The sequence below is a fragment of the Balaenoptera acutorostrata genome, chromosome 5 (assembly GCF_949987535.1).
Source record: "Balaenoptera acutorostrata chromosome 5, mBalAcu1.1, whole genome shotgun sequence".
Classification (NCBI taxonomy): Eukaryota; Metazoa; Chordata; class Mammalia; order Artiodactyla; family Balaenopteridae; genus Balaenoptera; species Balaenoptera acutorostrata.
This window is the reverse complement of record NC_080068.1, coordinates 37757091-37829179: the sequence shown is the minus strand read 5'-3', so window position 1 is coordinate 37829179 and position 72089 is coordinate 37757091. Positions and strand designations below refer to the sequence as shown.

The window sequence follows — 72089 nt, the reverse complement described above, 5'->3', positions numbered from 1 at the left end:
ATAAAAAATATTTTGTGGTCAGATTACGGACGTTTTAAGGCAGTGGAAATGCTTTCTAGCCAACTCATTCTTTCCACTCTTACCTGAAGGCAGCTATAAATTAACGTGTGGAAACCGTTGTAGTGCAGGACTGCCAGAGGAATTGTAGCCATATTCTAAAGTGACCGAAGAGTTTCAAAAGCTGAATGAATACAATATGTGAAATTTCTGAGATCTAGCATGCATCAGGCTCACACATGGCTTACGGAGACCAGCTCATAGGATACACATTTCACACAGCCTTCACTGTAGACGATTCTACCGTGTACGCTGAGATGAATTCATTTTTCAAGTGTTTGCTCTTAATTTGCCTGGTGGCCCCTTTAACCGGGCTACCCATGCACTTGACTTCCACTTGATCATCCACCTAAGGATAGGGCTCTGCACCTAGATTTTCCCTGCAGTACCCAGTAACAAGCCCTAATATCCCTGTAGGAGAGACAGGTCTCAGCAAGTAACAGTAAAGACTCGGCCTTTCAAATGCTTCCACGAAACCGTCAACGTTTGCAATGAAAGCTGCCCTCGGTAAAATACCACTGAGCTCTGCCCGGCCTCCACACATATTGCAAATTTTTCCTTCTGTAACATTACCTTTTTCTCACACCCCAGGAACACAAGGCCCTTCCCATTGCATTGCAGGAAGGCTTTCCACTTCAGAAAGGAAGCTACTTCTCTTCGGTAGGTTGAACGCTTTTTCCTGTCAATCTCAGTTAAACACAACTGGGAGGAGGGTGTTCAGTTTAGGCCATAGAAGCAACAGCAACAAAGTACTTTGCCTAAAGCTCTTCTCTCGTTATCCAAGCGTGAAAGTGTGACTCCACGGTGGTCGATATCTTCTCAACCATCCTCCTTGTGGCTACTACACCTCATATATGTTTTAGCAGTAGAACACCAGCCTTTCATACAAACTTAAGGCATTTGCCTCTACTCGCCCTAGGAAAATAGAGGTGAGGGCTTCTCATATTTCGGCTGATGATGAAGAGTATTGCAGACCTCTGCAACCATTCTCAGACCCTACTCCCTCTGTGGATGACAGTTTGACAGAGACAGCACAGCATGCCCGAATTTCCCTTCTTCTCAATGTGAAAAGACAAAAATGTTTTCTGGTCGGAATACGGATCGTTTAAGGCAGTGGAAACGCTTTCTAGCCAACTCACCCTTGCCTCTCTTAGCTAAAGGCAGCTATAAAGTAACGTGCAGAAACCGTTGTAGTATAGGCTTGCCAGAGGAATTGTAGGCTTATTCCAAAGTGACCGAACAGTTTCAAAAGCCGAATCGATACAATGTGTGAAATTTCTGAGATCTAGCATGCATTAAACTCAACCATGGCCTCTGGAGTGCTGCTCGTAGGGTACTCATTTCACACAGCCTTCACTCTAGAGGATTCTACGGTGTACGCTGAGATGAGTGCTTTTTTCAGCTGTCTCTTCTTACTTGCCTGCTTGTCCGTTTAAAAGAGCTCCCCATGCACTTGACTTCCATTTGATCACCCACCTAAGGAAAGTGCTCTGAACCTAGACTTTCCCTGCAGTACCCAGTTAGCAAGCCCTTCTCTCCGTGTAAGAGAGCCAGGTCTAACCACGTAACACTAAACACTCAGGCTTTCAAATGCTTCCACCAAACGGTCAACCTTTGCAATGAAAACTGTCCTCGGCAAAACTCCTCTGAGAAACGCCAGGCTTCCGGAAGCAGTGCGAATTTCTCCTACTCTAACATTATCTTTTTCTCACCCGCCAGGAACACAAGGTCCTTCACATGGCACTGCAAAAAGCTTTCTGCTTCAGGAAGGAAGCTACTTCACTTTGGCAGGTTGAACGCTTTTAGCTATCATTCTCAGTTAAATTACACATGGAGGAGGGTGTTCAGCTTAGGCCATAGAAGCAGCAGCGACAAAAGCCCTATACCTAAAGCTCTCCTCATGTGATCCAAGCACGAAAGTACATCTCCTCAGAGGTTGGTGTTTTCTCAGCCATCCTCCTTGTGGCTAGGAAAACTCATACATGTTTTACCAGTACTACACCAGCCTTTCATGCAAACTTAAGGGCATTTTCCTCTATTCACCCTAGGAAACTAGGCTGAGCCCTGATCATCATTCAGCTGAAGACAAAGAGTATTTCAGAGCTCTGCAACCTTTCACACACCCTGCTTCCTCTGGTGGGGACACTATGACAGAGAGAGTACACCGTGAGTGAAACTCTGTTTGTCTCAATTTGACAAGACAGAAATGTTTACTGGTCGGAATATGGGCGTTTTGAAGTAGTGGAAATGCTTTCTTGCAAACTCAGGCTTGCACATCTTACCTGGAGGCAGCTGTAAATTAACGTGAGGAAACCGTTGTAGTGCTGGCCTCTCAGAGGAATAGTAGCCTGATTCCAGTGTGACCGAAGAGTTTCACATGCCAAATCAATACAATGGGTGAAATTTCTAAAATCTAGCATGCATCCGACTCACCCATGGCCTAAGGGGAGCAGCTCACAGGATACCGATTTCACATGGTAGATGCTTCTACCTTGTATGCTGAGAGGAGTGCATTTTTTTTTTTTAAACGGGAACGGGATCAAGAGTTTGCTATTTTATTTTTTTTTTGTATTTGTATATTTATTTATTTATGGCTGTGTTGGGTCTTCGTTTCTGTGCGAGGGCTTTCTCCAGTTGCGGCAAGTGGGGGCCACTCTTCATCGCGGTGCGCAGGCCTCTCACTATCGTGGCCTCTCTTGTTCTGGAGCACAAGCTCCAGACGCGCAGGCTCAGTGGCTGTGGCCCACGGGCCCAGTTGCTCCGTGGCATGTGGGATCTTTCCAGACCAGGGCTCGAACCCGTGTCCCCTGCATTGGCAGGCAGATTCTCAACCACTGTGCCACCAGGAAAGCCCGAGAGGAGTGCATTTTTCAAGTGGCTCTTGTAATCTTGCTTTGGCTGTCCTTTTAACAGGACTCCCCATGCAATTGACTTTCATTTAATTATTCACCAAAGGATAGACCGCTGCTCCTAGACTTTCCCTGCAGTAGAGTGTAAGCAAGCTGTACTCTCCGTATAGGAGAGAGAGGTATAAGCAGGTAACACTAAAGTCTCTACCTTCCATACTCATCCACTAAGCAATCAACGTTCGCAATCAAAGCTGCGCTCGGCCAAACTACTCTGAGCACTACAGGGCTCCATGAACAGTGCTAATTTCTCCTTCTGTAATAATATGTTTTTCCCAGCCATCAGGAACAGAAGGTCCTTCCAATGGCATTGAACAAAGGCTTTCTGCTTCAGAAAGGAAACTACTTCTCTTTTGGCAGTTTGAACGCTTTTTCCTACCATTCTCAGTTAGATACCACAGGGAGGAGGATGTTCAGTTTAGGCACTAGAAGCAGCAGTGACAAAAGCCCTATGCCTAAAGCTCTCCTCGCCTGATCCAAGTGCGAAAGTCCACTTCCACAGAAGTTGATATCTTCAAAACCATCCTCCTTGGGGTTAGGAAAACCCACATATATTTTAGCAGTAGGACACCAGCCGTTCATACAAAATTAAAGGCATTCACCTCTAGTCACCCTAGGAAACTTCAGCTGAGCACTTCTAAGCATTCGGCTGAAGAGGAAGAGTATTGCAGAGCTAGCTCTGCAACCATTCTCACACCCTGCAACCTCTGGTGTTGACTCTTGGTCAGAGACAGTACACTGTGAGAGAATTTCCTTTTACCTCCATTTGACAAGACAAAAATGTTTCTGGTCGGAATACAGATCTTTTTAATGAGGGGAAACACTTTTTTGCCAACTCAGGCTTGCCCTTCTTACCTAAAGGTAGATATAAACTAACATGCGGAAAACGTTGTAGTGTAGGCCTGCCAGAAGAATTGTAACTTTATTCCAAAGTGGCTGCAGAGTCAGAATGGCCATCATCAAAAAAATCTACAAACAATAAATGCTGGAGAAGGTGTGGAGAAAAGGGAACCCACTTGCACTGTTGGTGGGAATTTAAATTGATACAGCCACTATGGAGAACAGTATGGTGGTTCCTTAAAAAACTAAAAATAGAACTACCATACGACCCAGCAATCCCACTACTGGGCATATACCCTGAGAAAACCATAATTCAAAAAGAGTCATGTACCACAATGTTCCTTGCAACTCTATTTACAATAGCCAGGACATGGAAGCAACCTAACTGTCCATCGACAGATGAATGGATAAAGAAGATGTGGCACATATACACAATGAAATGTTACTCAACCATAAAAAGAAACAAAACTGAGTTATTTGTAGTGAGGTGGATGGACCTAGAGTCTGTCATACAGAGTGAAGTAAGTCAGAAAGAGAAAAACAAATACTGTATGCTGACACATATATATGGAATCTAAGAAAAAAAATGGTCATGAAGAAACAAGGGGCAAGATGGGAATAAAGACGCAGACCTACCAGAGAATGGACTTGAGGATAGGGGGAGGGGGAAGGGTAAGCTGGGACAAAGTGAGAGAGTGGCATGGACATATATACGCTACCAAATGTAAAATAGATAGCTAGTGGGAAACAGCCGCATAGCACAGGGAGATCAGCTCTGTGTTTTGTGACCACCTAGAGGGGTGGGATAGGGAGGGCGGGAGGGAGGGAGATGCAAGATTGAAGAGATACGGGGATATATGTATATGTATAACTGATTCACCTTGTTGTAAAGCAGAAAATAACACACCATTGTAAAGCAATTATACTCCAATAAAGATGTTAAAAAAAAAAAGGTCATGAAGAACCTAGGTACAAGATGGGAATAAAGACACAGACCTACTAAAGAATGGACTTGAGGACACGGAGGGGGAAGGGTAAGCTGAGACAAAGTGAGAGAGTGGCATGGACATATATACACTACCAAATGTAAAATAGATAGCTGGTGGGAAACAGCTGCATAGCACAGGGAGATCAGCTCTGTGCTTTGTGACCACCTAGAGGGGTGGGATAGGGAGGGCAGGAGGGAGGGAGATGCAAGATTGAAGAGATATGGGGATATATGTATATGTATAACTGATTCACCTTGTTATAAAGCAGAAAATAACACACCATTGTAAAGCAATTATACTCCAATAAAGATGTTAAAAAAAAAAGGTCATGAAGAACCTAGGTACAAGACGGGAATAAAGATGCAGACCTACTAAAGAATGGACTTGAGGACACGGAGGGGGAAGGGTAAGCTGGGACAAAGTGAGAGAGCAGTAGTGTATATATAGACATATATACACTACCATATGTAAAATAGATGTTAAAAAGAAGAAAAAAATTGACCGCAGAATTTCAAAAGCTGAATCAATACAATGTGTGAAGTTCCTGAGATCGAGCATGCATCAGACTCACCCATGGCCTTTGGAGACTAGCTCGTAGGATCCACATTTCACACAGCCTTCACTGTAGATGGTTCTACCATGAACGCTGAGATGAGTGCATTTTTCAAGTGCCTCTTCTTTATTTGCCTGGTTGTCCCTTTAACAGGGCTACCTATGCACTTGACGTCCATTTGATCATCCAACTAAGGAGATGGCTCTGCACCTAGACTTTCCCTACTGTACCCAGTAAGCAAGCCCTACTTTCCGTGTAAGGGAAACAGGTTTAACCAGGTAACACTAAACACTTGGCCTTTCAAATGCTTCCACCAAACAGTCAACCTTCACAATGAAGATGCCCTCGGCAAAACTCCTCTGAGCAACGCCAGTGCTCCACAAAGAGTGTGAATTTCTGCTTCTGTAACATTACATTTTTCTCACCCGCCAGGAATACAAGGCCCTTCACAAGGCATTGCAAAAAGGCTTTCTGCTTCAGGAAGGAAGCTACTTCTCTTTGGCAGGTTGAACGCTTTTTCCTATCATTCTAAGTTAAATTCCACAGGGAAGAGGGTGTTCAGCAGAAACCATAGAATGAGCGGCGACAAAAGCCATATGCCCAAAGCTCTCTTTGCATGATCCAAGCGCCAAAGTCTGTCTCCATGGAGGTCGATGTCTTCTCAACCATCCTCCTTGTGGCTAGGTAAACTCACGCATGTTTTAGCAGTAGGACACCAGCCTTTCATAAAAACTTCAATGCATTCACCTCTAGTCACCCTAGGTCTCTAAGCTGAACGCATCTCGTCATTCGGCTAATGATGAAGAGTATTACAGATCTCTGCCACCATTCTCACACCCTGCTTCTTCTGTGGATGACTGTTTGACACAGACAGTACAGCATGCCCAAATTTCCTTGCCTCTCAATTTGAAAAGACAAAAGTATTTTCCAGTCGGAATACGGATCTTATAAGACAGTGTAAATGCTTTCTAGCCAACTCACCCTTGCCTCTCCTACCTGAAGGCAGCTATAAACAAATGTGAGGAAACCGTTGTAGTGTAGGGTTGTAATGTAATGTAAGGTTTTCCAGAGGAATTGTCACCTTATTCCAAAGTGACTGAAGAGTTTCAAAAGCCGAATAGATCCAATGTGTGAAATTTCTGAGATCTCGGATGCATCAGACTCAACCTTGACCTCTGGAGTGCATTTTGTAGGATACTCATTTCACACAGCCTTCACTCTAAAGGATTCTACCGTGTACACTGAGATGAGTGCTTTTTTAAAGGGCCTCTACTTATTTGTCTGGTTGCCCCTTTAACAGAGCTCCCCATGCACTTGATGTCCATTTGATTATCCACCTACGGAGAGGGCTCTACACCTAGACTTTCCCTGCAGTATCCAGTTAGCAAGCCCTATTCTCAGTGTAAGAGAGACAGGTCTAAGCTACTTCTCTTCGGCAGGTTGAACGCTTTTTCCTATCATTCTCTGTTAACTACCACAGGGAGAAGGTGGTTCGGTTTACGCCATAGAAAAGCAGCGTCAAAGTCCTATGCCTAAAGCTCTCCTTTCGTTATCAAGGCGCGAAAGTGTGTCCATGGAGGTCGATGTCTTCACAACCATCCTCACTGTGGCTACGAAACTCACATATGTTTTACCAGTAGGACACCAGTCTTTCATACAATCTTAAAGGTATTCACCTCTAGTCACCCTAGGAAACTAAGCTTAGTGCTTCTCGTATTTCCGCGGACGACGAAGAGTATTGCAGACCTCTGCAACCATTCTCACACCCTGCTTCCTCTGTGGATTACTGTTTGACAGGGACTGTACAACGTGCCCGAATTTCCCTTCTTCTCAATTTGAAAAGACAAAAATATTTTATGGTCAGAACACGGATCTTTTAAGGCAGTGGAAACGCTTTCTAGCCAACTCACCCTCTCCCTTCTTACCTGAAGGCAGCTATAAACTAACGTGTGGAAACCGTCGTTGTGTAGGTCTGCCGGAGGAATAGTAGCCTTATTCCAAAGTGACCGAACAGTTTCAAAAGCAGAATCAATACAATGTGTGAAGATTCTGACATCTAGCGTGCATCAGACTCACCCATCGCCTACAGAGCGCAGCTCGTTAGATACACATTTCACACAGTCTTCACTGTAGACAATTCTACCGTGTACGCTGAGATGAGTGTATTTTTCAAGTGCCTGTTCTTAATTAGACAGGTTGTCCCTTTAAAAGGGCTCCCCATGCACTTGACTTCCATTTGACCATCCACCTAATGAGAGGGCTCTCTGCCCGTGGACTTTCCCTGCAGTACCCAGTTAGCAAGGCCTTCTCTCCGTGTAAGAGAGACAGGTATAACCAGGTAACACTAAAGACTCGGCTTTTCAAATGCTTCCATCAAATGGTCAACGTTTGCAATGAAAATTGCCCTGGCAAAACTCCTCTGAGCAACGCCAGGGCTCCACAAACACTGCGAATATCTCCTTCTGTAATATTATCTTTTTCACACCTGCCAGGAACTCAAGGCCCTTCACATGGCATTGCGAAAAGCTTTCTGCTTTAGATAGGAAGCTGCTTCTCTTTGGCAGGTTGAACGCTTTTTCCTATCATTCTCAGTGAAATTCCACAAAGAGGATGCTGTTCAGCTTATCCATAGAAGCAGCAGTCACAGAAGCCGTTTGCCTACAGCTTTCTTCGCATGATCCAAGCGCAAAAGTCCACCTCCACAGGGGTCGGTGTCTTCTCAGCAATCCTCCTTGTGGCTAGGAAAACTCACAAATCTTTTACCAGTAGGACACCAGCCTTTCATGCAAACCATAGTAAACTAAGCTGAGACTTGCTCATCTTTGGGCTGAAGATGAAGAGTATTTCAGAGCTTGGAACATTTTACAAACCCTACTTCCTCTGGTGGGGACTCTATGAGAGAGAGAGTACACCGTGAGTGAAATTCCTTTTGTCTCAATTTGACAAAAGTGTTTACTGCTCACAATACGGGACTTTTTAGATAGTGGAAATGCTTTCTAGCCAACTCAGGCTTGCACCTCTTTTCTGAAGACAGCTATAAACTAATGTGAGGAAACTGTTGTAGTGCAGGCTGCCAGATGACTAGGAGCCTGATTCCGGTGTGACCGAAGAGTTTAACATGCTGAATCAATACAATATTTGAAATTTATAAAATCTAGCATGCACAGACTCACACATGGCCTAAGGAGAGCAGCTGGCAGGATACAGATTTCACACAATTGATGCTTCTACCGAGTATGCAGAGATGAGTGAATTTTTCAAGTGGCTCTTCTTATCTTGCTTTGGCTGTCTTTTTAACAGGGCTCCCCATGCACTTGATTCCATTTGATCATCCACCAAAGGATAGACCGCTGCTCCTAGACTTTCCCTGCAGTAGAGTGTAAGCAAGTTGTACTCTCCGTGTAGGACAGACAGGTATAAGCAGGTAACACTAAAGTCTCTTCCTTCCATACTCTTCCACGAAGTGGTCCACGTTTGCAATCAAAGTTGCCTTCGGGAACACTACTCTGAGCAACCCCAGGGCTCCACGTACAGTGTGAATTTCTCCTTCTGTAATAATATCTTTTTCTCACCCATCAGGAACAGAAGGCCCTTCCAATGGTATTGAAGAAAGTCTTTCTGCTTCAGATAGGAAACCTATTCTCATCTGGCAGTTTGAACGCTTTTTCCTATCATTCTCAGTTAAATACCACTGGGAGGTGGGTGTTCAGTTTAGGCCATAGAAGCAGCAGCAACCAAAGCCCTATGACTAAAACTCTCCTCGCATGATCCAAGTGGGAAAGTCCATCTCCACAGAAGTCGATGTCTTCGAAACCATTCTCCTTGTGGATTGGAAAACTCACATATGTTTTAGCAGTAGGACACCAGCCATTCATAGAAACTTAAAGGCATTCGCCTCTAGTCACCCTATGAAACTAAGCTGAGTGCTTCTCGTCATTTAGCTGACGACGAAGAGTATTGCAGACGTCTGCAACCATTCTCACACCCTGCTTCTTCTGTGAATGACTGTTTGACAGAGACAGTACACCTTGCCCGAATTTCCTTTCCTCTCAATTTGAAAGACAAAACTATATTCCGGTCGGAATACGGATCGTTTAAGGCTGTGGAAACGCTTTCTGGCCAACTCACCCTTGCCTCTCTTACCTAAAGGCAGCCACAAACTAACGTGAGGAAACCCTTGTAGTGTAGGGTTGCCAGAGGAATTGTAGCCTTATTCCAAAGTGACCAAAGAGTTTCAAAAGCCGAATCGAAATGTGTGAAATTCCTGAAATCTCGCTTGCATCAGACTCACCCTTGGCCTCCGGAGTGCAGCTTGTAGGATACTCATTTCAGACAGTCTTCACTCTAGATGATTCTACCTTTTACACTGAGACGAGTGCTTCTTCTTATCTTGCCTCATTGTCCCTTTAACAGTGCTCCCCATGCACTTGACTTCCATTTGATCCTCCACCTAAGGCGATGCCTCTGCACCTAGACTTTCCCTGCAGTACCCAGGAAGCAAGTCCTACTTTCCATGTACGAGAAACAGGTCTAACCAGGCAACACTAAACTTGGCCTTGCAAATGCTTCCGCCAATGGTCAACGTTCACAATGAAAGCTACCCTCGGCAAAACTCCTCTGAGCATCACCAGGATTCCGTGAACAGTGTGTATTTCTCCTTTTGTAATATTATCTTTTTCTCAGCCATCTGAAAGAGAAGGCCCTTCAAATGGCACTGACGAAAGGGTTTCTGCTTCAGAAAGGAAGGTACTTCTTTGTGGCAGGTTGAAGGTTTTTCCCTACCATTCTCAGTTAAATACCACTGGGAGGAGGGTGTTCAGGTTAGGCCCTAGAAGCAGCAGCGACCAAAGCCCTATGCCTACAGCTCTCCTCGCATGATCCAAGCATGACAGTCCATCTCCACAGAGGTCGGTGTCTTCTCAACCATCCTTCTTTTGGCTTGAAAACTCACATATATTTTACCAATAAGACCCCAGCCTTTCAAACAAAGTAAAATGCATTGCCTGTAGTTACCCTAGGAAACTAAGCTGAGCACTTTTTGTCATTCAGCTGAAATGAAGAGTATCGCAGAACTCTACAACCATTCTCACACACTGCTCCCTCTGTGTATGACTCTTTGACAGAGACAGTACACGATGACCCTATTTCCCTTCTTCTCAACTTGAAAAGACAAAAATGTTTTCTGGCCAGAATACAGATCTTTTAAGGCAGTGGAAACGTTTTCTAGCCAACTCACACTTGCCCCTCTTACCTGAAGGCAGATATAAACGAACTTGAGGAAACCGTTGCTGTGTAGGCCTGCCAGAGGAATTGTAGCCTTATTCCAAAGTGAGTGAAGAGTTTCAAAAGGTGAATCAGTACAATGTGTGAAGTTTCTGAGATCTAGCATGCATCAGACTCACCCATGGCCTTTGGAGAACAGCTCATAGGACACACATTTCACACAGCCTTCACTCTAGACGATTCTATCATGTACGCTGAGATGAGTGCATTTTTAAAGTGCCTCTTCTTAATTTGCCAGGTTGTCCCTTTAACAGGGCTCCCCATGCACTTGACTTTCATTTGATCATCCACCTAAGGAGAGGTATCTGCACCTAGTCTTTCCCTGCAATACCCAGTAAGCAAGCTTTTCTCTCCGTGTAAGAGAGACAGGTCTAACCAGGTAACACTAAGGATTCGGCCTTTCAAGGCTTCCACTAAACTGTCAATGTTTGCAATGAAAGCTACCATCGGTAAAACTCCACTGGGCACTTCCCGGCCTCCACGCACACTGAGAATTTTTCCTTCTGTAACATTACCTTTTTCTCACCCACCTGGAACACAAGGCCCTTCACATAGCATTGCAGAAAGGCTTTCTGCTTCAGAAAGGAAGCTACTTCTCTTTGGCTGGTTGTACGCTTTTCCCTCTCATTCTCTGTTAAATACCACAGGGAGGAGGGTGTTCAGTTTAGGCCATAGAAGCAGCAGATACGTAAGTCTTATGCCTACAGCTCTTCTCTTGTTATCTAAGTGCGAAAGTGCGTCTCCACGGAGGTCAATGTCTTCTCAACCATCCTCTTTGTGGCTAGGTATACTCACGTATGTTTTACCAGTAGGACACCACCCTTTCATACAAACTTAAATGCATTCGCCTCTAGTCACACTAGGAAACTAAGCTGAGCCCTTCTCGTCATTCAGCTGAAGAAGAAGTGTATTTCAGAGCTCTGCAACCATTCTCACACCCTGCTTCCTCTGGTGGTGACTCTTTGACAGAGACAGTAAACCATGAGTGAAATTCCTTTCATCTCTGTTTGAGAGGACAAAAATATTGACTGGTCGGAATACAGGCCTTTCAATAGTGGAAACGCTTTCTAGTGAACTCAGGCTTGCACCTCTTACCTGAAGGCAGCTATAAACTAAGCTGAGAAAACCGTTGTAGTGCAGGCTGTCAGACGAATCGTAGCCTGTTTCCGGTGTGACCGAAGAGTTTCACGTGGCAAATCAATACAATGTGTGAAATTTCTGATATCTAGCATGCATCCGACTACCCATGGCCTAACGAGAGCAGCTCGCAGGATACAGATTTCACACAGTGGTTGCTTGTACCGGGTACCCTAAGACGAGTGCATTTTTCAAGTGACTCCTCTTATCTTGCTTGGCTATCCCTTTAACAGGGCTCCCCATGAACTTGACTTCCACTTGATCATCCACCTAAGGAAAGGTCTCTGCACCTATACTTTCTCTGCTATAGACAGTAAGTAAGCCCTACTCTCCGTGGAGGAGAGACAGGTCTAACCCGGTAACCCAAAGCCCCTTCCTATGAATTGTTTTTGCAAACGGTTTCACTTGTCATTTCATACCGCCCTTGGCAGTGCTCAGCTGAAGATCACCAGACCTCTAATTGCAGTGGGTATTCCATCCTTCCTAATATTACTCTTCACTGAAACGTCCGTGCCTGGCCTTGGTACACATGGGTGTGAAGAAAGGCCTTGTACATAGGAAAGGAATCTGCTTCTGCTAGGAGGGGTGAAAACTTGTGTCTTAACCATTCTTGGTCAAACACCTTATGGAGAAGCGTTTCAACTGTAGCCCATATAAGTCTCTAAAAGACCAGTTCTTCCCCAATGCTTTCATCTCTCGGTCACTGGCCAAAGGTCAGTCTCCCAGTCTTTGGTATGTTCTCCCGTTCCTCCTAGTAGCTTGCAAAAATCCATATGTTTTACCCAGTAGGATGCAAGCCTTGCAACAGTCTTAAAGGCATTCACTTCTAGTCACCCTAGGAAATTAAGCTAAGTCCGTCTCTTCATTTAGCTGGAGATGCAAGAATATTGCTGAGCTCAGGAACAATTCACGAAGTCCTACTTCCTTTGGGGATGATTGTTTTGTTTTGTTTTTTTACAGAGAAAGTACATCATGCCTGAAATTCCTTTCCTCTCGCTTTCAGAAGACACATAGGATTACTGCACAGAACACAAGCCTTTTTAGGCAGTGGAAGTGCTTTCTCTCCAAGTCACCTTTGCAGTTGTAAACTAACATGGGGAAAAAATCATACTATAGGTACTTGTTTGAATTACAACTTCTGAGTTCGAATTATGACGAATCATGCTTCTCTTGCTGTATTCATGTATGTCTGCTTAACAGCCCAAAAGAATACATACTGCTATATTTGAGTAAAGATGGCCAGTGTAGTTCGTCATGTTTGTCTTTCTTCAAGATTCTGATATTTACCTTCTATAAGCTTCTTGCTGTTCTTCTCCCACAAATTGGCCCTGGTATTGATTGGTAAGTGCACTTGAATCTGGGCTCTTTCTCCTATCCTCTGCCAACATAGGCATTCAATGTTTAATGCAAGTATAATCTTTATCAGTTGACACCCAGAGGGATTTGCTTTTGTAACATACTTCTCAAGATGTTAAACACGTGCTGTATGTTTTCAACCAGCGCTGCCTATGAGCACAAGATCGTTTTTCTCTAACTGCCAGTCAAAAGACATTAACAATTTGCCTGTTCTTGTGAAGGCAGGGAAATTTTGAAGAAGAGTCACTTTTCGTTTGCTTCTTGATCTGGAAATGGAGCTTCTCACTCCCCTCCTTGCCCCTCAGATAGAACAGTGTTAGCCTCCATATTCATAGACCATTTCCTCTGCTTAAAATCCTTCCTTATCTCCTAAATTCATTAATCAACTTGAATTCACTTTCTCTGTGAAAACTCTTTAGAACCTCCAGGAAGAATTTTTCTCTCTTGAGAGCTTCTTACTTTGTATTCCTATAGAGAAATTCTCACAGTGTACAGTCATTATGTGTTTACTCAGCCTTCTAGCTCTCTCTAGTCTACAGGATCCCCAGGCAGGGACTTAGTCTGCTTTACCTTGGAACTCACCAAATCTGACCCAAAATGTTATGGATATACTTACTTATTGAATGAATGAATAAAGGCAAAGTTTGGAAATGAAAAGAGTAGTAAACTCAAAAAAGTTTGCTAGGCAAATACTTCTGTGATCAAATATATATTAGAAAAATGAAATATAGAGAAAATGTTACATAAGCTACTGAAATTTTGTGTGTTGGAGTGTTTTCATTTTCTTAAGTGAGTATCCATGAGCTTTTATAGGAATGTTTCAAAAATTATTTTTCAGCTTTAAATGCTATTTGTTTATTCTTGATTTCATTCATTCATTCAACAGTTATTTATTGCAAACTGTACATCAGAAAACATCATGCTATTAATTCAGGTTTATATAATGTTATTATTAACATATTATTATACTGAAGCTACCTGAAAATATTAATAAAGTGCATAATATTCTGGTGCTTAACATAATAGTGGAAAGACTGTGCCTTAGGGCTTGTGAGAAATTAACTAGTTCAGGTTAACTGTCTTATTTACTATAGCTATGTATGGCATAGCTTTTATATCCTGTATTAATTATTTTGAATTAAGTTAAAAATATAAATCTAGTGGGTTCTGTAAAAAAAGATAGACTTTTTCCTTAAAGGCTCTTTTTATTAATATCTTTGTGAATTTTATTTTCTTAAGCCATATCCAAGTGAAAACTATATTAGCCAAATGGATGAAAAAAATGAACAGAGCATTTTGAATGAATATAAATACTTCAACACAAACAAATTAGTACTTCACATATAAGGAAAATGTGGACCTTGTCCTTTCCTTGTGGACACAGGTACTATGATGGAATCATATTTGTTGATTAATAACTTATATGGGTCAGAAAGTTAACAGTAAGTGGTGAATGAAAAATCTTTGATGCAGACATCCAAAAATGTTTGAAAACATCAAAGTTAAGCAAATGTTGATCAAACTGAGTTTTTCAAACAAGGACAAGTTGAGCATCAACTGAATATAGTATCTAAAAAATTGCATTGCACATATTGTTAAAAGCATAGGTTGTTTTTTTACACTAAATTTCGTATTTCTTGTTATGCACATTTGGTTTTTCAACACATTGATTTATTAAACTTATATCTCAATGTGATTTGTTTATAAATATTTGATGAACAAGTGAAAATATATTTCAGAGTCAGAGGAAAAATACCGGCAACAAGTTTAATTACTTGTCAATGAATAATAAATGCATTCAGACAATTTAGGATTGAGCTTCTTTTAAATTAAAAAAAAAGTAGAAATCCTTGTTATTTTAAAGTCTATAAAGAAAAGTCTTTGTTTATTTGTTTAAGGATTACCTATGCTAATTAAGTGGTGTTGATTTTGGTTACCTTATCAGCACACAGTCCTCTGCCTATTAGATCATTTTGTGGACTGGTTTGATTTTAGCCAGATTATCCACCGAGTACATATACAAAGCGGGAAACTTTACATTAAAGAAACACTCGGAATGGGTTTTCAGCTGTGTGGACAAGGGATGACTTCTATCCAGGCCCTTTGTGGCTGAGTTGCACAAAGAGAGTATCTAACATTGACGGAATGCAATCCCAGGCACTCTTCCAAGTATTCCATCTGCATGATTTCATTCAATACTGACAGCAACGCTATTAAGGTGGCTATTAATATTATTATTTTTATTTGTTTATTTTACAGAAGAGGAAACTGGGGTGTACAGACGTTAACTTGCACGGCGTCACACGGACAGAGGGAGGTGCACCAGGATTCAAACGCGTAGTTTGACCCCTGAACCTGCAAACGTCTCTATCTTGCTATTCTGTCCCATCTGTTAGTGCACTAGTCCGTTAGTACACTACTACGATTCACAGAACTTCATGTCTGTGACAACTGTGGCAAAACGAACGATGGATGTGCTTTGTGCGGCTGAAGATCCTAACGCCACTGACAAGCGCCAGCTCTCAGCGCGCAGGTGGGAGCTGGACAGGTTCTGTCTCCTAGGTAATGATTGAAGCACAGGCGGCCGATAAAGCACCCTTCTCCCCAGACCCAGAGGGCTGATGTCATTTCCTTCGTCTGGGCGGTTGCACCAGTGACACGGCGGGCTGTAGGGCGGTGTTAGGTACCCGAGAGACCTGCGGCGCGGTATGTCACTTCCTCCCGGAGACGCTGTTTCCTAGCAACGGCTTCCCACCTCCGTTCTTAGTACCGCCTCCTCGCTCCCTGCAGAGTTGGTCTCTGAGAGCAGCCAGGCCCAGGCCCAGGAGAGGGGCCAGCAGCTGGTTCCTCCGGTCGCGGGGAGACATCCGCAGGAATGCAGAGTGAGTACAGACCTCGGGACTTGAGGGTTGTGGAGAATCGGGGCGGAGGCAGCGCTCGGCTATGCACCGACCTGGCTAGTGACGGGTGCTTGCTTGGTCGGCCACACGGGGCAGATCGAGCAGGCACAGGGCGCCACCTGGCCGGGCCGGAGCGGTCCCCCACCCCGCGCTGCTGAGGGCGGCGGGGAGGGTGAGCAGCCTCCGCCTGGAGCACTGGAAACGTCCACAGGACCATTTAACAGAGATTTTAATGTAGTCCATCACAGAAGCTTCTTTTTGTTTTATCTAATAGTATTTCAACACTTGTGAGAGGGAAGAGTGGCTGGAAAAATATCACTATTTACGATCTTTTTCTTTCCCAGCACTGTATGTAAACTTTTTTTTTTTTTAAATGGTGATGTTCTTAGTTATATACGCTAAGTCCCCTACCTATGAACCTTCAAGTTGCGAACTTTAAAAGATGCGAACCTGCGTTCTCATGTCCAATCATGTACGTTAGTTCACGTGTATGGTGTACATTGTCACGTGCGTGCGTCCTCTACAAGTGGTTGTGCTTTTGTGTACTTTACTGTACAGTACTGTATAGGGCACAGTAGTTCAGTATCTTTATTTCAAGCCCAGGATGCCCGGAATCAAGAGGGTAGATAGAATTGAATGCAGCCAGGAAGCAGAACATGTGCCATCAATGTCAGGCATGAGTGAAATTGCAGCTTGCCCTCCGTCTCCTATTGCTGACAATCCTTCAACTCTACCATCTTCCACCTCCTCTCCCTCCTCCAGTCAGTAACTCTTCTTGCCTGTTCACTTCATGCCGGCCCCTGTATGCTAGTTGTTGTACTGTACTACTGTTGGGTACCTAGGCTAAATTTGTTGGACTTAGGAACAAATTGGACTTACAAACACAATCTCGGAATGGAACTCATTGGTATGTAGGGGACTTCTGTACTTCAGGGGTCCCCAACCCCAGGCCGCAGACCCCTGTTAGGAACCAGGAACCAGACCACACAGCAGTAGGTGAACGATGGGCGAGTGAGTGAAGCTTCATCTGCAGCCCCCCATCGGTCCCCATCGTTTACATTACCGCCCGAACAATTCCCCCCACCCGCCATCTGTGGAAAAATTGTCTTCCATGAAACTGGTCCCTGGTGCCAAAAAGGTTGGGGAACGTTGCTGTACTTTATGCTGACAATAGTCTTCTTTGTAGCCTTTTAAATAATTATGGCTGTTTTGTAGGCTATATTATACTTTTTGAATGGAAGGGAGGTGAAAAAGTTTCTATTTTAATTGGCAACAACCTATTGCACTCATTAGTTAAATGAGTGCAATAATTGTAAAACTTATTTAGGATAATAAAATAATTGTAGAAATATTTTTGGATAACTTCAGTTTGAATTTTATTTTTCTGAAAACAAGTTTGTTCGTAGAATTTGCTTTTTCTTTACAAGAACTCTGTTTATTACTCTGCTACTTAAAAGTGAAGATATAGCTCAACGTTCATATGATGCTTTTCTGGTTTTTGTTTGGCTGTGGGGGCAGGGAGGGAGTACTAAGTGTAGTAATGGAAATTCTCAAGCATGCAAAAAAGTCTGATTTGTTTTTTATATATTTCAGCCACCATCAGAGGTTGAATTATCCCTATCATTTGTTAGCCATTTTATAAAGTTAGAGAATTAAAATAAACACTATGTCTGATGAAGTTTTTAGCACAACTTTGGCATATACAAAGAGTCCAAAAGTCACCAAAAGAACTACTTTCCAGGTAAAGTATTTTTATTTTGAATGATTTTACATGTTAAACACTGTATTAGGAATATTGGACTTGAAAGTGCTTCTATTCAATACAACAGTCCTATGTAAAGCTGGAGTAAATCTATGTTTCTTTTGAAATTTTGCAGATGATTGTATTTGGGCTCCAGTATTATCAACTCTTCTGTGTGGCTTTAAGACTACCAAACTAAACTCAATACTAGGTTCTTACAATATTAAAAGTTAAATTAGCTTTTAAAAGTTGAATAGCAGCTTCTAATTGCCATTTTCATATAAAAATTGGTGTTTTTTTCCCCCTGGTGTAACATTATAACATTTAGGTTTTCCCTGTCCAGTCACTACAATTTTGAACTCAGCCTCTAAGTTTGCAGTATTGATTACATCTGTTAAAAGCAATATGCTGAAACAAAAGATCATAAAGGATACCAGTTTCTTCTATAATGCCAGTTTATAATTAACCCTGTCTAAATTGAGTCCTTCAATTAATTTGCTTGGTGTTGTCTGTCTTCTTTAATTTAACCCTAAGCTCCATGAGGAAAGGAATTGTCTGTGATATTCTGCATTGAGTCTTATGGGTTGGGTGCATGGCATAAGGTAGGCTTTCAGTGAATATCTGTTCAATGAATGAAACCTAAGTTTTAAGGCAGTTATTAATCAAACATTATTTGTTTAAAGAATTAATTCAATATATGAGACCTCCACATTTGGGAGGAAATTGATTTTAATTATCTCATTTCAGGATGAACTAATAAAAGCAATTACAGCTCGCTCAGCCAGACAAAGAAGTTCTGAATACTCAGATGACTTTGACAGTGATGAGATTGGTATGTGAGGACATGGGAAAGTAAACCACTTCTCTTCTTTTTGCTTCTTTAGTTAGGTTTAGTCCAACCCTGCAAAAAAATCACTATGTTAAAATAATACCTATGAATTCACAGGTTTTAGATCTCCAACTTTTTAATGAGTAAAAAGCCACTCTTAATTTTAAAGAAGTTGTATGATTTTCCTTGTTTCTTTTCTGAATGTGTGTATGAAAATAAAATTTAACTGACAGCAGATTTGCTTGTTAGTGGTAAACCACATTGGAGATAACAAGTTCATCTTTAAGGTCAACCCTATAAGGTAATAACTAGGGCCCATAGAACTAAACTTTGTGCACGTTAGGATCACTTTTATAATGCTTTTTATAAATCAAGGTTTTTTTGGCTGTGACAGGGAATCAGTTTAAAAAACCCAGTATATCAGTACTGTATGGTTAATTTGGTTTCTTTTGATTATGTAAAATATTAATATTTTACATTTCAGGATAAACATACAAAATTCTAAACTTGAAATTCAGTGTTTTATACTTTCAGTGAATAACTTTCAATGTTCTCTGTAAAAGTAATCAGAACAATAGTTAAATCATTGCTTTATAGTTCGGTTAGCATTCTTTATTATTCTTCTCATAGTAAAATCTAATACTGTGGTATGGATGGAATTGCAGTTCCAAAATTTTTATGAAAAAACATTATTAGCAAATTCTTCCATTTACAAATATTGTTGATTTTATGAAGTTTTTGGAAAAAAAAAAGAAAAGCTTTACAGTCCAAAATCTAATTTAAATGTCCATGGCTGATTATTATTTTGAAGAACTTTTGAAGGACTTTTCTCAGAGCAAGCACAGTGCTTGCCTTGACAAACTATTCATACTCGATAAGTATGTTTTGAATAAATTAATGAAACTGAAATTTTTATTTTACAAATGCCAATAAAAACTGCCAAAGTTAACTGTTTTTTAGGGCTGCAAATCTATTCACAGTTGTAAATTCATTTCCAGTCTTTAAGGTAATCTTTTTGATTGATGTAATGTTCAAAACTTTAAAATATACTATTGAAAATATTTTTTCTCTTCTATTTTTCAGTTTCCTTAGGTGATTTTTCTGACACCTCAGTAGATGAAAATTCAGTTAAGAAAAAGATTAATGATTTTCATATATCAGATTATGAAGTAAAGAATTCTCCAAAACGGTCTTTTTTGAAAACCAAGAAATCAATCAATGATGTGAGGAAAGATGAGCCAGTAGTCTCTATCAAAAATGATGAAATGGCACCTGATGGTGGTGAAGGCATGGTTGTAAATCCCTTATCTGAATCTCAAAATAAACAACAAGAAGTTGAAAAAGAGAAAATTAAAATGGAAATGAAACCCAGAATTCTTCCAATCAAAAGCGTATCTTCAGGTAATTTGTTAGGTTACTGTAATTGCATTTCTTGAAAATTTATTTTAAGATAATCAATCACAAAATACTTTTACATGGTAGCTAGTAGATTTTTTTAAATTTTTATTTATTTATTTATTATTTATATTTGGCTGCGTTGGGTCTTCTTTGCCACTCACAGGCTTTCTCTAGTTGTGGAGAGCGGGGGCTACTCTTCATTGCAGTGCACGGGCTTCTCATTGTGGTGGCTTCTCTTGTTGTGGAGCATGGGCTCTAGGCATGCAGGCTTCAGTAGTTGTGCTGCATGGGTCCAGTAGCTGTGGCTCACGGACTCTAGAGCACAGACTCAGTAATTGTGGTGCATGGGCTTAGTTGCTCCGTGGCATGTCGGATCTTCCCAGACCAGGGATTGAACCCGTGTCCCCCACATTGGCAGGTGGATTCTTGACCACTGCGTATGGTGGCTAGTAGATACTTAAGAAAAAAAAATCAGACTTAACTTTTCAATTTTACAGATATAAATAAAAATAATAAAACCATAGAGAAAAACCATAATTCTGATGTCCAGTTGTACGTTCAGTCTTGTATCTCTGCTAGTGCCTGATAGCTGGCCAAAGTACCTTCAGTCATCCACAGCTGTGGCTCCAAAGCTCCTCGGTCCAGCCTTGCTTAGGCCTGTGAGCTCCAATTTTGTTTTTAGCAGTGGAACTAAAATGGAATCCTTTCTAATCCATCTCACACTCCAGACACCAGGGTTATAGCAGCATTGGGGCTAGTCCTTAAAACAATCATTTCCATGCAGCCATTTGCCAGAATATTTGTTTGGCATTTGTATATTTGAAGGGGGTGGTGGGGGAGGTGTTGTTGCTGTTATTGTTTAAGCCTCCAGACTTTCCTTAAGAAAAGAGAATCTCCATTTGGCTTCTCTGTTCCCCAGGAAAATCCACTAAAACTCAATTTTCTGTGGGGATGTTCCTGGTGTGATTACAGTAGTTTCTCCACAGTTCTACTGGGCTCTGTGCATAGTGCAGCAGAGATGGAGTAAAGCAGGCACCAACTGCTGTGACATCCCCTGGGCTGCCATGCAGAAACAAGGGCATAGAAGTTTAAGGATTTGGAGTCTTCCAGTCTTTTTCTGTTCTATAGAAAAAATAGTAGTTGATGCTAACCTTCACAAAAACCTCTTTCTTTCATATCATCATTAAATATGGTACTGGTAAGTATTTCATACTTTACATATTAGATAGCACTGGTAACCTTAGGCAAAGCTATATTTCAGACACTCCTTTTTCCACCCCCCAAATTCCATCCACTTTCAAATGAGGAGAAGATATGAGCAAGCAGGGATACTAGGGGAAAAGCTACTGCAAGTTAATTATGTGTGACCTCAGCCATAGGGTAAGCCTCACTGTCTTCATGAGGAGGGGGTGGAAACCTGCTCTCCTTTCCTACAAAATTGTTTTAAGAATCTACTGAAGTATGTCTCAAACTATAAACTTCTACAAAAGTGTAAGCACAAGGCCTAATGAAACAGAATTAACTTGCTAAAATGTACCTTCCCAGTGTACTGAGTAAAATCAAAAATGGAGAGAAGGGAAATGTAATCAAACAGTGAATAATCCATTACATCACCATTTTCCAAAGTATGTTCCACAGTTTGTTCATTGGTATTGAGGGGAAAACACAGAGTTATAGGAATTTTAAACCAATTTCTTTATGAACTTCTTGGAACTGTTAATAAAGACATATGCACAGTGAATCTTCAAGAAAGAGTATGCAGTGTTTCCTAGTCTTAGTTGAGTTTAAAAACCTATTTTTATGGATTATATTTATCCTATTTCTCCTGATTCTGAAGAGCTTTTCATTAGGTTAATAAGAAAATGTGAGCATATTATAGAAGCTAAAAATTAGTCTGATATAGATAGAAGTATATTATTAGAACTTTATGGTAGATAATCAGCAATAATCTACCCATTTAATATCTTTTTTAAAACCTGTGACAAATTAAAATGAATAGAGAAATACTGTATTTTGACCACAAGATAGCTCAGGCTTCTAAATGTGCAATACTGTATTTTTAAACAATCATTAAACATTTGCAATTCAGTATATGTAGGATAAAAAAAATTACCAAAACAGGTAATCATTTACATTTGATTGTAAAATAAAACATTTGATAATGTATAGATGTATTTTTTTTTCTTTCTGAAAACTGATGATGCTTCTGGAAGTGGAATTTTGGTATAAAATATATTAAAATCATTATTCCTAGATTATTCAAGTTGAAGAAAAAAGTTGAGGCTGCTGGTTAGTGCCTGGCATGTAGAATTCATTAAGTATTTGAATGTATAAGTGAATAAATGAATAATTCATTCATTAAAGAAGGAAAGTGGTTAATGAGCTTAGCTTTATCCTTCTCTAAATTTTTAGACTTTTTTTTCTTATAGAGTTTAGAACTTAATATTTTTTTTTCACCTTCCAATACAAGATTCATTGTGTTCCTTTAATTAAGAGCCTACAGTGACTTGTACATTCACTCCACGAAGTTTTTTTTTTTTTTCTCACACACACACACTGTATTTTATTTTTACAAGAGATAAATAGACTGACACCAAGCATTGTACATGGATGACCACAACAAAAGCAACAATGATTGCAATTACCAAACATGAAACACACTCATACTATGTCATAATATTGACATTCAGTCCAGTAATCCTTCACTGCAACAGCTCCTTTACTTTGCAGTGAAAATTGATTTGTATATTCTTTGCCTCTGAGTCCTTGTGGGATTTTTTTTTTTTTAATTCAGACAGAAAGTCACAAAAATTATACTCATCCTCATCAGTTCACTCAGTCCCATGTAATTAATTTTTTTTTTTCATCTTGATCTTTTGTTAGCACTTTTATGAGTTCATCAGTTTTCCATTAGAGTTCTGAAAATGCTTATTCATTCAGTTCAGCAGTAAGAACTTAATATTTTTAATGTAGTGAGATATTGCTGAGTATCACTTAATGCTTTATAAAAATATTAGAACCTGAAAGTTTCCTTAGTTCTTGCTTGTCTGCTGTAACTAGTACAATAATCAAACTCTTTCACTTTTATCAGGTAATGGTCACATTGGTAGTGATTGTAGAAAGTAATTTTTACAGGTTATGCTGTTTTTATTTTAACTTTAAAGCAGGAGAACCTTGACTCTATTAGCATTGGAGTCTGGGTGCTCCTGCTTTAATCCCACAAATTAGAGTTTATGACTATGGGCACATGACCTCTTTGTTCCTCATTTTATTTACCTGTAAAATGGAGACAATAGTTGAACCACCACTAGGGGTTTGAAGCAATTAAATTGAGTTCATGTATTTGAAGTGCTTAGAGCAATCTTGGTATAAATTAAGTACTCTATAAATGCTTTTACTATTCATTTTATTATTCAGCATTTGTTCATAAGCAGATCATTTTATTTATCCCACATATTTATTGTGGGTACAATATGTTTCACTGTTACAAGCACTGTGATAGTAGCTATCACTGTGGCATTACAAAGACTTAGTACCAATCCTCCAATACTGTCTTAGTCTGTTTGGGCTGCTGTAACCGAATACCACAGACTGGGTAGATTATAACCAACAGAAACCTGTTTCTTACAGTCCTGGAGGCTGGAAGTCTGAAATCACAGGACTCACATGGTTGGATAGGGCCCTCTTCCAGGTTGCAGGCTTCTCATTGTATCTTTATGTGGTGGAAAGGGCACAGGAACTTTGTAGAGCATTGTTTTAAGGGCACTAATCCCGTTCATGAAGATTCTACCCTCATGACTTAATCACCTCCCAAAGGCCTCACCTCCTAATATGTCACTTTTGGGGTTAAGATTTCAACATAAGAATTAGGTGGGGACACAAACATTCAGACCATAGCAAATACTTTACAATTTGGTGGGAAGGTGTATAAAAGGTATAGTAAGAACACAGGAAAGTGGGCATCTAAATTTACCTGAGGGCATCAGGGAAGGCTTCCTAGAGGAGCTGGTGTTAATAGCTATAACTGACAAATAATAGTACCTGTAGTCAGGACTCTCAGATGCAAATGACCCAATTCAAACATCAGTGGAAAGAGTTTATCGCTGTGTTGAGCATGGATGTCAGAAGTCCTTGCTTTAGGTGTGATTAAGTGTAGAGAATCGGTATTCCTATATCATCAGGATTCTCTGTCTTTACTTTTACCCTGCCTCCCTGACCCTCTCATTCTCTCCTCCTGCACTGTCACTGCCCCATTTACTCCATCCCTTGGTCCATTTTTCTGTTATTTGGTTTCTTTGTCTCAGACAGCCCTTCACTTGGCAGCAGAGAATGCCACTAGCGGTCTCTAAATCACATCCTTCCAGCTCCATGGTCTTAAATGCATATCCACCAACTCCAAGTAGAAAAATACTGACCTCCTGACTGCCTACTGTGGTCAGAGGAAATGAAGTTTCTATGATAAGCTGCACAGGAAGAAGGGGGCTGCATCATGTGCCCATCATTCTCACTGAAGTATGGAGGAGATATTTATTAACCCACCAGAATCACATGGATAGAAAGGAGAAGAGGATACCCAAAAAGAAAACGGGAGTGGTGGACAAATCAGAACAGGAAATGTCTATACAATCGTTGATATTCATTGAGCACTTCCCATGTGTCAGGCACTGTGTTGTGCGCTTTGTATGTATTATCTTACTCAAGTCCCATGAGCGCTTTAGGAAATCTTAGCTAATTCTACCTATAGGAAAACTGGGGTGTGTGGCGGTTATATGATTCGTGGAAGTTTACAATGCTAATGAGTGTCAGAGCAAGATTCAAATATGAAATAGCTGAAATAGGCAACCCATACAGAGAGTGGGTAGAATGGTGGTTATGAGGGGCTGAAGGGAGAGGGAAATGGGAGTTGCTAGTCAACAGATGTAAAGTTTCAGTTATGCAAGATGAATAAGTTATAGAGCTCTGCCTTGTGGCATTGTGCCTTTAGTTAATAATACTGTATTGTGCACTTGAAAGTTTGTTAAGAGGGTGGATCTCCTATTAAGTGTTCGTGCCACAATAAAAAAAAATGACTCAAAACCAGGCATTATACAATATTCTGCTTAAACTGAGGTTCCAAAGACAGACAAGCATTTGTCAGGAGGAGAAACAGGAAGTGGACATCCTAGGCAGAAGGAGAGCTTGGGTGGCAAGCTCTGGTGGCAGGAGGGATGTTGCACAGCTGCAGAAGCACAGTGAGCCCAGCATTTCAGGACAGATTACTAAGTGGGTGTGTCAGTGATGAGGCAGCACAGGTAGCCAGGGACAAAACCATGAAACCTTTTATATTGTTCAGAGGCAATGAGCTTTTTATTCTGTAAGACTGGCTGATGGGGAGCCATTGAATAATTTTGTGGAGAGGAGTGATGTGATCTGATTTGTGTTTTATAAATGTCACTGAGGCAGTAATCTAGGCAAGAGTGGATGAGGAACTGAGAGTGGGGATGTAGAAAGTGGGATAAATGGAGAGAAATTTAGCAAGTAGAATGGATAAGGTATTGTGATCCTTTGGATTTTGAGGGAGGAATCTAGGATGACTCTCGGATTTTGGATTGGACATTTGACCAGAGTTTAGGACATACCTAAAATTGACAATGAAACATTTAAAGTGGTTCCAATTAGGTATGGTTGTAGAATCTTCTAGCAGGATTTATAACTCCACTTATAGATAAAAAGGATAAAGGTATTAATTAGTTCAGTTTTGAAGTTTCGTCAGAAGAATACATTGGTAGAACAATGGAGAGATGGATATGTATAACAGGTAAAATTTAGGGAAAAGTTCATGTAAAATGTTTCTTATCATGTTTTGAGGGCTGGAAGTATACCAGCATTAGATTGTTGTTTTAAACTTAGAAGTAATGGAAATAGTAACTAAGAAATTTTAATAACTGCTGGAGAGGTTTTATGGACTCAGAGAACAGCAGCTCACAAGTTATCCAGTTGTCTGTTCCTCCTTCCAGGGACATTTGGCTCTTCTACTCCCTGTACTGACATCATCTTTATACTTGTAACAGCACTTACCTTTGTCTTATAATTTTATTTGTTTAGAATTGTCTCCGTTCCCAACCTCTAAAATCCTTGGACAGGGCCATTGCCAGTGTCTTGATTCTGAGGTCCATTAATGTGAATGATGTGTATGGGGCCTGGCAGCAGATACTCAATAAAGGTTTGATGGATGAACTGCCTCATTTTATAAAGGCTGAAACTGAGGCAGTTTGATTTTGTTTGTTAAAAAAAATTTTTTTTTTAATACTATGAGAGTTGATGAGTTAACTACTCCAAAAGTGAAGTATACTAGTTACTTCCAGGATGGTAGCCATTTAAAAAAATTTATTTGATTATGAACTATCGCCTACTTGTACTTTCTGGAGTTCTGTGTAGAGAAGGGTGTGGGCTTCTTCTAGACTCTCCAGGATAGAAAGCCAAGGTGCTTCAGCACAGGAGGGAAGTGTGGTGGCACCTGCAATGTAGGAGAAGCCATGGTCATTTAAAAAATGTATTTTTTAGTGTATTAAATTGTATTTAATGTATTAAAACATTGTATTTTTCTGCAGAAAATAACAGCAGCCTTGAAGCAGACAACCACTTTAAGCCTTCACCTCGGCCAAGGAGCATGTTGAAAAAGCACAGCCACAGGGAGGAGAAAGACAGTCTAGGAGAAGATAAAGACACTGCCCTCCATGAAGAATTAGAGGCACATTCTGCACCTTCGTTCCTCTCAAGTCTGAATGGCAGACAACCAGAAGCTGAGAAAAATGCATTCTCTGAAAACCTTGACCCTGAGGTTAGCACTACTGCTAAACTGTGTTTCTAATTCAGGTTTTTGCATCTGATTATGAGAGAAAGAATATTTGTGTGCACGCGTGCATGTGTGTGTGTTTTACATGATTTCTTCAGCAATTGATAAGGAAATAATTTTAAGTTTTTAAAAATATATTATATTTTATTGGATCTAAAACTCAATTGTAAGATATAGCAAAAATACAGCATTATTTTATGTACCACTAAGAAAGAAGAAAACTGCTAAACTGTAACATACGATGCATCCAATTTCAGAGAAAGTAAAATGTGAAAAAAACTGTTGCCTTTTTGAATCTAGGCAACACTTTAATTGCAAGAGTTTTTATTTACGTATCTTTGAATTGTAAAATTTATGGCCAGTGTCATTTTATTCATTTGGTTTTAATCACTCAATAAATGTATACTGAATGTTCACGGCACAGTCCTATATTTTTTGGGATACACTAGAAGGGATGTAGATGTGATCCTTCAGGACTTCATCAGGAGTTTACTGTGTATTTTTATTAGGGAAGAACACTTGGCCGCCTGTCTTTACATTTCACTATGGTTAGAGAAGTTCCACCTCACATTTCAGAAGGGGTAAGTATGGGAAGAGCATTCCTCCTCCACAATCTGCTTGAGCAGATCAGAGAAAAGGAACTAAACAGTACTGGCTAAGCTTCTTTCTTCTTCTCCTGACTCGTCTGTGTTACTGATGTGAGAAAAGATCTGCTCCCCAGGACGTGGTACAAAGGCAGACAGAGGAAGTCCTTTGTATCATAACTAAACAGATGAATCTCTCCAATTCAGGCTAGAAGTATGAGCACAATAGACTCTGATTCCACTCTTATCCTGTAGGTTAGCTTTACCAGAAAAGCTGGCATTTTGATATAAATCTGCCTGACTTCAATGTGCTATGTCTTAATTTGTTCTGAAAATCAGGTGAAGAGAGGGTGTTATCAAAACCAAACAATTATTTTATGTTTAATAAAATCATCTGGCCAAGTGGATATTTAGTTCACCATAGCTGCTGTAACAAATTGCCATAAAGTAGATGACTTAAAACAACAAAAGTTCTCTCAGTTCTGGAGGTCAGAAGTCCAATATCAGGGTGTGGACAGGGCCGTGTTCCCTCTGAAGGCTCTAGGGAAGAATCCTTCTTTGCTTCTTCCAGCTTCTGGTGGTTGTCAGAAATCTTTGGTTGTCCTTGGCTTGTAGCTGCACCACTCCAGTCCCTGCCTCCATCAACCCATGGTCTTCTTCCCTGGGTCTCTGTGTCTCCCCTCACTTTTCTCTAAAAAAAGACATCAGTCATTTGATTTAGGGTCTGCCCTACTCCAGTAGGTTCTCATCTTAACTAATTCCATCTGCAAACACCTTATTTTCAAATAAGATCACGTTCGGAGATTTGGGATAGACATGAATTTTGAGGGAACACTATTCAAACTGGTAGTGATACCTAACTTTAATTGCTCTTTGTGATGTATTCTATATCCCTTGATTAAAGAAAAAAGTATTCCTAAAGTTTTTAAAGTAACATTATATTATGACAGAATATTTAATTGAAAAATATCTACGCAAAATCCCACCACCTAATAACAACTATATTCATTATTCTTACTCCCCTTTTGGGCTGTTTTCCTATACTTGTTTTTATAATATTTGTCATCTTAACATTCACAATGTTTTGTGTCATGCTTTTTTGTTTAATCTCTTAACATTAGGTCATGACGTGTTTCCATGTTGCTGGGTGATCTTGAGACTACGTTCACCTTAATGACTATAACATAGCCCATATTGTAGAGCTATTATCTTTGTTGGGTATATTAGATACTTCTCTTTTTTTTTTTTCTTTTTTTTTTTAAATTAATTAATTAATTAGTTTTTGGCTGCATTGGGTCTTTGTTTTTTTTTGTTTTTTTTAAAGTTTAATTTTATTTATTTATTTATTTATTTATGGCTGTGTTGGGTCTTCGTTTCTGTGTGAGGGCTTTCTCCAGTTGTGGCAAGTGGGGGCCACTCTTCATCGCGGTGCGCGGGCCTCTCACTATCGCGGCCTCTCCTGTTGCGGAGCACAAGCTCCAGACGCGCAGGCTCAGTAATTGTGGCTCATGGGCCTAGTTGCTCCGCGGCATGTGGGATCTTCCCAGACCAGGGCTCGAACCCGTGTGCCCTGCATTGGCAGGCAGATTCTCAACCACTGCGCCACCAGGGAAGCCCACTTCTCTTTTTAATAGTCTAAATTTTCCTTATTCCTCATTATAAAATTTTCCTGACCATGATCTGAATCTTCTTTAAGCCCACATTTTCAGGGATTTCCCATTTATTTTTTTGTCCAACCCTTCTCTCTCCTATGTCTATAATCTTTGGCTCTGGAAGAGTCTATTTTCATCCACTTTCAACTATGCTGAAGCCTCTTTAACCTTGTATAAGCTTTCACATGACACTGCACCTCTCTCCCTATTGCCTTACCTTCCTGCAAATGTCACAGCTGGGTATCAAAAGGGTGACATTTTCTTTCTCACTACAACCTCACTTCCCACCTTTCCTTTGTGTGTGCATGTGTGTGTGTGTGTGTATGATGATATATATCTATGTTTATATGTTAAATTAACTCATTATTCCTGGAATAAAATCTAGTCTCTAGTCGATCATGGTAGACCATTTTTGTGTGGGATTTGATTTTTTAATATTTTGTTAAGACTTCTACATCAATATTTATGGAGGTTGTCTATAATTCTTTCCTTATAATGTTGTTATCAGGTGTGAGTATCATATGAATTGGAGAGTGTCTCTTCCTCCTTTATTTTCTAAAAGTTTGTTTGTTATGAAACCAGAAGTTTAGTATCATTTTCCCCTTAAATGAGAGAATTCACCAGTGAAATTATCTGGGCCTAGAATTTTCTTTGTGGAGAGGTCTTTGACACTAAGTTTGATTTTTTTTTGGGGGGGGGGGTGGTGAATATTTGGTATCCAGATTTTCTCATCAGTTTGGTAATTTATGTCTATTTAGAAATTTGTCCATTTTATCTGAGATGTTGAATTTATAAAGTTGTTTGTGATAGTCCCTTATCCTTTTGATGACAGTAAAATTATCATGACATTCCATCTTTCATTTCTAATATGTAGTTTGTGTTTTCTGTCTTTCTTGTTAAATTTTGAAAGGCATTGCTCAGTTTTGTTAAAACTTTCCTAAGAACCAGTGTTGGCTTTGTTAGCTTTCTCTGTTGTTTCCAATTTTGTTGATTTTCACTCTTTATTATTTCTTTCTTTTATTTTCTTTGGGTTTAATTTGCTTACCTTTAAGTTAGAAGATGTGTCCATTCATTTTAAGCTTTTCATCCTTTCTATCAAAACTTTGAAAACTATAAATTTTCCTCTAATGCACTGATTAACAACACCCAATTTTTTTGGTGCCATTTATTTTCATTATCATTCCTTTAAATATATTTTCTAATTTTCCTTGTGATCTCTTTTTTGACCAAATGGTTATTTTATGGTGAATGATTTTATTTCCACATATTTAGATCTTCTCTAGATATATTCTTGTATAGATTTATAATTTAATTTTATTATGATCAAAGAATATATCTTATATGAATTCACATTTTTAAAAATTGTTGAGATTTTTTTTTATGGCCCAGACTAAGTATGTCTTGTGAAAGTTTCATTTGTATTAACAAAGAATGTGTGTTCTGCAGGTGTTAGATATAATGTTCTGTAATTTCAGTTTGGTCAAGATGGTTGGTAGTGTCATTCAGATCTTCTCCATTCTTACTGAATTTTTGTCTAGTTGATTTACCATGTACTAAATAGAGTGTGTTAAAATCTCCAGTTATGTTTGTGAATTTCTCTGTACTTCCTTTTTGTTCTGTCAGCATTCCATGACTCTAATTAGACACATACACATTCATCATTATTAGTTCTTAACCCTATTTAGCATTAAGAAATTTTTGTATCTCTGGTAATGCTTCATATCTTGCAGTTTGTTTTGCCTGATATTTCAACATTTCAGTATTTGCATGGTGTAACTTTTTCCATCATTTTCCTTTCAAACAATTTTTTTCTTTTTCTTTAAATGACTCGTAATAGCAGTTTGGTATTACTTTTTTATCAAGTTGGACAATCTGCTTTTTAATTGTGATCTACTTATGAATCCATTATTCCATTTATGAGTGTTTAGTACATATACTTTTTTTAAATAAATTTATTTATTTTATTTATTTTATTTTTGGCTGCAATGGGTCTTCATTGCTGTGCACGGGCTTTCTCTAGTTATGGCAAGCGGGGTGCTACCCTTTGTTGTGGTGTGCAGGCTTCTCATTGTGGTGGCTTATCTTGTTGTGGAGCACGGGCTCTAGGCACACAGGCTTCAGTAGTTGTGGCTCTTGGGCTCAGCAGTTGTGGCTCATGGGCTCTAGAGTGCAGGCTCAGTAGTTGTGGCTCACGGGCTTAGTTGCTCCACGGCATGTGGGATCTTCCCAGACAAGGGCTTGAACCCGTGTCCCCTGCATTGGCTAGTGGATTCTTAACCACTGCGCCACCAGGGAAGTCCAGTCCATATACACTTAATGTAAGTACACTTAGGGCCAATTTGTTGCTGTTTGTTTTCTATTTATTTTATCTATTTTTTTAAAATTGAAGTTGTTGTTCCTCTATAACTTCTTTCTTGCCTTTTTTTTTTCAGAGTTAATCACATAGGTTTTAGTTTTCCATTAGTTTTCTCTGTCGCCTTTTGACTATACCTATTTGCGTTTTATATATATATATATATATTTTTTTTTTTTTTAGGAAGAACTATATGTTTAACTTTCTAGGTTCTTCGCTTCTGTGGTATTTTTTTTTAAATTATTAGTACCTTTAATTATTATTTATTTATTTATTTTTGGCTGTGTTGGGTCTTCGTTTCTGTGCGAGGGCTTTCTCTAGTTGTGGCAAGTGGGGGCCACTCTTCATCGCAGTGCGTGGGTTTCTCACTATTGTGGCTTCTGTTATTGCGGAGCACAGGCTCCAGACGTGCAGGATCAGTAGTTGTGGCTCACGGGCCTAGTTGTTCCATGGCATGTGGGATCTTCCCAGACCAGGGCTTGAACCCATGTCCCCTGCATTAGCAGGCAGATTCTCAACCACTGCACCACCAGGGAAGCCCTGTGTTTTATTTTTAGTAGTTGTCTTATGGATTACAAGATGTGTCTATAAATGGTCACAATACAGTTGACACTGTATTGTTTCACATTTAAAATAGAAACATTGTAACAGTATAGTTCCATATACTCCCTCATACATCAGCTGTTGTTGTCATGTATATTACACCTACATATGATATAATTTCCACAACACAGAATTATAACTTTTCTTTAAAGAGCCTTTTAAACTTTTTGTCTTAGACTTTTAAAGAACTAAAAGAAGAAAAGAATAAACATTTATAGTTTTCTTAGATATATATACCATTTCCAGGGATCTTCATTTCTTCCTATAGATCCAGATTACCTTCTAGTGTTATTTCCCTTCAATCTTAAGAACTTATTTTTGCATTTCTTGGTTTGCCAGTGATGGATTCTCTCAGTCTTTGCTTATCTAAAACATATTCACTTTATCTTCATTTTTGAAGGATGGCTTAGTTGAATATATACTTCTTGGCTGACAGTTTCCTTCTCCTACCCCCAGCTCTTTATAGGTTTCCATTGTTCCTGGTCTCTATTATTTCTGTTAGTAAATCAGCAAATATTTATTCTGCTATCCTCATTATACAATGTTTTGTTATTTTCTGGCAGCTTTCAGAATTATTTTCAAGATTTAGTCTTTTTTTCTTTGAATTACAACAATTTAACTATGAGGTACCTAGGTGTGGTTTTCTTTATATTTATCCGGCTTGGGTTTTGTTGAGATTTCAGGATTTGTAAACTGATATTTTCCATGCAGATGGGAAGTTAAATTTTTTTTTTCTGTTTTATTTTCTTTCCTCTTGTTTGTAATTACATGCACATTGAAATTTTTGATATGTCTCACTGATCTCTAAATTTCTTTCATGTTTCTTCAATCTTTTTTCCTTTTGTTTTTTTAGATTGAATAAGTTGTATTGTTCTGTCTTCAAGTTCACTGCCTTTTTCTACCATTCCTGATCTGCTGTTAAGTCTATCAGTGATTTTTTTTTTTTTAAATTTCAGTAGCGTTCAACTCTAGAATTTCCATTGGTATTTTTTGTATTTTCTGTATCTAATAATAAGATACCCCATCTGTTCAGCCACTATGTATATATTTCTTCCTAAGTGCTTGAACATATTTATAATCCCTACTTTAAAGTTCTTGTTTGCTAATTGCAACATCTGGGTCATCTCTGGCTTGGCTACTATAGACTGCTTTTGTTGTTTTTGTTTTCATGAGTATGTGTCACCATTTTTTTTACTTTATTTATTAACTTTTTGATTGACTACTGAACATTATGAATGATATGTTGTAGAGATTCTGGATTCTGTTATGTTCCTCTGAACATGTGTTCTAGCACACAGGTGTTATGGCTAGACTCAAATTCCCAGCTCTGTCTCCCTTGCCATGGACATTGACTGAAATCTCTGCTTAGTTTTTTCACTTTCTAGCTACTGTGATTTTACAGGACCCTCTGAGGTCTTTCCCATGCCATGCATAGATGAGCCAAGTGTTTGAGGTGGATTTTATATGCAGATATTGGGGTTCATGCCTTCTGCAGCTCTTCTCCAAATTTATTGGCTGATCTTCTAGTCCTAAACTCTATCTTCTGACCCCTCAAGCCAGTCTAGTAATGCTGCAGCCTTCTACTAAGCTGCACAGTTGGGGGAATTTCCTCAGGAAGAAGGCTACTAACTTGCAAATCTTCTTGGGTAAATATTCCCTTCTCAGGGTAGTGTTTGAGCCCTTCTGCCATCTGCCCAGATGGTTTCTCTCTATTGCTTTTGACATATAATTTTCTTCATAAATATTATGGGAAAGAAAATTAAAATTTATTATCTATGCAAAAAAATCAAACTTCTTACATTATAATATCATCACCTTTAGATTAGAGTATTAGTCTATAAAGAGATGTTTAATTTATGCACACAAATATAATTACTTAATTTCAGATATAATAATTATTTTAATTCAGATATAAGAATTTTGAGGAAAGCTAAAGTATATGAAATCTATGTAGTATTTTATCTAAAATATTTGGAAGTAACTGTCTACTTGGTTTTATAAATTGCTTTCATTTTGTAAACAAGTAATATTTGTTTGAAACTAAGGGTTTTTACCTACTATTTCCTTTATACTTTCTAAGAAAGTATATAATTAGGGAAAGAGATGTCAAATATTTACCTTACATATTTCTGAGATTTGATTTTAGAACAGCAGGAGTTTTGAAAATATAGAGGTTTCAGTTAAAGAACTGGAATAGCTCTTAGTGACTGCTTTTAATGATCAAGATATAAAGGCTTGAAAGTAAAACATATTATAACCTCCTTTGACTTACTTTTGGTGTTTAGCAGAAAACGAATAATGCAGATTTCAGAGTTATGAAGTAGTTTTAATAATCCTATTGCCCCCCACAAATCTTGAGAACTAAACTTACTAGTAAATACATTTTCTTTAAATAGGATGCATGGTTAACAAGTCTATCATCATCATCCCTTAAAGAAAGTCTCGGAAATTCCTCTTCACCAGGATCTGGGGAAAAAGCCTCCTTTACAGGTGATTATATCAAATTATTCTACCTTATTTTATTTGTGAACACTGTATTGCTTAGAATGCTATTTGTAAAAGAAATAATACTTTACACAGTTATAGGAACAATATATGTTTGTGTTTGCCTGCGTTTTAATCCCCAAAATACAATTTATTAACCATGTGATTGTAGATGCAGAACTTGATCTCTCAATGCCTCAATCCCCCAAGTTATAGTAAGACCAATCTCATAAAGCTATTGTGAAAATTAAGTGATACTATGCATTTTAGCCACTAACTCAATTCCTGACACAAGTAGACTATTCACTAAATGTGAGCTATTATTATGTAGGTGTTGCTGCAATAGTCAGCATAATGGTTAGGTGAACTTTTAGAGTGAGACTAAGCTGGATTTGAATCTAGGTACAACTACATGAGAAAGTAACTAACCTTTCTGGCCCTGTATGTTGCTCTTTAAAATGGGCTTAATAAGAGTAGGGTGGTTGTGAGAATTAAATTAGTTTTAATACATGTAAAGAATGTAGAACAGAACCATCGTTAGCACCTAGTAAGTGTGAGGTATGAGCAGTTAATATTGTTTCTTTCCTTAGTCTTATGACATATAACTTAATGAGAGCTAAAGGCATAGCTGATTTTAAGACTGGGATGTATAACTTACATTTAATAAGTGCTTACTATGTAGTATAATTTTTGTCATATTACGGATGAGAAAAACTGAAGTGCAAAGATATTGGGAAACATACCAAAGGTCAGTGATGGAGCCATAATTTGAATCTTTGGCTCCAAAGTCTTTGTTCTTTTCACTGAGTACTTTGATTAACAGCTCTAAAGAATCCATTAATGATACTTTGAATCATGAGTAGTCTCCAAATATGAATGTATAACTGGAATTATAAAGTGATATTATATCTAGCTTACCTCAAAACGAGTTCCCCAGAAATGGCTGTAATGAAAGCCGCGTAATTAAGACTTTGACAATAAAGATACAGGTTGACCAGTAGGTGGATCCTAGTAGAACTGAAAGTTGATGATCAATGCAGAAAGCACTGATTTTCTGTTGAACATTCTAAAGTGTGGTAGAATCAGAATAATAGAAGTAATTCTGTAAACGCTAAACTGAATCCTCCATGCCAGAGCTTAAGCCTGTCCCTTGAGCACTGAGAGGGTAAGTACTAGGCCTTCCTTTCCTGCCCTTTTGGTATCAGAGGCAACACTGCATCTTAGTGGGAGTAAAACTCTACAGGATGGCTTTATTCTCTGTGTGGTGGCCTCTTCTAGAACTGCATTGATTCTTGATTCTCTCTACATCTGTACAATATTATAAGTTCATTGCTAGTAACTGTAGTATCTTAGAAATCTGTGCCTCTTGATCCAGCTAAGAAACACAGGCTTTTGAATAGAATAGATATTGCCATTTCACTTACTTGGTTTATACACAAGGGCTTGTGGCGTGTCTATGGTTTGTTTAGGGTTGTTATTTCATTTTCTAAGGTGTGTCAAATGCTTTAGTAGATTTAGTAGCCATTTTTTCTTTTGTAGCTCACTTGGGAAAAAAAATTTATTCAAGTTGAATATGATAGTTTTCTCCATTTATTATTTTGCAAGAAAGAGATTATAGACAGTTTTCATTTAGCAGAAAGCAAATGAATCTGTTATACACCTTATTAATTCAGAAGGGAGATTTAGTTCTGTTACTCTGTCACAAAATAGATCAGAATGAAGAATGCACTGAAAACCATAATTTCTTGAAATCAATTGAAAGTGAAGAGAACTCATTTTTGATAGACTTTGTTACTGCACTTGAGAAACCCAAGGAAAGTCAAGTGACTACTGGTGACCTTGAAGAAGAAAAGGAGAAAGCTGAACTGATTATGAATGATGACATAACAGTTGATGATCCACCACTATTTCAACTTCAGAGTATCTTATGCACTGAGTCTGCAAAGGTATTTATATAAAATCGTACTTTCTATACTATAGCTTAAAATTCAAAATAGAACTTTTAAATATTTTATCTTCCATGTTTGGTACATCTGAATTATCTGTGGAAATAATGGTATTATACTATCAAGTGATTCTTTTTTTTTTTTTAAACATCTTTATTGAAGTATAATTGCCTTACAATGGTGTGTTAGCTTCTGCTTTATAACAAAGTGAATCAGTTATACATATACAATATGTTCCCATATCTCTTCCCTCTTGCATCTCCCTCCTTCCCACCCTCCCCATCCCACCCCTCTAGGTGGTCACAAAGCACCGAGCTGATCTCCCTGTGCTATGCAGCTGCTTCCCACTAGCTATCTATTTTACATTTGGTAGTGTATATATGTCCATGACACTCTCTCACCCTGTCACATCTCACCCCACCCCTCCCCATATCCTCAAGTCCATTCTCTAGTAAGTCTGTGTCTTTATTCCCATCTTGCCACTAGGTTCTTCATGGTCTTTTTTTTTTTTTCCCTTAGAATCCGTATATATGTGTTAGCATACTGTATTTGTTTTTCTCTTTCTGACTTACTTCACTCTGTATGACAGACTCTAACTCCATCCACCTCATTACAAATACCTCCATTTCATTTCTTTTTATGGCTGAGTAATATTCCATTGTATATATGTGCCACATCTTCTTTATCCATTCATCTGTCGATGGACATTTAGGTTGCTTCCATGTCCTGGCTATTGTAAATAGAGCTGCAATGAACATTTTGGTACATGACTCTTTTTGACCTATGGTTTTCTCAGGGTATATGCCCAGTAGTGGGATTGCTGGGTTGTATGGTAGTTCTATTTGTAGTTTTTTAAGGAACCTCCATACTGTTCTCCATAGTGGCTGTATCAATTTACATTCCCACCAACAGTGCAAGAGTGTTCCCTTTCCTCCACACCCTCTCCAGCATTTATTGTTTGTAGACTTTTTGATGATGGCCATTCTGATCGGTGTGAGATGATATCTCATTGTAGTTTTGATTTGCATTTCTCTAATGATTAATGATATTGAGCATTCTTTCATGTGTCTGTTGCCGATCTGTATATCTTCTTTGGAGAAATGTCTATTTAGGTCTTCTGCCCATTTTTGGATTGGGTTGTTCGTTTTTTTGTTATTGAGCTGCATGAGCTGCTTGTAAATCTTGGAGATTAATCCTTTGTCAGTTGCTTCATTTGCAAATATTTTCTCCCATTCTGAGGGTTGTCTTTTGGTCTTGTTTATGGTTTCCTTTGCTGTGCAAAAGCTTTGAAGTTTCATTAGGTCCCATTTGTTTATTTGTGTTCTTATTTCCATTTCTCTGGGAGCTGGGTCAAAAAGAATCTTGCTGTGATGTATGTCATAGAGTGTTCTGCCTATGTTTTCCTCTAAGAGTTTGATAGTGTCTAGCCTTACACTTAGGTCTTTAATCCATTTTGAGTTTATTTTTGTGCATGGTGTCAGGGAGTGTTCTAATTTCATACTTTTACATGTATCTGTCCAATTTTCCCAGCACCACTTATTGAAGAGGCTGTCTTTTCTCCACTGTATATGCTTGGCTCCTTTATCAAAGATAAGTTGACCATATGTGTGTGGGTTTATCTCTGGGCTTTCTATCCTGTTCCATTGATCTATATTTCTGTTTTTGTGCAAGTACCGAACTGTCTTGATTACTGTAGCTTTGTAATATAGTCTGATGTCAGGGAGCCTGATTCCCCCAGCTCCATTTTTCGTTCTCAAGACTGCTTTGGCTATTCGGGGTCTTTTGTGTTTCCATACAAATTGTGAAATTTTTTGTTCTAGTTCTGTGAAAAATGCCAGTGGTAGTTTGATAGGGATTGCATTGAATTTGTAGATTGCTTTGGGTAGTAGAGTCATTTTCACAATGTTGATTCTTCCAATCCAAGAACATGGTATATCTCTCCATCTGTTTGTATCATCTTTAATTTCTTTCATCAGTGTCTTATAATTTTCTGCATACAGGTCTTTTGTCTCCTTAGGTAGGTTTATTCCTAGATATTTTATTCTTTTTGTTGCAGTGGTAAACTGGAGTGTTTTCTTAATTTCACTTTCAGATTTTTCGTCATTAGTGTATTGAAATGCAAGAGATTTCTGTGCATTAATTTTGTATCCTGCTACTTTACCAAATTCATTGATTAGCTCTAGGAGTTTTCTGGTAGCATCTTTAGGATTCTCTATGTATAGTATAATGCCATCTGCAAATAGTGACAGCTTTACTTCTTCTTTTCCGATTTGGATTCCTTTTATTTCTTTTTCTTCTCTGATTGCTGTGGCTAACACTTCCAAAACTATGTTGAATAATAGTGGTGAGAGTGGGCAACCTTGTCTTGTTCCTGATCTTAGTGGAAATGGTTTCAGTTTTTGACCATTGAGGACAATGTTGGCTGTGGGTTTGTCATATATGGCCTTTATTATGTTGAGGAAAGTTCCCTCTATGCCTACTTTCTGCAGGGCTTTTATCATAAGTGGGTGTTGAATTTTGTCAAAAGCTTTCTCTGCATCTATTGAGATGATCATATGGATTTTCTCCTTCAATTTGTTAATATGGTGTATCACATTGATTGATTTGCGTATATTGAAGAATCCTTGCATTCCTGGGATAAACCCCACTTGATCACGGTGTATGATCCTTTTAGTGTGCTGTTGGATTCTGTTTGCTAGTATTTTGTTGAGGATTTTTGCATCTATGTTCATCAGTGATATTGGCCTGTAGTTTTCTTTCTTTGTGACATCTTTGTCTGGTTTTGGTATCAGGGTGAAGGTGGCCTCGTAGAATGAGTTTGGGAGTGTTCCTCCCTCTGCAATATTTTGGAAGAGTTTGAGAAGGATAAGTGTTAGCTCGTCTCTAAATGTTTGATAGAATTCACCTGTGAAGCCATCTGGTCCTGGGCTTTGGTTTGTTAGAAGGTTTTTAATCACAGTTTCAATTTCAGTGCCTGTGATTGGTCTGTTCATATTTTCTATTTCTTCCTGGTTCAGTCTCAGCAGTTTGTGCCTTTCTAAGAATCTGTCCATTTCTTCCAGGTTGTCCATTTTATTGGCATAGAGTTGCTTGTAGTAATCTCTCATGATCGTTTGTATTTCTGCAGTGTCAGTGGTTACTTCTCCTTTTTCATTTCTAATTCTATTGATTTGAGTCTTCTCCCTTTTTCTCTTGATGAGTCTGGCTAATGGTTTATCAATTTTGTTTATCTTCTCAAAGAACCAGCTTTTAGTTTCATTGATTTTTGCTATTGTTTCCTTCATTTCTTTTTCATTTATTTCTGACCTGATCTTTATAATTTCTTTCCTTCTGCTGGCTTTGGGGTTTTTTTGTTCTTCTTTCTCTAATTGCTTTAGGTGCAAGGTTAGGTTGTTTATTCGAGATGTTTCCTGTTTCTTGAGGTAGGCTTGTATTGCTATAAACTTCCCTCTTAGCACTGCTTTTGCTGTGTCCCATAGGTTTTGGGTCGTCGTATCTCCATTGTCATTTGTTTCTAGGTATTTTTTGATTTCCCCTTTGATTTCTTCAGTGATCACTTCGTTATTAAGTAGTGTATTGTGTAGCCTCCATGTGTTTGTATTTTTTACAGATCTTTTCCTGTAATTGATATCTAGTCTCATAGCTTTGTGGTCAGAAAAGATACTTGATACAATTTCAATTTTCTTAAATTTACCAAGGCTTGATTTGTGACCCAAGATATGATCTATCCTGGAGAATGTTCCATGAGCACTTGAGAAAAATGTGTATTCTGTTGTTTTTGGGTGGAATGTCCTATAAATATCAATTAAGTCCATCTTGTTTAATGTATCATTTAAAGCTTGTGTTTCCTTATTTATTTTCATTTTGGATGATCTGTGCATTGGTGAAAGTGGGGTGTTAAAGTCTCCTACTATGATTGTGTTGCTGTCGATTTCCCCTTTTATGGCTGTTAGTATTTGCGTTATGTATTGAGGTGCTCCTATATTGGGTGCATAAATATTTACAATTGTTATACCTTCCTCTTGGATCAATTCCTTGATCATTATATAGTGTCTTTCTTTGTCTCTTGTAATAGTCTTTATTTTAAAGTCTATTTTGTCTGATATGAGAATTGCTACTCCAGCTTTCTTTTGATTTCCATTTGCATGGAATATCTTTTTCCATCCCCTCACTTTCAGTCTGTATGTGTCTCTAGGTCTGAAGTGGGTCTCTTGTAGACAGCATATATATGGGTCTTGTTTTTGTATCCATTCAGCCAGCCTGTGTCTTTTGGTGGGAGCATTTAATCCATTTACATTCAAGGTAATTATCGATATGTATGTTCCTATTCCCATTTTCTTAAATGTTTTGGGTTTGTTATTGTAGGTGTTTTCCTTCTCTTGTGTTTCTTGCCTAGAGAAGTTCCTTTAGCATTTGTTGTAAAGCTGGTTTGGTGGTGCTGCACTCTCTCAGCTTTTGCTTGTCTGTAAAGATTTTAATTTCTCCATCACATCTGAATGAGATCCTTGCTGGGTAGAGTAACCTTGGTTGTAGGTTTTTCTCCTTCATGACTTTAAGTATATCCTGCCACTCCCTTCTGGCTTGCAGAGTTTCTGCTGAAAGATCAGCTGTTAACCTTATGGGGATTCCCTTGTGTGTTATTTGTTGTTTTTCCCTTGCTGGTTTTAATATGTTTTCTTTATATTTAATTTTTGACAGTTTGATTAATATGTGTCTTGGTGTGTTTCTCCTTGGGTTTATCCTGTATGGGACTCTCTGTGCTTCCAGGATTTGATTAACTATTTCCTTTCCTATATTAGGGAAGTTTTCAACTATAATCTCTTCAAATATTTTCTCAGTCCCTTTCTTTTTCTCTTCTTCTTCTGGGACCCCTATAATTCGAATGTTGGTGCGTTTAATGTTGTCCCAGAGGTCTCTGAGACTGTCCTTAGTTCTTTTCATTCTTTTTTCTTTATCCTGCTCTGCAGTAGCTATTTCCACCATTTTATCTTCCAGGTCACTTATCCTTTCTTCTGCCTCAGTTATTCTGCTATTGATCCCATCTAGAGTATTTTTAATTTCGTTTATTGTGTTTTTCATCATTGCTTGGTTCCTCTTTAGTTCTTCTATGTCCTTGTTAAATGTTTCCTGCATTTTATCTATTCTATTTCCAAGATTTTGGATCATCCTTACTATCATTATTCTGAATTCTTTTTCAGGTAGACTACCTATTTCCTCTTCATTTGTTAGGTCTGGTGTGTTTTGACCCTGCTCCTTCATCTGCTGTGTGTTTTTCTGTCGTCTCATTTTGCTTATCTTACTGTGTTTGGGGTCTCCTTTTCACAAGTTGCAGGTTCGTAGTTCCCGTTGTTTTTGGTATCTGTCCCCAGTGGCTAAGGTTGGTTCAGTGGGTTGTGTAGGCTTCCTGGTGGAGGGAACTAGTGCCTGAGTTCTGGTGGATGAGGCTGGATCTTGTCTTTCTGGTGTGCACGTCCACGTCTGGTGGTGTATTTTGGGGTGTCTGTGGCCTTATTATGATTTTAGGCAGCCTCTCTGCTAATGGATGGGGCTGTGTTCCTGTCTTGCTAGTTGTTTGGCATAGGGTGTCCAGCACTGTAGCTTGCTGGTCGTTGAGTGAAGCTGGGTCTTGATGTTGAGATGGAGATCTCTGAGAGATTTTTGCCGTTTGGTATTACGTGGAGCTGGGAGGTCTCTTGTGGACCAGTGTCCTGAAGTTTGCTCTCCCACCTCAGAGGCATGGCCCTGATGCCTGGCTGGAGCACCAAGAGCCTTTCGTCCACACGGCTCAGAGTAAAAGGGAGAAAAAAATAGAAAGAAAGAAAGAAAGAGGCTATAATATAGTGAAGTAAAATAAAGCTATTATAAAGCAAAGCTATACAGACAAAATCTCACCCAGAAGCATATACATATACCCTCACAAAAAAAAGGAAAAGGGGAAAAATTAATATATCCTGCTCCCAAAGTCCACCTCCTGAATTTGGGATGATTCATTGTCTATTCAGGTATTCAGCAGATGCAGGCACATCAAGTTGTTTGTGGAGTTTTAATCCGCTGCTTCTGAGGCTGCTGGGAGAGATTTCCCCTTCTCTTCTCTGTTCGCACAGCTCCTGTGTTTCAGCTTTGTATTTGGACCCGCCTCTGCGTGTAGGTCGCCTGAGGGCGTCTATTCCCCACCCAGACAGAACGGGGTTAAAGGAGCAGCTGCTTCGGGGGCTCTGGCTCACCCAGGCCGCGGGGAGGGAGGGGTACAGAGGAGGCGGGGTGAGCCTGCGGCGGCAGAGGCCAGCGTGACGTTGCACCAGCCTGAGGCGCGCAGTGCGTTCTCCCGGGGAAGTTGTCCCCAGATCACGGGACCCTGGCAGTGGCGGGCTGCACAGGCTACCGGGAGGGGCGGTGTGGAGAGTGACCTGTGATTGCACACAGGCTTTTTGGAGGCGGCAGCAGCAGCCCCAGCATCTCACGCCCATCTCTGGGGCCCGTGCTAATCGCCGCGGGTCACACCCGTCTCTGGAGTTCATTTAGGCGGTGCTCTGAATCCCCTCTCCTTGCGTGCCGCAAAACAAAGAGGCAAGAAAAAGTCTCTTGCCTCTTCGGCAGTTGCAGACTTTTTCCCTGGTCTCCCTCCCAGCCAGCTGTGGTGTGCTAACCCCTTCAGGCTGTGTTCACGCCGCCAACCCCAGTCCTCTCCCTGCGATCTAACCAAAGCTGAGCCTCAGCTCCCAGCCCCGCCCACCCCGGCGGGTGAGCCAACAAGCCCCTTGGGCTGCTGAGTGCTACTCGGCGCCGAGCCTCTGTGCGGGAATCTCTCCGTTTTTTCCTCTGCGCCCCTGTTGCTGTGGGGTCCGCGCTGATAGCCGCGGCTCGCGCCCATCTCTGGAGTTCATTTAGGTGGCGCTCTGAATCCCCTCTCCTCGCGCACCAGGAAACAAAGAGGGAAGAAAATGTCTTTTGCCTCTTCAGCAGCTGCAGACTTTTTCCCGGACTCCCTCCCGGCTAGCTGTGGTGCACTAACCCCTTCAGGCTGTGTTCACGCCGCCAACCCCAGTCCTTTCCCTGCGATCTGACTGAAGCCGGAGCCTCAGCTCCCAGCCCCGCCCACCCCGGCGGGTGAGCAGACAAGCCTCTCTTGGGCTGGTGAGTGCTGCTCGGCACCGATCCTCCGTGCGGGAGTGTCTCCGCTTTGCCCTCCCCACCCCTGTGGCTGCGCTCTCCTCTGTGGCTCCAAAGCTTCCCCCCTCTGCCACCCGCAGTCTCTGGCCATGAAGGGGCTCCTAGTGCATGGAAATCTTTCCTCCTTCACGGCTCCCTCCCACTGGTGCAGGTGCCGTCCCTATTCTTTTGTCTCTGTTATTTCTTTTTTCTTTTGCCCTACCCAAGTACGGGGGGAGTTTCTTGCCTTTTTGGAGGTCTGACGTTTTCTGCCAGTGTTCAGTGGGTGTTCTGTAGGAACAGTTCCACGTGTAGATGTATTTCTACTGTATCTGTGGGAAGGAAGGTGATCTCCACATCTTACTCTTCCGCCATCTTCTCTCCTCCCCTCAAGTGATTCTTATTCAATAGAATTTTAACTTCAAGGAAGGTTTGCAGTGAAAATAATAAAACCCAACATTTCATTAAAAGTTATCAGAAGTATATGATCATAATATAATTTTAAATGTTTCAGAAATACATACCCAGAAGTGGGTAGGTTTCTATACGTCTTCATGTTATAAAAATGCAGCTGTCTGGAATAATTTCTAAGGTTTTGAGTTAGTGAAGGATATTCCTTTGGATATCATTTTAAAATATTTTATAAATTTTAATAAAAATCTTTAAGAAAAGTTTATCAACATCCATACCTATTTAAATGGATGGACAGGATCATTATCAGGAATATTATTATTATTACCTTGAGAACCTTGTGATATGTAGGATTACTTGTCCCTACACTACATTGCACCAGAGTACTATACTGTTAAAATTTATGGGGAGCATTTTTAGTCTTTATTTCTCCTAAATTTTCTTTATGCAGTTTCTCCTGCAGTTAGTTGGTGGCTATGTATACTTATTACTAGAGAAGATAACAGTTAGCTGAAAACTTGTGGTTGAATGGGACTTTTATAATACAGAGTATAAGTTTTTATTAAATTTTATGGAGAAGGTTCATTAAGCCACATTCCAGGTATATTGTCCTTAACCAGTTTCCTTAGGAAAAAGTGCTAATGCCAAGTTAGGGATGTGTTTACATCTGCTCTCACTTTAGTGTTAGCACCCATCTGTCTGTGTAAAGTAGAAGAGTTATTCCTTAAAAGGAAGAAGGGTATTCTGGAATTTATAGACAGGTCTTAGAAATGTTTAACAGAGGTAATTCTAAATTAGAACAGGTGATTTATATATAACAAGTAAGATTATAACATATTTCTTTTGAATGAATCCTTGGCTTTATTCTTATCCTCTACTGAGTGATCTTAAGTCTGATTAATCATTCCCCTCTAAGGTCTCTTTGTTGGATTCTCCCCATGGAATAAAATGCAGACTCCTCACCACTGGAGATCTCATACGATTCTTCCTGGACCTTATACTCCTCAGCTCTCCCTGCCATTCACTGTGCCTCGGCATCATTCACCTTTTTTGGTTTCTCAAAATTATCAACCTCTCCATAGAACGTCATGTGGCCCTTTGTTATTCATCATTTGTCTGAGCTCTAATGTCGAGCCTTCAGGGAGGCCTTCCCTGATCACATTCATTATTGTGGTTCATCAACTCCACTCTGTCACTGTCACTGGACCCTAGTTTATCTCCTTCATGAGTGACATTAGTTTACGTGTTTATTGCCAGTCAACCTCCCTAAAATGTAATATCCTTATTTGTTCCTGGTGACAGCTATACTTGACACATAGTAGATGCTTAAAAGACATCGATTTACTGGAAGATTAGCCTCTAAGTCTAACTGTGATAGATACAGTGAGTAATCCATCTTTGGCTTTTTCTATTTAATAGAAAATAATTGAAGATAGAAATATGAAGAATAAAAAGTCAACAAATAATAGAGCATCCAATGCATCTGGCAGGTAATAGAGTTATCATTTTCCCTCAGTTATGGGTTTACATTCCAAGAAAACTAGTTTTAGTTTAACTTCTGTACAGTAAATTTCATTTGGTGTTACTTAATTTTCTTCTTATGAGAAGAATGAAGTAGTTACTTCATGGTAAATCCCCCTAGTTGAATATATTCATTTATAAAAAGGAATTGATTAAGGATCCTCTATGTTCTACATTGCTCCCAGGATACAGTTTCTTTCTCCTATTTTTCCTGAGACAGTAGATATACAGTGGTAATAAAACTGAAGTTCAGCATTCACTTTCTCTATTAAATGTCTTTATCCAACACATGAAAAATTGTACTTTAAACTTAGAGGTTCTATGGACTAAGTTGGTTTATTAAAATGATAAGAACTCATAAATGCTATTCAAAACCTTCTGAATCTTTTAAATTATCATTAGTCAAATAGAACAGGGGCCAGCAAACATTTTCTGTAAATTTACCAGTTAGTACATATATCAGGTTTTGTAGGCCATATGGTCTCTGTTGTAACTACTCAGTTCTGCTGTTGTAGCAGGGAAGACACTGTTGGCATTGTGCAAATAAATGAAAAAGCCAGGGTGCAATAAACTTTATATACCAGAATAGATGGGGGGGTCAGATTTTCCCACCAACCCTGAAATAGAGGTTACTAGTCTAACTTTATATTTAAGATGGTTTATGTAGCAAAATGACATGAGAAACTATTAAAACTTACTTATTAATATCATCTTTTCCCATGTAACTTGAGTCCATGTTTGTTAAAAATGTTTTAATTACAAAACCTAAAAAGAAAAATTGCTTTGAAGCTATATAACTTAGAGTAATAAAATTTAAATTATGTTGAATAGGGGTCTTTGTATACTAAGAACACATCATTTTCAAAGTAATTATAATTTATTACATTATAATGTAGTTTTCAAATATAGTATTTGCAAAATCTAATGAATCTGTCTTCTACCAAGTGCAATTGTAATAGTTTATCTTGATTCATTTGGATCTTTTCAGATTAGTGACCTCTGAGTTCTTAAAGAAACCTGGTTCTCTAAGGAGAACTCCGTTGACAGTTCCCACTTCTCACTATTTAGGGACTTTGAGAATCTTGGACCAAAAGCCCTCACAGAAACAGAACACAGAACCTGACAGAGCAGATAACATAAGGGCAGCTGTTTATCAGGTAAAAAGGAAAATATTGTTTTTAAAAATTAGAAGAATTAATCACTTACATAAGGTTTGTTTATCAGGAAATAAAATGACCCTGTCAGAGATGATGATTTAATGTTTAATTTATTTCCTTTATAATACCTGAGCAATCCAAAGCTTTTTTTTTCTTTTTATACTAAATTATCTCCTTCCAGGCTTTGTTTAAGTGATCATAGTTGTTTTTAAAGAAAGAGAATATGCCATGGCAATTGATAAAAATACAACAAAAGCAAAATGTAGTTGAGGTACACCTATGTTCTATACTTTTTCTCCTTAAAGTTTATATAGTTCTGAACAAAAAGGGTTTTAATTTTTTTTTTTTCTTTCCTGAGACTTTCTGTATTTGAGTTAAACTTACATAGAAGAAAGCTGTCCTAATTTTTTCACAATTCCAAAAAAGAAGTCTTTTTTTTTTTTTTTGTCTTATTTGTTGTACAGAATATAGTACACTTTGGAAAATTATCCATGTGAATTTCAGAGAAAAATGTTAATATATGTAGTTGTACAGAATATAGTACACTTTCGAAAATTGTTGTACAGAATATCATACACTTTGGAAAATTGTCCATGTGAATTTCAGAGAAAAATGTTAATATATGTAGTCATTATATTACACATATATAAATCATATATACACATGATTTTCTTAATTCTTACTCATCTTTACATATTAGAATATTATCAGAAAAAGAATGATACTAGTGCATATAAAATCTATAAGTTTTTATGTTTTGCTTTTTTAAAGTTTTAATCATATATTTCAGAAATAAATAAGAATTCTAATTCATTTGCAAAACTTTGAATATTATATAGCCTTTTTCTTGTTCCCACAGGAGTGGTTAGAAAAGAAAAATGTTTATTTACATGAAATGCACAGAATTAAAAGAATCAAAAGTGAAAACTTAAGGATTCAAAATGAACAGGTATTCGGAATATAGAAGTGAAAAATATTCTGGATTTTTAAGTCAGTAAAATAGTCTGAATGTTTAATATTTCTAAATCAACTGTTTTTTAAATGGTGAAATAAATTGTATATAAAAGAATTGATTTCTGATTTTATTTCTCTGGTACTTTATACATTTTTAGTTTGATATAAATATAACTGTTTTACATGAAAATATGGATGCAGAGAGATTTTTATTATTTATATGTGAGCAATAGCTTTTTTTTAAAAAAAAACAGATTTATTGCATGTATTTGGTTTGTGCTATTTTTTTTTAAATTATAATTATTTATTTATTTATTTTTGGCTGTGTTGGGTCTTCGTTTCTGTGCGAGGGCTTTCTCTAGTTGCGGCAAGCGGGGGCCACTCTTCATCGCGGTGCGCGGGCCTCTCACTATTGCGGCCTCTCTTGTTGCGGAGCACAGGCTCCAGACGCGCAGGCTCAGTAGCTGTGGCTCACGGGCCCGGCTGCTCCGCGGCATGTGGGATCCTCCCAGACCAGGGCTCGAACCCGTGTGCCCTGCATTGGCAGGCAGATTCTCAACCACTCCACCACCAGGGAAGCCCTGAGCAATAGCTTTGGCACTACTGATTATGAACTTATTTTTTCTTGTGACCATGTACCTAATTCATTCTTAAAAATTGACTTTGATATTACAACTTAGCCAGTAATATAAAGGGTCATCAGACATTAACCTTTAGTTTTCCCCTTTTCTATCTTGAGTTTTGTATGTATCTTCAAGACCAGCCTCTACCTGAGTGTTTGCCCCTATCCTTCCCACTGACTGGAGCTGGGCTCTCATTTCAGTCTCTCCTGTACTTCAACCTCTGCCTCTAACTCCTGCCTACAACATGCTCCAGTTCTTTCCCATCTTCTAAAGTAAAATCCCTGAAAAAAAACAAAAGAAAAAAAAAAAACCCTTCATTGTGCTTTTAATACTACCATGAATAGAAACTTATTTCCCCAGCGCACAGCACTGTGTGGAGCAGCCCTGCAGGGGATGTGCCTGGACACTGGCACTGCCTTTGCAGCATTATCTGCCACAGTCAGTGCCAAATACCTCCTTTGCTCTTCACAACTCAGTGAGGGAGTTCATACTTTTATTTCTAAATTATGTTATCTCTGTAATAAAACTTTATATCATTTAATGCCAAGCAATATTATAAGGCAAACATAGAATATTATGGGATTAGATTGAAGTAAGTAAAGTAATAACATACTTGCTATATGTTCACCTACATATTTTCTAATCTGGCACATGTTTTCAACACTTGGGATATGTTTATGCAGTAAGAATTTTATGCTTTGATGTCGGTCAAAACTCAGGGTTAAAGCACAGATCTGTAGTTTATTCTGTGTGACTCGGCCAATTTACCTTACTCTGACTATAACTTTACCTTTCTGGCCTGCAACTTTCCTGATATTTTTCTTTTAGTGCAATATTGCATTATGAGCACTTTGCAGTACCAATTATCCTTTTACAGTTTATTTTCATAGCATTTGTTCAGTATACTTCCAAAAAAAATTTCCTTCCTATGCATGGTAGTAGATCAATATCTGATAAATGCTTAAGAAAGACATTTTAAAATGCAGTGAATAATTCAGATAATATTCTTTATCAATTAACTTCTCTAAATCTATTTTAAATAGATTGCTTTGAAACCTAATTTGATGAATATGAAGGGAATTAAAAATAAATGAATGTGTGTATATCTATATCTATCTATATTTGTCTACTTATACATATACATATAACTGTCTATTATTTTTCCAAAATAGAAAAGAGCTGCTAAGAGAGAAGAAGCCTTAGCATCATTTGAGGCCTGGAAAGCCATGAAAGAAAAGGAAGCAAAGAAGGTGGCTGCAAAAAAAAGGCTTGAGGAAACAAACCAGAAGAAAACTGAAGAAGAAAATGCTGTGAGAAAAAGAGAAGCACTGCAAGTATGCAATGGTTTTGAATATCTTAATTATTTTTAAAATATTTGAAAATTAATGATTAACTGTGTTTTTACTATTTTATTATATTCACATTAAATAAGAAAGTAACTCTGAACTTTTTCAGTCTTTTGAAAAATGGAAAGAGAAAAAGATGGAATATCTTAAAGAGAAAAGTAAAAAAGAGAAAGAATATGAAAGAGCAAAGAAACAGAAAGAGGAGGAAACTGTTGCTGAGAAAAGGAAAGATAACTTAACTGCTGTTGAAAACTGGTAATCCAAAATAATAAATGTTTTGATAGATCTTAAATTAGTAACACTTTAGGCTTTTCTAAAATTCATTTACTTGAATGTTACTAATGCACTCAGTCTCATTATTGCAAAGGCACATTAGGGAATCTTTATTATATATTCTCCTTTAACTTGCCAGTGTTTTGGCTATCCTACATAGGAATGAAAAAAAGGAAGCTTTTTTCAAGGAAAAGGAAAAAGAGAAAATAAATGAGAAAAGAAAAGAAGAACTGAAAAGAGCTGAGAAAAAAGATAAAGATAAACAAGCTCTTGATGAATATGAAAAATGGCTGGTAGGTGTTATTTGTTAATTCACAGTGTCTTTTTTTAAAATTAATTAATTTATTTTTGGCTGTGTTGGGTCTTCGTTTCTGTGCAAGGGCTTTCTCTAGTTGTGGCAAGCGGGGGTCACTCTTCATCGCAGTGTGTAGGTCTCTCACTATCACAGCCTCTCTTGTTGCAGAGCACAGGCTCCAGATGAGCAGGCTCAGTAGTTGTGGCTCATGGGCCTAGTTGCTCCACGGCATGTGGGATCGTCCCAGACCAGGGCTCGAACCCATGTCCCCTGCATTGCCAGACAGATTCTCAACCACTGTGCCACCAGGGAAGCCCTGCACTGTGTCTTTTAAATGTACTTTTTTCTGACTTTTCTGTCCCTAATTCCAGTTCTATTTGTCCCATGCCTACTGACCATTTCTACCTGGAAGCTATATTGTTGAATTCATTCTCTCCTACATATATCATAATTTATTCGATCTATTTCTATCAATAGATCATTTCTATTAATGATTCTACTATTCCTTAAAACAGTCAGGCTTAAAACTAGTCATAATATTGTTCCTTACCTACATCCCCACATTTAGTCACTTACCAGTCATGCCTATTTGTCCTTCATAATGATTCTCCTACCTAAAATTATAAAAAGCTGATAAGTGTATTACTGAAGGTATACCAGGTTAATTTAGGTGGAACTTGGTCCTGGCGCACAGTAAAATTGTATTTAATGAGAAAGTTATTCCATTTTTCATTTTCTTTTGATCTTTCTGATGACCTCAAGGAGAAGGTCTTATTTAAGTGATTTTTTAATGAAAGCAATCAAGTATGAACGTTGGGAGAAATGATATCTAGCAGGACTTTATATTCTTTGTTTCAATGTACTTATGTTTATAGTTACTTTTCAGTGATGGCAAGCAAAATACTGTTTTCTGTTTTAAAATATCAATATAAATATGTATTTTATTCATTTATTTTTGAATAAGTAAATAAGTAATACATTTCAGATGCATGAGTACTTTATGTGAATAGTTAACACATTCAGATGATTCAACAATCAAAAACTGCAAAATTTCTCCACAGGGCTTAGGGTCCAGTAGGGTTTCTTATCAAACTTTTTTTGATTTCATGTCTATCAGCAAGTTAAAAAAATGTCATCCAGAGTATTTTTTTATTTGCATTTCTCTGGTTAGGATTGAGCTTGAGTATCCTTTCATTTGTATGAGGATAATTTGTATTTTTTTTCCTGTAAAGTGTCAATTCATAAACTGAACATTTTTTCTTTGGTCTTTTTCTTAGTGATTTCTAGAAGGTTTTTTATGTACTAGGGAAATTAGCCTATCATTTCTGATATGAGTTATAAATTTTTTCCCATTGTATTGTTGGTCTCTCAACTTTGCTTATATCATTATTTTAGTAAATCTATTTATTTATTATTTATTTTTGGCTGTATTGGGTCTTCGCCACGCACAGGCTTTCTCTAGTTGTGGCAAGCACGGGCTACTCTTCATTGCGATATGTGGGCTTCTTATAGCAGTGGCTTCTCTTGTTGTGGAGCATGGGCTCTAGGGTGCATGGGCTTCAGTAGTTGTGGCACATGGTCTCAGTAGTTCTGGCTCATGGGTTCTAGAGAACAGGCTCAGTAGTTGTGGCACATGGGCTTAGTTGCTCTGCAGCATGTGGGATCTTCCTGGACCAGGGCTCCAACCCATGTCCTCTGCATTGGCAGGTGGATTCTTAACCACTGTGCCACCAGGGAAGTCTTATATCTTTTTATTCCATGAGAAAATTAATTTTATTTTCAGGTGTCAAATCTATCAGTCTTTTTTTATGGCTTCTGATTTTCAGGTGTAGTTGAAAGGACTTTCTCCAAAATTTAGGGTCAAAGCTCCCATTTTTCTTCTAATGACTTTATGATTTTAATATCTTAACATTTTAATATTTGCTCTACTTAGAATTTATCCTAGTGTATGATGGGAAATATGATTCCATCTTTATTTTTTCCAAATGCATCTTTCATAAAACAGCACATCTTTTACCCACTGATTTGAGGTACTGCCTTTATTATATGATACATTAGATCATTCCCATATTTTCAGGTCTGTTTGTTTCTTAACTTTCTGTTCCATTGGTCAATCTCACTGTACATATTCCAGTACGACACTGTTTCATCATCAGGACTTTATATATTTTCATATATGTTTGTGTTAATCTCCCTTCATAACTCTTCATTCAAAGTATTTCTGCATATTCCTGGGGGGTTTTTTTCCACATAAAATTTAGAATCAGTAGTAGCTAGAGACACACACAGGACCCAAAGCAGGCTATTTAAAGATAGGATAAAAAGATGTAACACTTAGGAATAAACTCAGGAAATGTGCAATACCAATATAAAGAAAACTTTAGAACACTCCTGAAGGACACAAATGAATACTGAGAAATTAGAACAAAACTGTCCTTGTATAGAAACAATCTTATAATGATGCTATAAAGATGTCAGTTTTCCCTGAAGTAATTTACAAATTTAATGCAATCCTAATAAAAATACCAACAGAATTTATTGTTGTTTATGTGTTGACTTTAGTACTGCTATAATGCTAAATCCATGCAGAGAAACAGTAATAAGGCAATCAAAATTGGTTCAGTTGTTTGAATGAGGATAGTAGTGTTCTATGATGATTTCCTTAAACTCTTAAATAATGCTTTGTTCTAAGAAAAATTAAAAATTTTCTTATATTAAGGAGATGTATGCTAATTCTGCTAGTATCTTTTAGAGTAGTAACTGAATGTAAATGTTTCAGTTTTCAGTTTTATTTTCACATTGTCTTGAAAATGAGATAGAATTTCCTTAGTGACTAAGTCATAGTTAGGTACACAATGTTTTATTACAGTGGTTAGTCACTTTCTCATTCTAATCAATCCTCTGGAAAACAAAAACTAGTCAAAGACCTAAGACAAAATAACTTGTTTTGGTATACAATATATCCCTACAATACAGCGCTACCTAAAAAAAAAATCCATGTACAACATGTTACAGCTCTATTCCCCATCTTACCAATTTCTTATTGAAATTTGTTTGCAGAGAGAATGGAAAAATACCCTTATACAGAAGAGCTAATTACTTCAATCTTCATGTAAAGTAACATCTCAAAATTTTGATGTACAACCTAGTTTGGGGAGTGAGCAATTGATGGGTCACTGTTTTAGGTGAAAATTGTAGCCAAAGATCAGGTAAGACGCTTCGTCAGGCTGGTTCCCAGATTAATTCATAGTTACCTTTAATAAGAAAATAAGCAAAAGATTCAGACTCCAACAAACAACAGACAGAAGGACTTTTTAAGAAACCTCTTTTAATTATTACTCAAGATAACATTGATTCATGTAAATTGATATTAAGGTTGATAATTAATTGCCTATTTCCTGCCCTGACTTTTTAGCACCTGCCGGTAAACTCAAGGTTGCTTTCAGTTCCTCTCTCTCTCTATGCTAAATGGAATGGACAAGGAGGTTTTTTCAGTCAGTTTCTGAGGACACAGCATGGTCACTGCTTTTCTCTCACCTAGCTAGAGGTCCTGCCTCTCTCTAAAGTAATAAGATGATTGACCGTGGTCCAATTACAGCTTTTATTTTCTCAGTTAGGATTCTGAAAGGAGGTTCTCTGTTTATTAGAAGTAGCAAGGATGAAAACATTCTCATGATGAAGAGCAAAATGTTAAGACAAAAAGAAAATTTCACACGTCTCTTCAATCCTTTTGTTGTATGTGAATAATTGCATGTTAATGGAACCTTACATTACCATATTCTCCTTGTGACATTATCAATTCCATTTATGTACTGATGAAAGAAGCATAGACACCTAATAATTTACCAAAATACCACTCCTCCCAAGCCATTCAGCCTGCAGAGGCAGGGTTGTCCAAGTGTTCCGTGACACCATTGCTCTTTGGAATACAAGGAAACCACCAAACTTTATAGTTTTAGCAGAAACTTGAAGAAACGGAGAGACAGTCCAAGCTGCAGGATGAAAGGCCAAATGCTATTAACATTTCAAGTATTCCTAGATCATTGTTTAGATTTCATATTAATCCTCAGATACTCAGTCATTTTTTGGAAGGGAGTATAGCAGGGAAGCCAAATTGTTCTAAAATTCACCTGGTATAATAAAAATGTGAGACTATGGAAGATAATATTTTCAAAATAATATGAAGCGGGACTGTACCAATCAAGCAATGAAATATGAACTTACCATTTCACTCTCCTGTGAATCTGCATTCTTCTACCCTCCTGGATTATTCCCATCAAGTCTCAGGATAAGTAATCTTAATAAACATAAACTCTCTTAATTCTTCATTTCCCTCCAGCTATGATCTCATCTTTTTTAATAGCTAAACTTCTGGAAAGTTTGTTTACACTTCCTTAGTTCTTCATATCCTTTTCATCCTCAATAAACCCCCATCTTATCCTTTTTCTGAAACTAAACTTTAAGAGTTAAGATTTTGCTAGAGCATCTAGCCTATGGTATGTATTCTTTTCTGCCCTGTTTCTTAGACCTCTAGGCATTCTGCACAGTCGATTTCCCCTTCCACTTGAGCTGTCTCCTCCTCTGCTGCCATGTTCCTCGGTTTACCTCTCAGCATTCTGCCTTTCTTCTCCAAATCACCTGTTGGCAGCTCTTTTTTTTTTTTTCAAACCTGTGTTCTAAATGTTACCGTGGCCTGCTAGGCCCCGTCTGATCTTACATGTATACCTTGTCATTCTCATCTGGGACCCTGCTCCCATCTCCCGTCAGGCTTTATTCACACTGGCTCTCTGGCTTCCTCTCCCATCCCAAGTTTTCCCCACTTGTCAGAGTCCTCACACACACTCTTCTGTCTGTGTGGGGTGCCCTCTCCTCAGTGCACATCACCAGTGCCTCCTTTTACCCATCATGTCTCAAAGTGACTTTCCCTGAATCCACTTTTCTTTGAAAGTAAGTACTTCCTTTCATTTTTTATCAATCACAAGAGCTTGTTTATGTTTCATAGAATTTCACACAATTTGGAATTATCTGTTGTTTATGTACTTGTTTATTAAGCATCTATTTTGAAAGCTCCCTAAGGGACAGGAACAGTAACCTGTGTGTTTGTATTTTATAATCACTTCATGCATTGCTCCCTGTATACTGCTTGACCCAGAGTAAGATCTCAGTGCTTAACATTGAATGAATGAGCACAAATTATAATATAGTACAAGTAGAATAATAGCCTCAGAACCTGTTACCTGTAAGGATGTACTATATAATAAAGTAACACAAATTAATGGATGCAAGGCAATAACAATTGGGATTATTTGTGACATTTGGACATAAAATCACTTCAAACAATTACTTTACTGCAATACAAACTTCAAAAGATTTAAACATTAAATATAAAATGCCAAACAATAGAATACATCATATTACTAGTACAAAATAAAAAATCAGTATAATTGCTGGCTGGAGGGTAATTTCCTACAACTTTGGAGAATAAATCATTATTGTCCAGCAAAGTCGAACATATTCATACCCTACAAACTGGCAATTTCATTCCTAGGCATATACTTGGAGAGAAAATCTTGGCTTATAAGCCCAAGGAATCAAACAGGGATATTTACAGCAGCATTGTCTTTGTGTGGAAAAAACATTAGAACATCATGTCTTCAACACCAAAATAGATTAGTAAACTGTGATATGTTGATATACTGGAATTCTGTGCATCAATGAACTAGAGCTACAGCTCCATATAGATGGATCTTAGAACTATGGTCATAAATAAAAGACAGGTGCAAAAGAATATATAACATGGTACCTTTTAGCATAAACTCAAAAAACCTGCAAAACAAAATTATTTGTTGTTTGGGGATGAATATGTGTGTGTGATAAAGGTATTAAGGGATGCACTGCAACTTAAGCACTAAATTCAGTAATGGTTATCTCTGGATGGTGGAGAGAAAGCAAGTGTGGTGAGGGAGTGGATACAAGGGCTGCACAAGTATTGGTCATGTTTTATTTCAAAAGGCACGTAGTGGGTACACAGATTTTGACTATATTACTCTTTAAACAGTTTAGTTGTCTATGGTTGAAATATTAATTTTTTGGTAAAAAATTAAGGACTAAAAATAATGTAGATAAAATGCTACAAGGATAATATTTATTATATGAAAATATGTAAATTGCTAAAAATTACAAGCACCAATACCCATACAGTTAGAAGAGCCAAATAATAGAGCAAAAACTTCACAAAAGCACTAAAGAAATGAAAATGTGCTCAAGCTCAATAACAAGCAAAGAAACATGAACCTCAATATTCAAATATTTCTAAACACTGTGAAGTATCGTCTGCTGCCATCACGTATTCAACCTTTGCACCCAGTAAATTTATTTCTGAGACTCTGTTCTCAGAAAGTCATCACTAACTTCTAATAATTATTCTCTTTGAATTATGGGATTACAGGTCTTTTTTTCCTATTTTACATAATTCTTTTAAAACATTATCACTTTTAATATTTAAAAAATAAAGTGGTGCGTTAACGCCTATTGATAGTATACTCATAAATTAACAATATCCCCTAGCTGCTATTACTTTATAACCAATTAAGCTAGCAAATGACATTTAAATACCTTATAATGATTATTTTGTTCTTCAGCAAGTAACTTGATTTGAAAATAATGGTCATATTTGTATATAAATTTATATATAAATAGTTTTCTATTTTCTCTTTAGGAAAAAAAAGAAAGGAAGGAAAGAATTGAACGAAAACAAAAGAAACATCATCCCTTTCTTGAAAATGAGGTACTTCCTCCATGGACCCCTCCAAGCAGGACTGTGTTCTCAAAAATGTTTTGATAATTCTTATTCTTGCATTATTTAGTTATTTATCAATTCACCAATTTTAGCCAAATTAAATTTAAAACTATTAATTAAATTATTTATAGTTAGAAGAGTCTATTTTAATTAAATGCTGGTCACTTCTGCTGACAATGAAAAAGATGCTTTAGAGTTTAATCAGTGAAAGCACTGAAAGCATTTTTGAACTGTAGATAAACTGCTTCAAATGAAGAGCTAATAATCAGATTGCTTTTACCATTGAAATACATAACCATTTATCATGTCCTGATAATTCTTATAGTCTGATGATCCATGATCACTTTCCCTAACCTGTGCATGTTATTTAAGTATGATTATTCTCCAACATAAAAAGAAAACCATCTAAGTACCATAATCATAGAAATAATTGATTTTGCAAGTGATTGCACATGTAGAGTCAGGTTTTAAAATGAATGGTCACTGGGGAGTATGCATATATTATTTATTCTAAAACTAATCTTTAGCTCAAAGTAGTTGCATTTGCACTGTGCAAGTTAGAATTTTGGTCAACTGAGGCAGTAGTTCAGTAGAATCATCCAATCACTGAGGCATTTTATTTAAGAATGTTGCCATATGTTTTAATATGAGTATACCTTATCTGTTCCTGCTTAAGTGACAATCATAGGCACTTTATAATGAGCAGACTTCTGAAATGTGTCTTCCTAAATTCTATCTCACTTTACTATTTCATTGATATCAAAAGATGTCTATTTCATGGTAATTATATACATTACTTATGGAAATTCCACAAGAGTCCAAGGTCATTATCACTATTATTATTTTCCAGACTAAAGCCATAAAGATGATAACGGTAAGTTTTGTCCTCTTAGCTAATCCAGAGTCATCTACGTTATATTTAGAAGACAGCTGTATGGGAAGGTAATTTGTAGAAAATGTCCAAAGAATCTATTTATTTATTTGATCTCTGCATATCCTCATTAATCAGACTCATACTTGAACTGGTCAACTAGTTTATCACAGACCAAATGTATGCTCTCAGAGTTGAAATGCTACTGTAGCCAATGATGCAATGCAATGATAGATGACAAAAAAGTTACTATTTATGAAGTACCTGTTGTATCCTCTCTACTAGATCTTTACAAGTATTATTTTTTGTCTTTACAACAACTATTCAGAGTACATGTTATTAGCTTCATTTTGCAGATAAAAATACTGAGACTCAGAGAAATCAAAGAACTTGCCACACATTTAGCACGTGACTGAGCTGGGATTAGAGCTGATGAAGTCTCTCTACCTCTAGAATTCAGATGCTCATGTTCATGCTCTCATGTGACCTCAGAGAATTGTAAATTCTGTCAAAACCTCTGTATTATATCAACCTTAAAAACACATTTTACTTCTCAGATCCTAAAATCATGTATTGTTATCCAGAGATTATCTTTCCTTTAAGAAATAGCTGTTTGTTATTAGAGACAGTTAACCTCATTAGATCTTCAAAATAAAAGAAAAGAATTCATAGTATTTAAGGAGTTAGTCAAATGCCCGTGTCTAGTATTATAATGTCAGAGCACCCAGCAGGTTATGGAACTTAGGCTTTCAGACAGTTACTCGGGAGGTTTCACACTCTGAGGATTAGCTTTCTTGCTGCCATGGATGTGCAAGGTAAGAAAGGTGTCGTGGATCACTTTGTAAGATCACATCAGTGCTACAGATAAATTTAAAAATTTCATAAATAAAACTGGAAGCCTTTTTATACCACTGGAACTAGGAGAATCTGTCATGAAATTGAACTAATTACCATCAGTATCAGTATGGGATTTAGGGCCTCCCTTAGTTCATTCGTGTGTCCCCCACAGTACCAAACAGAAAAGATTAAGTATTTATTGTATTGAATTCTATTCAGAGCTTAAAAGATATTTGCAAACTCCAGGGAAGTAAAAGGAAAAATAGAAAAATGTACAGCTACTTTTATGAATGTGAGATCTTAAGTGTGTGTGTCATAGATTTCACATTAAATATTGACTTAAGCATTCTGAACATTTTCTTCTAATTTATCATGCATAGTGGATTAACTATTATCACCTCTGAGTTGTGAGAATTGAAGTTAGTTAATTAATATAAAGAATATGGCACATAAGAAAAGGCTTAATAAATGTTCATTGTTTTCACTTACTTCCTACCTTGAGCCGTTTGTTTCCCCACCTCATGTTTGTGAGAAGGTTAACATGGATGAGGCTGATAATGATGAGTTAACATTGCACTTGGTTAGCATATAAGAAGAAATCTCTGCTTTCCTCGCCAGTCTAGGTTGTAGCACTCAAGAGAGAATATAGCGGTGACCTGCATTTGGGACCTTCTAAAAAGAAATCTAAATACTAATTCCTTAGCACTGCTTGTGAGGTCAATGAAAAGGGAAATTGAGGTGTTTTCAAAGACCCAACAAATCATTTCCCTCAAATGGGATTTTCATCTTACTATGCTAAATAATATATTATTTCCTGTTTACAGCAAGCTGTGCTGATTGAATTGTCTAGTTGAATGAAATCACCTCTTTGCCTATAGCAGAAATAAAGCTGAGTTCTCGGAGCTGGATGAAAATACAGTGCTATTTACTTTCTGAGATCCAAAGGGAGAATCAAGCCAGGTAATATTCTCCTGAATATATTTGTCTATTTAAAGTGTATGCTTTCCCCATATTTCCTTAGAAATTATCAGATATCAATATCATTAACTTTCAATAAGTTTTTGTTATAATATGAGGGAATGTTAATTCAAATTAAAGACACTAAAAGCCTATAGATTTTCAGATTAAACTTCTAGTTGTGTAAACTGTATTGAGCACTTGAAGAATGCTGACACTTAAAGTAAATAGGAATTTAATGAATATTTTAAAACATTACTGAAAACAATTTCCCTAGAAATTTAAATAATAATACTAAAAAATAAAATTTTATTCAGAAATGAAGTTTCATAATAACCAAGAAAATTAGTGACATAAATAAAAAGAAACAATATGGCATTTTAGATCAGTAGGAGGTTAAAATTTTCTTAATGTAAGAAAATAAGAACTGTTCAGGGATAACAATATTCCAGTGGTTTGTATTGTACCACATTTTGAAAATGTTAGTAGTTCTTTTATTGTTTTATATAGTATTGAAACTGATATTTTTCATGTTGCCAAAGCCGTACCTGATAGTAGTTAGGTGTCCAAAGGTATATGTACCTTAGAGTTATATAACTATGAATTTGAAAGGAATTTTAATAAGCCTGGCCCAGACTTATTTCTAAATTGGAGAAACTGATTTCCAAAGCCTCTGACTTGCTCAAGCTCACACAAATGACCATAAGATATCTAGAGTGACAACTCAGGTGTCAGGTTTCCCAGCTATAGACTGTCCACCATTCCACAATTTTGATAATTTTATAAAAGTTTTGCACTAACTCTTGTACCTGTGATCATTATTAATGTCATTGATTTTTATCCTCTCAGATGTGCCCTTGCTCTTTCACGGCCTTCTCCATAACTATCCACCAGATCAGAGCCGTTTGTGCACCTACACTGTCACTGAAAATGTGGGGAAATACTGAAGTTTTTTAAATCCTGAGTCATGGGCTAAGATACAGTAGAGAAAAAGAATTTTACAAAATAGGAGAAATTGATGTTTGTCAAAATAGCTCCCAAGAATAAACTAATACAGAAAACACATTTTCCTGATTTAATTTTGACTCTACTTTCAATAGTGCTCTATTAAAAAGTATTTAAACCCATATGCCTACATTCTACACAAAGCAAAGATACTATCAATTATCCTGCTTCCTAGGTACATTGGCTGACAGAAATAATGAATACTATGTAACATTTAACTGAAGACTTCTCTGAATTCTTTTTACTTTAAAATTTCATGTGATTTGGTTATTTTGAAACATGTGTTACATGTAGTTGTATAATGTTAACTTGGGTCAACCAAATTCTTGGTATTGGATTTAGGATGTTTTAAGAATTATTTTAGGAGATGTGTTTAATATCTGCTTTTTAGTAACATATTTTCATGTAATGTTTAATTAAAGTGAACCATACAAGATTTATTTTATTGGGTGATATTATTTATTGACTGTGTCCAAATTTATTTCATAATGATAGAAAATATGGTATGAGTTTTATTTGTGGGCTAAAGGTGAAATAATCATATTTTGTTGATATATCTTTTATTAAAAATCACTGAAAATTTGGATATAAAACTTTTTTACTTAAAACACTACACAAATTACAAAGGTAATGTAAGTATATAATTATTAATAACTAGAAAATGCAAATAGCAAAAATTACCCACATTGTCTTTTCCCAAAGACAATCATAGTTAATATTTTGTTTTCTTCCAGTTTTTATTTTCTAGTTCATTTTCCTCCATACATGAAATTAAGCTGAGAGTCAATAATGTAGAGGTACAGTCCCCTCTCTCTTCCCTTCTCTCTATTTTTCTCTGTGTCTCTCTATTGCTCTACCATGCTGCTATATGTCTGTATACATATGTGTGTAAAGATATGTGTGTATATTATATAAAATACAACACATGCACATACATGCATATATTCAAACATACATATTTTTATTCTTTAAAAATGAGATCAAACTACATATTTGGTAACCAGATTTTTTCCACTCAACAGTATGTAATGAACATATTTCCATGTTATTACACCTTTCAAATAATCTTTGATGCAACTATAATTTATTTAACCTATTTCTGAGCAATTTGTTTCCTTAAGAATGTTGACTATAATAAGCAATAATACAGTCAACATTCTTGTAGTCAATAGACTTGTTATTAGTGATGGTAAACCTCATTAAATTTGTGAAATGAAAAAATAATTCAGAATATTTAAGAAGTTGGTCAAACGCCTGTATCTAGTACTAAAATGTCAAAATATCTAGTGGGTTATGGAACTTAGGCTTTGAGACAGTCACTCAGGAGGTTTCACACTCTGAGGATTAGCCTTCTTGCTGCAGTGCATGTACAAGATGAGAAAAGTGTCATGGATCACTTTGTAAGATCACATCAGTGCTACAGATAAATAAATTTCATAAGTAAAGCTAGGAACAGATTCATACTGCCAGGACTATAAGACATGGAATGGGAGTTTAATGGGTACAGAATTTCAGTTTTGCAAGATACAGAGTTCTGGAGATTGCACAACCATGTGAATATCCTCAAAATTATGTAACTGTACACTTAAAAGGTGATTGCATTATGTTGGGAAAGCTTATGTATATTCTAATATTTACAGTTAAATAGATTGAGCCCTATCAAGAAAACTCTTTTCTTTTTTCTTGGTGTCCTTCTTTTAAGCAACAACAATGAAAAATTAAAAAAGAAAGAAAGAAAGAGAGGAAGGAAGGGGAAGAAAGGAAAGAGAAAGAAAGAAAGGAAAGAGAGAGAGAGAGAAAGAAAAGAAAGGAGTAAAGAAAGAAAAGAAAAGGAAAGAGGGGAGCCAGACTAGGGCTCACTGGCTCATTCAGTCTAAAGCAGTGGTCCCCAACCTTTTTGGCACCAGGGACTGGTTTTGGGGAAGACAAATTTTCCACGGACTGGGGGTGGGGATGAGGATGGTTCAGGTGGTAATGCGAGTGATGGGGAGAAGCAGATGAAGCTTTGCTCACTCACTGGTCACCTCCTGCTGTACGGCCCAGTTCCTAACAGGCCACTGACAAATACCAGTCTGCAGCCCAGGGGTTGGGGACCTCTGGGTTAAAGAATGAATCCTGAGTAGAATTATCTTTTAACTAGGGCTGAAATTCAGATATGCCCAAGTGTGGATGCTGAATCCAGACCCTGCAGCTGTGCCTCGACCCTGATGAGTGGAGGGAGTGGTCACTCTGTAGCTACTTGTTTCTCAGTAGATCTAGAGCTCAGAGTTACACTTTTAAAGCTTGTGATTGTGATCTCCACAAATGCTACCAGATGTTGATTGTTCCATATCAAAACTGTTAGTTCATCAAGTGGTGAACAAGCTGCCATATGCCAGGCTCTTTTGTGAAGCTTTTGGGATATGGCAGTAATAGACAGACATGGGAACTTATATGCAAGTTGGAAGGAGACAAACAGAAATCACTGAACAAATAAACAAAATAATTTTAGTCTGATAAATTCTATGAAGAAGTTAAAATAATTTAATGTGATAAAGCATGACTGGGATCTAGAAGATTTTTAGCAAATTTTTTAGCAATAAGAATAGAGGAGGCATCTCTGAAGAAACAATATTTGAGTTGTGACCTGAAATGATGAGAAGACAACCCCAGGATGACTGTTGGAAGAATGGTCCAAGCAGAAGGCACACTGAGTGCAAAGGCTTTGAGGAGGGAAAAAGCCAACATTGCTTGGTGATGAACAAGGAGCAGAGAGTAAGGAAATGAGGCCAGAAAGGTATGTAGGCTCTAGCATAAGCAAAGAGAAGCCATTTTAAGGAGTCTGAATTTAATTCCAAGTGCAATGGGAGGGTTTTAGTTTGGGACCTAAGTGATCTGACATGTACTTTAAAAAGTTCCCTCAGGCTCCTATATGGGGGATAGCTGGTTGGAAGATTTCTTTCCTGTCCTGGTAGGGATTGATGGAGACTTGGTCTGGGGTTGTAACAGTAGAGGTAATGAGAAGTGGTTGGATTTAAGATACAGTTAGGTGGTAGAAAAATAGACTTTTCTAATGGACTGAGTAGGAGATATGAAGGATAGAGAAAAGTCAACAACGACTTCAGGGTTTCATCATAGCCTGAGCCAATGGATGCATGATAAGCATGAAGGTGAAATATTTTGGGATGTGAGGGGTGGTGATAGATTTTAGGGAATTGGTCCCAGACATTTCAGAGCCTAGTGAAGAGATTAGGAGAAAGAGATGCTGATTGACCTGAGTATATGTCTGACTCTGCTTGCTCCTTAATTAATGTATACTATACAAAACCCCATGACACAGTTTCATTCAAGGGGCACTTCAAGCCTGGGCCATGATCTTTACCAGGATGCAGTCATGTCTTATGACAACCTATGCCTGGTATTAAGCCCAATCACACACAAGTCCAATAACCACTTCCCTTGCTGTTTGGTGAGTCTTTTCTGCCTTCTCCCACCATATTTAGTAGGGGCTACTTCAGTATATCATGTCCAGGGGTAATGGTAACAAAAGAGATTTCTCTGTCTTTTCACTTCTAGGAAGTTGCTTGCCCCATGTAACTTTTTTTTCCACTATTTTTCCAGCAACTTTGTAATTTTGCATATCAATAAATATATGGGAAGATCAATGTTTGTCAAGCAAAACACAAACACAAACTTAATAGTCTATTCCAGAGCTAACAGCAGATAGATTCACAAAATACTGAATTCACAAGTGTTTTATTGTGATTTGTAATAAGAAAAATACATACATATATAAGTATATATATATATATATATATATTCATATATATATATATATATATATATATATATATTTTTTTTTTTTTTAGTCTTCATCCCCATTTCTGGCAGAGAGCTCCTAAAACCCTTGGAATTTTCTAATAAGTGATGACAGCAACATAGATGTCTTGTGTAATGTTAATGAGGTCAGTTTTGGAAAGCCCTTAGGTAACTTAAGGATGGGGGCTGGTTGCCAGGAGACCCAACCATGTGATTGGAGAATTGGAACTTTCAGTCCCACCCCCTGACCTCTGGGGAAGGGAGAGGGGTTGGAGGTTGAATCAATTGACTATGTCTAATAATTTAATCAATCATGTTTATGTAATGAAACCTCCATAAAACCTCAAAAGGACGGGTTCAGAGAGCTTCAGGGTTGGTGAACATGTGGAAATTTGGAGATAGTAGCATGCCTGGAGAGGGCATGGAAGCTCTGTGCCCTTACCCATATCTTTCCCTATGTATCTCTTGCATCTAGCTGTTCCTTAATTATATATTTTTATAATAAACCAGTAATCTAGTGAGTAAAATGTTTCTCTGAGTTCTGTGAAAACTCTAGAAAATTAAACCAACCCAAGAAGGGGGTCATGGGAACCTCCAATCTGCAGCCCATTGGTCAGAAGCACAGGTGATAACCTGGGCTTGTGATTGGCATCTGAACTGGGGTGGAGGACTGGGGTGTGAACACAACACAATCTTGAGGAACTGAACACTTATATTGGTAGAATGGACAATTCTTCCTGGATAACAGAACGATACTTATGTCTGGGGCAACAAGGTACCCAGTAAATATTGACTTTCCATCCTTCCTGTGGCTAGTTGTGACTAGATGAAACACTTCTGCCAGTTTTGAGCAGATGTCTGCTGAGAAGTATATATGCTTTGACTTTCCTGATAAAAGGGGACAGATGCAGTGAGCTTTGCTATCTTCTTCCTGCCCTATACATGGACATGATAGTGGGAACTGCAGCCATAATATTGCAATCAGGAGGAAAAGCAAGAGATTTCCAGATATACCGGCTGCCGAAATAAGGGAGTAACTGCTACTTCTGGATCTCTGTTCTATAAGAAAAATAACCCCCTAGGTGTTAAAGCTGCTGGAAATTGAGTTTTTTACTACTAAGAACCAAACAAAATTCTGACTGACACCCTCTCCTGCTATTCATTCATACAACGAAAATCTGAAACTGATGTTCCGATGTGTTAGTGTGCCAGTCAAAGAAATGCTAGTTACTACCATAGGTGGATCCCAATTTTCAGTGGCCTTAATGCAGTAGAAGTTTATTTTTCATGCACTTAAAACTTTTGGACACGGGGTCAGGGGAGTGGAGATGGTGGTGGTGGTGGCACTCAGTCCTTGCTGTCAGTAATCCAGGTTCTGCCATCCTTTAGCAAGTGACCCCTAACATTTAGCTGGCAGAAGGAAAAGAGAACATGTAGAGAAATTCATGGAAGGATTTCACATGCCAGGCCTGGAAGTGGCAGTGCACATCCCTTCTATTCATTCCAGTGGTAGGAATTCAGTGCCTAGCATGAGTAACAAGTAAAAATTTGATGTATATCTGTCAAATCTGTCTCTTCTTTTGCCAAATATTTATAATTATGTATATATGCATGTGCATACATCTCTACCTATACTATATTTTATCACCTATTGGGCACTTACTCTATTCTAAGCATGGTGCTAAATGTTTTGTCTGCATTTTATCATTAATCCTCTCAAACACCCTATGAGGTAGGTGCTATTATCCATATTTTACTGATGGGGACACTGAGGCTCAGTAAGTAACTTGCCCAAGAAAACAGAGTCAACAAGTGTTGAAGCTAAAAATTTTTCTTTGTTCTGGGACATAACTTTATTTTTAGATAGTACTTCTGAAACTGTTGTAACAATGATTTATTGTGTCACATCAATTGGCCAGCTTAACAATATGTATTGATGTCACGTATCTAAATAGGCTAAATGTCAGGTCCTCCCTTCTAAATATCGCTTTCTTTATATACCTGCCAATTATCTTTGGCCTTTTAGGAACTGGAGTGATTTTCAGGATTGTTGTAGATGAAAATATTTTTATTTCTAAATATTTGGGTGTATAAACAGTTAGCTTCAGCTATTTCTGCTTTATCTTTTTAAAAATTAATTAATTAATTAATTATGGCTGTGTTGTGTCTTTGTTGCTGCACATGGGCTTTCTCTAGTTGAGACGAACGGACACTACTCCTCTTTGTGGTGTGTGGGCTTCTCATTGTGGTGGTTTCTCTTGTTGTGGAGCACAGGCTCTAGGCATGTAGGCTTCAGTAGTTGTGGCACGTGGGCTTGGTAGTTGTGGCTCATGGGCTCTAGAGTGCACAACTAGAATAGTTGTGGCTCATGGGCTTAGTTGCTCCATGGCATGTGGGATCTTCCTGGACCAGGGCTTGAACCCGTGTTCCCTCATTGGCAGGCGGATTCTTAACAACTGCGCCACCAGGGAAGCCCCTCTGCTTTATCTTAATGCAGTTCATAGAGAATTGAGCAATACCCTGATGTGCTCTATGGTTTATATCACATCTGATTCTCTTTACCTTTCTGCTTTCTGTCCCTATCTAGATTTTCTCTATATTCTTCTGTGCCCGGGTAAGCATTATTGATCATAGGGACAATACTCCCCTTTAGTTCCATATGAAGTGGTACTTGGCCAAATGTCCTCATGATTCCATAAGTTTGCAGTTGATAACAATCTGTTGTCTCTCCCACCTTCTCACAGCTATCAACTCAATAAATTGGTTCCTTATTTATGACAACAAAGGCACTATGGTATTTACACAAATCAACCTCCAAGGATGGTCTCAGATCACTGAAAATCAATTATGCAAAATAACAATGACCTGTTCCTCTTTTTACATACAGCCTACATAGCTTGACCTCCCTAAAGTATAGCAAAAATTACCATAACAACTGAAGAAAAGAATGATGATTTTCCATTTTACATGTCAAGATAAACTATATGGCATATAAAGAATGATTTGCTTTTATTGTTTTAGAGATCTTCAATCAATTTATTCTCTGGACATCACAATGAATTTGGTTAATTATTAGTATCTCATTTATACATTCTGACCTGACTGAAACAGATACTGAGTGACTTGGATTCAAACTTATAAAATCATATTTTGACCCATTTATTTGATGTTTTCTATTCATGGGTGGTTATCATCTGTATATGTATTTTCAAAATCAACTGATAAGCAAGATCAAGTAGAATTTACAGGGGTAATTTTTAGTGAGCTTTAAAAAATATTTCCTTTTGAGGTATAATTTACACTCAATAAAATGCTCAGATCTTAAGAATATCATTCAATCAGTTTGAAAAATGCAAACTGACCCCCACACAGAACATTTCCACCATCTCAGAGAGTTCTCTCATGTCCTTTCCCAGCTTATATCCTCCTTCTGTTTCCCAAGTAATCACTGATCTGATTTTTATCCTCAGTGTTAGTTTGGGCCATTTCAGAATTACACAAAAGTATACATATCAGTAGAAATATACCCAACATAACATTTTTGAGATTCACCTATGTTGCTTATTTTATCATCAGTTTGGTCCATTTTATTGCTGAGTAGAATACTACTCAGTACTCTTTTGTATGAATATACACTTGATTTTTCCTTTGGACTGTTGATAGACATCTGGTTGTTTCCAGTTTTCGGTGATTATGAATAACGTTGTTATAAATATTCTTGTTCAAGGCTTTTGGTGGACATATGTTTTCACTTCTCTTGTGCAAATACGTATGACTGGAGGGAAGGGTTCTGAGATGATGGCAGAGGAGAGAGCACCAGATATCTGTCTCCACATCTAGACAACAATTGCAGTGGCAGAATCTGTCTGATGTAAATATTTTGGAACTATGGAGTCTGTCGAAGGTTTATGAGTAAATTATATGATGACCCCAGGCTTTAGTGCTATGTCAAATGAGTTGCCCCTGAACCCTAACCAGAGAAAGGAGACTGGAGAATGTTTTTTAGAAGAAACCAAGACTTGAAGAGAGATAAGAGTACTTTACAGTCTTAGCAAATCTGGGTGAGGGTTTGAGGCCAATAACACTCTTACTGTAACCAGAGCTTTGGATGTCCTCCATAACTGTAAGAATCTGGAAAAACTCATTACATACGCCCTCACATCCTTTAAAGAGAACTAGACTTGGAGTCTGTAGGCTTGCATTTGGATCCCAAATCTGATCCTTCCTGTGTTGTCAGACCTTGAAAGCAAGGCATATAATCTTTGTTAAACACTACCTTCCTTACAGTGTATTAAATACTAAAATTTGTGCATTAACTACTAAAAATTGTTATAACAGGTATGATGGTATTAGTTTAAATGAATGAGAGTTTCAAGTCATTGTTAATCTTGGGTGAACCAAAGAGTTATTTGATTATCTAAATAAAGTGATCTCTCTTAAGCTATCTGTATATTTACATGGCGCCTATTACTGCAGTACTTGGATTCTAGAACAGACACATTAGGCTAAATTAATTACCCAGGAGTTGGGAGAAGGCCATCTTTTTTCACTTCACTAGAATCATGAGATAAACAGTTCTTTCACTTTTTGGATGCACTCTGTCAAGAATCAGGAGGGGGTGAGGGAGTAATGACTCTAGAAGCAGATCTTTCATTACCTGGTGAAGACGGTGCTCTCTGCCTCAAGTGAGACGAATGAAGGTACCTTTCTCAACAAAAGCTGTCCTCTAGAATGACCCTTGTTTCCAGTCCTTTTGTCTCTCCCCTGGGACACAGTCACAGAAAGTCTGCTGGAGGCAAAATCAAATCAGTTTGCAATCCATCCATTTAGGAGAAAACATAATAGGTTTTTTTTTTTTTTTTAAATAATTATAATTAATATATTCAAAATAGAGGACACAATAACAAGTTTTAACAGAGAACTGTATAAAAATAAATCAAATGGACAGTCTTGTAAATAAAAGTATTACTAAAATTACTAACTCAGATGAGTATAAAGATAGATTAGACAGGGAAGAAGAAAGTACCAATAAACTGGTAAACATGTCAGTAAAAAATATCCAGATGGAAGCCTAAAGAGAATAAAGATTGAAAAATACAGAAATGAATACCAGAGGCACATGAAGCATGGAAAAGAGCTCTACCATATATGTTACTCTCATCCTAGAGAGAGAGAAGAGATAATGAATGAAACAAACGAAATAACACTGGCCACAGATTTTTCTAAAATAGATGAAATATGACAAGTCATACAATCAAGAAAGTCTCTGAATTCCATGCAGGTTAAAAAGAAAAGTACACCAAATCACATCAGAGTAAAACAGCTGAAAACTAAAGACAAGAACAAATCCATAAAAGCAGCCAGAAGAAAAGATGCTCCATCATCTTCAATGGAGCAACAATCATACAAGGAAGACACACATAACCAAGTACACTTTTTAAAAAAAATTAATTGGTATTATCTATTACATGTACAGAATAAAGGAGAAGAGACAAATGGTCATGTAAAACAGCAGTCCTTAACTTTTTGGCACCAGGAACCGGTTTTGCGGAAGATGATTTTTCCACGGACGAGGGGGGGCATTGTTCAGGTGGTAATGCAAGCGATGGGGAGTGATGGGGAGTGGCAGATCAAGCTTCACTCACTAGCCCACCACTCACCTCCTGCTGTGCGGCCTGGTTCCTAACAGGCCACAGACTACCAGTCTGTGGCCTGGGGGGTTGGGGACCCCTGATGTAAAAGGTAAAGAACAAAACTTTTGATAAAAGTCAACAATTGTTTATAATTAAAGATTCCTAGTTAACTAGTATCCTAGTCTGTTCAGGTTGCCATAACAAAATACCAGAGACTGAGTGGCTTATAAACATTAGAACTTTGTTTCTCACAGTTCTGGGGGCTGAAAGGCCAAGATCACAGTGCCTGCCAGCATGGCCAGCTTCTGGTGAGGGCCCTCTTCCAGGTGGGAGACTGCTGACATGTTTCAGTGTCCTCACATGGTGGAAAGGGCTAGGGAGGGCTGTGGGATCTCTTTTATAAGAGCAGGAATCCCATTCATGAGGGTTGCACCTTCATGACCTAATCACCTCCCAAAGGCCCCACTTCCTAAAATCATCACACTGGGCATTAGGATTTCAACAAAAGAATTTGGGGGTGTCACAAACATTCGGACCATAGCTACTAGAAATAGAAATAAGTTTCTAGTATCTTTAAGGGTACCTATGAAAAAAACCACAGTTCACAGTAAAATAATGATGATATTGGATGTTTCTCCTTGAGGTGAAGGACAAGACAAAGACGTCCACTATACCACCTATATTCAGTATTGTGCTGGAGGTTGCATGCTGTGTAAAAAGGCAAGAAAGGTAAGACTAGTAGAAATTAGGAAGGTGAATACTCACTATTTGAAGATTGTTTACACAGAAAACCCAAAAGAATCTATAAACAAATGATTTTGATTTTAGAAAACCTGCTGATATCAAGGCCAGTATAACAAGTTAGCTTCATTTCTATTGTTTTTTTTTTTTTTCACTGTAACAGCTCCTTTACTTTGCAGTGAAAATTTTTTTTTTCCACACACACACACTGTATTTTATTTTTACAAGAGATAAATAGACTGACACCAAGCATTGTACATGGATGACCACAACAAAAGCAACAATGATTGCAATTACCAAACATGAAACACAGTTATACTATGTCATAATATTGACATTCAGTCCAGTAATCCTCCACTGTAACAGCTCCTTTACTTTGCAGTGAAAATTGATTTGTATATTCTTTTCCTCTGAGTCCTTGTGGGATTTTTTTTTTTTTAATTCAGACAGAAAGTCACAAAAATTATACTCATCCTCATCAGTTCACTCAGTCCCATGTAATTAATTTCTTTTTTTTTTCATCTTGATCTTTTGTTAGCACTTTTATGAGTTCATCAGTTTTTCATTAGAGTTCTGAAAATGCTTATTCATTCAGTTCAGCAGTACAGTCAGTTACCAGAAACCTGTACTTGTCAGAGTCTTTTCCATGAATTTCTTGAAGATGAAACTCTTTTATAGGAACATATTTGCAAAATCATCAGAGTACACCCAGAACTGTCTGTAAATGACAAAAGACTTAAAAATGACCATGGTTAAAGATTTGATGAAAGTTCATAATAATGCAGTTGACAAGAAAATTAGTTATTTCTGAGATATACATTTTAAAGTAATAACTAGGATTATTACTTATAACATTATACCAGAACATATAAGATTTTTAGACGTTTCCTGTAATGTCTGAAACATTTATATTAACATATTTCCATACATATTTCCATACAAATACAAATATAAGATTTTTAGAAATTTCATGTAATGTCTGAAACATTTATATTAACATATTTCCATACATATTTCCATACAAATACAAGATTTTTAGAAATTTCATGTAATGTCTGAAACATTTATATTAACATATTTCCATACATATTTCCATACAAATACAAATATAAGATTTTTAGAAATTTCATGTAATGTCTGAAACATTTATATTAACATATTTCCATACAAATAACCCAATGAAAGTTTAGTATTAGTTGTTTTGTTTGTTTTTTTATACTGCAGGTTCTTATTAGGCATCAGTTTTATACACATCAGTGTATACATGTCAATC

The 72089-nt window shown here is 37.7% G+C and overlaps 1 protein-coding gene across 5 annotated transcripts; it reads left to right on the top strand.

Annotated features, from left to right (window-relative positions):
* Positions 1–15912: 15912 nt before the first annotated feature.
* MAP9 (microtubule associated protein 9) lies at positions 15913–61060 on the top strand. Of its 5 annotated transcripts, none has more exons than XM_057546208.1 (16): positions 15913–16003; positions 17615–17762; positions 18510–18594; positions 19675–19992; positions 26580–26809; positions 27334–27405; positions 34413–34506; positions 36211–36446; positions 45426–45496; positions 46516–46684; positions 47544–47633; positions 49434–49595; positions 49717–49862; positions 50041–50173; positions 56894–56962; positions 59507–61060. In XM_057546208.1, exons 2-16 carry the CDS (start codon positions 17688–17690, stop codon positions 59534–59536), a joined length of 1980 nt encoding a protein of 659 aa, XP_057402191.1. In that variant the 5' UTR covers positions 15913–16003; positions 17615–17687; the 3' UTR covers positions 59537–61060. The 5 variants fall into 5 exon arrangements, with proteins under 5 accessions (XP_057402191.1, XP_057402190.1, XP_007176771.2 ...); XM_057546207.1 differs by having other exon boundaries at positions 56894–59642; positions 60489–61060; XM_007176709.2 differs by having other exon boundaries at positions 36286–36446; positions 56894–61060.
* The last annotated feature ends 11029 nt before the right edge of the window (positions 61061–72089 follow it).

Excerpts from the sequence above, each read along its gene's own strand:
- MAP9 (XM_057546207.1), top strand. The coding sequence starts at position 17,688 with ATGTCTGATGAAGTTTTTAGCACAACTTTGGCATATACAAAGAGTCCA. Across the intron at positions 19,993-26,579 it reads AATCAAAAGCGTATCTTCAG|AAAATAACAGCAGCCTTGAA; the intron begins GTAATTTGTTAG and ends ATTTTTCTGCAG. Across the intron at positions 26,810-27,333 it reads CTGAAAACCTTGACCCTGAG|GGAAGAACACTTGGCCGCCT; the intron begins GTTAGCACTACT and ends TATTTTTATTAG.